Source organism: Cornus florida, unplaced genomic scaffold (assembly GCF_030987335.1).
Source record: "Cornus florida cultivar Cherokee Brave unplaced genomic scaffold, ASM3098733v1 CherokeeBrave_3.0.0_Hap2_Chr09, whole genome shotgun sequence".
NCBI lineage: Eukaryota > Viridiplantae > Streptophyta > Magnoliopsida > Cornales > Cornaceae > Cornus > Cornus florida.
This window is the reverse complement of record NW_026775579.1, coordinates 24853829-24925917: the sequence shown is the minus strand read 5'-3', so window position 1 is coordinate 24925917 and position 72089 is coordinate 24853829. Positions and strand designations below refer to the sequence as shown.

The 72089-nt window shown below is 37.4% G+C and overlaps 1 protein-coding gene and 2 pseudogenes across 1 annotated transcript; 1 reads left to right on the top strand and 2 right to left on the bottom strand.

Annotated features, from left to right (window-relative positions):
• The first annotated feature begins 27402 nt into the window (after positions 1-27402).
• Positions 27403-27501, top strand: LOC132275592 (small nucleolar RNA R71; annotated as a pseudogene).
• Positions 27502-42890: 15389 nt separating this feature from the next.
• Positions 42891-44245, bottom strand: LOC132272417 (secreted RxLR effector protein 161-like). The gene is made up of 2 exons (XM_059773573.1): positions 43578-44245; positions 42891-42903 (listed from the first exon to the last, which is right to left on the bottom strand). Exons 1-2 carry the CDS (start codon positions 44243-44245, stop codon positions 42891-42893), a joined length of 681 nt encoding a protein of 226 aa, XP_059629556.1.
• An 11228-nt stretch (positions 44246-55473) lies between these two features.
• Positions 55474-55572, bottom strand: LOC132275677 (small nucleolar RNA R71; annotated as a pseudogene).
• Between the last annotated feature and the right edge of the window lie 16517 nt (positions 55573-72089).

Sequence of the window (72089 nt, the reverse complement as noted above, 5' to 3'; positions counted from 1 at the left end):
TCTTGTATATTCCTGTTAATATATACGTTGTTGCACAACTTGTTGATTTTGGAAACTTGGGGATGTCGTTGTTTGACTAAGGCTAGGACATGGTTCTAGTACGGGGGATTGTTCCTCTACAAGTCTAGTGCACACATAGGGAGGTTACCCATGGGCTAGTAACCCTAAAGTAACTGTGGTGTTGGTCTAATCCGGCGTGATGGCGAAGTATCCACTTTGTTTGATTTCGCATTTCATTTCAAGTTGATAACTAGATAATATCGTAACTTGTTGTTCTTTAATTGATTTCCTATTTTGAGTTTCAAGATGTTAACTTAGAGAAATCATGCTTTATACGTTGTATTGGAAGTTCCAATGTGTGTTAAATTGCATCAATATTGTGATTTGTGTTTTGATGTTCAAATGTAGCTTAGGAACGATCCTATGGATTCATTTAGAACATAGATGTTAGATGGCATGATCCACTGTAGTTGTTTTCCTGTTTTAGATTTCAAGTTAAGGACTTTGAGAATCTTTATCATGTTGCTTTGTATAACATGCTTCTATGTTGTTTAAATTGCATGAATGATGTGATTTGTTCTAGAAATGATCTAAGGTAGCTTAGGATGCTCCCTGAGTCTCATCTTGACATAGACGTTAGGTGGCATGAGCCCCTTTGACTTGTTTCACCTTAAGGTGATAATTTTGTAAAATGCTAGGTCGATGCATGCTCATTTCCTATTAGTAGCTTTATGTTACTCACCCCAAAGTTATTGGGGATTTGTTTTAGGTACGAAGGGTTGGTTCATGATACTCATTATTCCTTGGATGACTTATAGCTTTTAAGTTTCCATTTCATGCAAATGTTTGCATGAAATGTCATTTTGTAGCCTTATATGTCAAAACTTGTGTCTTTGATTCCATATATGTAATGTGTACATAAATACACCTTTTGTAATGTATTTGACATGTATGAGATATGGCCAAAGGCCAATGACATGTACTTTGTATTCTAGGTAACTTTTGACTTCAAGAAATATTATGAAAATATTGAAAAATCATAAGTCATTGTTTCATCATGGTTGCATCGGGTGTGGGAATTCCATTATTTTTCTTCCATAGGGTCTCATTAATCATGTTTGAAGTGTGGCCCAAGGGCTAAATGGTAATTTGAAATCATTTGTTAATTTTAGTTTTCAAATTTCCCATTGTTTGTTCATTTTTGCCTTTTTGGCCGTCGGGGTGTCGAATTTTACATCGGAGGTTTAAGCCGTGAACCATTGTAGCACGTCCAAATAGGTAAGTTACGTTTGCGTGCATGATCATATTCAAGAAAAACCTCATCCTTGGTGATTTGAGCCTCCTATGGACTCATTTTGCATTTTTATTGCATAATATGATTTTAGGACATTTTAGGGTTTTCTTTCAAGAAATAAATTCTGGCCTTCACATGGTTTCAGCCGTGGACCATTGTAGCACGTCCAAATAGGTAAGTTACGCTTGCGTGCATGATCGTATTCAAGAAAAACCTCATCCTTGGTGATTTGAGCCTCCTATGGACTTATTTTGCATTTTTATTGCATAATATGATTTTAGGACATTTTAGGGTTTTCTTTCAAGAAATAAATTATGGCCTTCACATGGTCACTTAGAAAACGTGATTTTTAGGGGGGGGGGGGGTGTTCTTCTTTGTCTTTTTCTAGAAAATGTCATCTTGGTACCAGAAATCCCTCACAAAGTTCAGTTTTCTATTTTGCATTTTAGCAGCTTTTTAACCCTCATGACCAGATTTCATGGAGGGGTATTTTGGGCTTTTTTTAGCGAGTTTTTTTCAATTTCTTCTACTTTTTCGGGTATAAATTTTGATTTCGGGAGGGGTTTCTTCTTCGTGTTTTTCCAGAAAAATTCGTTTGGTAGACTGTTTTTGATCTCAGATGTGGAAGGTTACTGCAACAACTTTTGCCCTCTTGTCCAGTTTTGATCTAGGGGCATTTTGGGGTTTTTGCAGTGTGTCTGTTTCGTTTACTTCCACGTAGTCGGGTAGAAAACTCGATTTTAGGGGGAAGGGGGGGTTTCTTCGTGTTTTTCTACAAAAATTCGTTCCAATCCTTGTTTCGGCTCTCAGTTCTGGTTAAATTGTTCTCTTTCCGAGCATGTCATGGTGCATGTCATGGTGTTTGCCGGTGTGCTTGTGGGGTGCTCGTCTTGACGTTGTGACATCGACTTTTGTTTTCGCTCGTTCTCCTTCGTCCGGACTTCAAATCGAGTGAACTTTTTTTTGAACTTAACTAATTTTTCGCTGTCTTGCCAACGGTGTACTCGGTTGTAGCCTAATCTTCATAGATAATTACCAGTTTACCCTTTTGCCTAAAGTGCTCATTTTTTTTCGTTATGCCGTTTCACCTTCGTCCGGACTCCGAATCATGCGATTCTTGAGTCCATCTTAATTAGTTTTTCATTTTCTTTCCAACGGCGTGCTTGGTGGCACCTGAATCCATAATTTTAAAAATAACTATTTTGCCCTTGGGGCTATTTTTGTCCAATTTTTCTTGCTTTCCACTTCCGCTACTTTCTTTTGAGTTTCGTGACTTCGTGGGAAGTCACGAATAAGTTTCGGGAATGATATACATTCTTGGGACATCATTTCCATGAAAAATGACTATTTTGCCCCTGGGGCTTAATTGTTATTTTTTCGATCTTTTGCTTTTGCGTTAGTTCTCATTGAGTTCCATGACCTCATAGAAGGTCATCAAAGTGTCTTATAGGTGTGTTGTGCCTTGGGAGACTGTTATCTTGTTTCTTGCTTCCGCATTCTGGATTTGTTATCAGATCTACGTTCGGTTCATCACAGAACGTGCTGGCCTAAAAACCAGGGCTATCTTAATAGCTATGGCAATGAATGGGCGGGACACAAGTATCCAAAGTGAGTGGTATAACCCCCCCAAACTTGGGATTAACTATGGTCCTAAAAATATGGCACTGGGATAAACTCTCATCAAATAACAGAATGGGATAAATAATGGTGCACAGTGGGTATGCTAGTGCAGGTGGGATAGTAAATAAAAGAGAGGGGCATAAGAATGGTCATGAAAAATATGGGTTGAACTCTCTCACTGAAATTACTGTGATGCACCTGATAATGGAGTCAACATCAACAGATATATCAAAATATGATCATGATATCCAACATATCAAAAAATAAAGAAAGTATAATGTGCAGCACAGATTACAGGCCAACAAACTAGCCGTATAAAATATTAGTATAAAAAATAATAGTCTAAGATAACAGATATAAATATGAGATAAAGAGAGGTTAGGTGGAAGACGACGGTCTGGCTGGGTGTGAACCCCGGATCTGTCTGGAAATATCTCACAGCACTGTCATGACATCCATGCGGAGGGTGGCCATATCTACCCTGAGGGAAAGGACTGCGTCCTTCAATGCCTGAAAACACTCCTCTGGCATGTTTGACTGAGCCTGAGTATTAGGAATAACTGGGTCATCTTGATGGTGCAATCTTGAGTCCCCAGTTGACTAATGCTCGTCCTGGCTATGGGAGTGGTGGCTCTATTCCTGTGAAGGGTGTGGTGATCCCACTGGAGGCTTCTGCTCAAAGTTAATACTAACTCCCTCTGCTGCTGCTGCGGTTGCTGCTGCCTCCTCCTTTGCCTCTGCGTCCTCCGCTGCCTGGGCTACCTCTATCTCTAGACTCTTGATAAGAACATTATAACTTTTCTTCCAGTTCACCCTATAATGGCAAGCACTAGGGTGATCTCTTGCGCATCAAATGGGTAGTGCTGATCCTGAAGGAGCTATGTAATCAAATGAGCATAAGGGAGGAACTTGGGCCTCTGCGGGTCGCTCTTGCTGATGAATTCATCATACAGCTTCATCCTGACACTCCAGAGGAGTGTAGGAACTGAGAACCAATGCCCTGTATCAATGACATATAGAGCTACCAGAAAGTCGGCCCATCGCTGGGTCTTGTGCCCAGCCATATATACATTTCAGTACAAGACCAAATCAAAGAACCACATGTAGTTAGGCAGGTAAGTTCGAGTGGCATAAGTGTTAGTGACAGTGGTGGTGCCATGGAGAGCTGTGGCCATCTCTGCGTATGATGGCCTCTGTAAAGTCGGGTAGTCAATCCCCGGAGGGCATGTATGTGGACACTAAGATGTTGTCAATAGTGTCTCGACAGTGATGTGGATAAGGTTCCCATCAATGGTAGCCCGCAGCTCTGCCAGGTTAGTCAGACTCAGCTTAAGGTTCTGGTAGAAAAGCCGAACTAGTCTCGGGTAGACTGAGTTGGTCACTAGGGCTAGAATGGGAGAAAGGCGATGACGGTAGATCTCGTCATACGACCACTTGGTTATGGTTGCCCCTGAAAAAAATTCCTCATCCATAATAGACTCATGCGCCACTGAAAGGCACGCAAACTTCTGAGTAACCCTTTCTCAGATAATAACTGGCTGTGCCGGTGGTGGCATGGGAACAGGTGATGGAGGTGGCTCGGGCTCACTCTCCGAAGATAAAGACGAAGAAGAATGCTGCGATTGGACAGGAGTTGGCTCCTCAGTCTAGGGCCTCACCCTGAGACCATAAGTCCGGTTAGCTGTGGTCTTGAACCTAGTCATGGCCTGCAAAAAAAAAAGAACACTTGCAATTATAGTCAGTAACAGGAATGGTATATAAGATGTAGAAATGAAAGTACGAAAGATAGAAACATGCTTGTCAGATTAAGATAGACAACACGACACTGAAATGATGCATATATCACAGTGTAGAAGCACATGAATCTATCTATGCAAGTGGTAATGCAAGCCAAATATATGCAGTGAAAGAACAAAGGGTAAACTTTGATTCATTAAATATGGTGAAACATGTTTGACATGATAAGTAAAGAATGCAACCAACTTGGAAAGCATAGACATTGGGTATAAGTGTGGTAGTATAGAACACCTGAGAGGGTACAGGAGTATCAATATGCAAAATAATGAAGTTCGAATGATCATAGAAAAATGTGATCGATCCTATGTTGGATCGATCATGACATATATTAGATCGATCATGCTTTGATCGGTCAGAGCAGTGGTGTGATCGATCGAACCTGTTGAAAGTTGAAAAGTCACTCGTTCATGACGTGGAAGACACGGGGCGAATCCCAATGGTCACTTGAAGGCTCGTGACCCCCTATACACCTCAACAATGCACAAATGGCCACTTAAAATGGCATGTGACCCCCAAACCTAATTCGGAAACAAAAATGATATATACATATATATATATATATATATATATATATACATGTTCATAACCCAAAAATGGAGACAAAATCAACTTTGAAACATTCATGTCTAAGCATGGCAACCAAATAAGACATGAATCAAAACAAAAATGAAAAATAAAACTTGAACTTACCTAGATCTGAGAAGATAAATGGAGAGAAAGAAGAGATCTGAGATCTAAGATGGAAGTTTTAGAGCCTGGGACTCGTCGGAGTCTCGTCGAAGATGGGGAAGATTAAGAAGAGCTTCGGGAGAGAGAGAAGGGCTTTGGATTGATGAAATGAACGATCCAAATGACCCTTGGGTCTATTTTTAAAAACTGTTCCTGACATGAGTGATCGATCACATGGTCTATTGGATCGATCGAACATGCAAAACGACAAACTATTTTTGAAATTTTAAAATCTTTTTGAATTTTTTTTTAAAAAAATTGTTATTATTATTATTATTATTTTTAATTTTTTGAAAAGTCGAAGTCAACTGAAGGTCAAAAGGTGGGACTCTGAACGATCGGAGTATAATCGATCAAACCTCGATCGTTCCAAAAGTTCTAACAATGGACAGAGACATGAAAATCTGTAGAGAAATTCAAACGATGGGATAGAGACCTGAAATTTTTAGAGCTTCAAAAATTTTCTAAGTATGGAAGTGAGATCGACCACAGAGACAATCGGATTGATCGAAGTGCACTTGGAACGATTGAACAGAAAGTTCGAACGATGGACAGAGAACTAAAAATCTGCAAAGAAACTCGAACGATGGGATAGAGACATGAAAATTTGTAGAGAATTGGCTGCAGAGATGTTCGATCGATCGAGGGTGCTCTTGTGATCGATCAAACAGGCACTAAATGCCTAGTTTGGAGATCAAAGTGCACACATTCCCTATCAAAACCTCAAAATAGAAATGGATGATCATAGATTGTATCTAGACGACGCAAGGAAAAAAAAAAAAGAAAAAAAAAAAAAGAAATGAGGGAGGAATAGGGTTGGAAAACCCTATGAAGCACTAGTGTTTAATGTCTCTAGCAAGATGTTGGGCTCTTTTAGCCTGGATCAAAGATCTTGGTAGGCATCCCCTTCTTAATAGGGTGAATGGAACTCGAATCCCACCCAACAAACTATTCCCTAAGGAACTTGCTGGATTTGGTTCAAGTAAAATTGACAGCCTTCGGTTAACAAAACTTTTGGGCTTCCATTCCCGTTCAACACTAGACTTAAAAACAATTTCTTTTGAAATCTTTTTGGAAGGCAAACCATTTGATGTTTCTACACCAAGCAATGACTCATTTTTTTTGAAAATTCTTCATATTTGTCCATAGAATTTGGGGTTGGATTAAAAATGTTCAACTTCACTTTCATGTGACCAAATGAGATTTCATTATCCCCATCCTACAATTGATGTTGGCATTAGCGGTAGCCAAGAAGGGACGACTAAGGATAACGAGAATTTGGCTCTTAGGATTTGGGACCGGCTCCGTGTCAATGACAACGAAATCAACCAGGAAGAAGAACTTATCAATTTTAATCAAAACATCTTCGATGATACCTCAGGGCTTCTTAATTGATCGGTCGGCTAGTTGTAAAACTATCGACATCGGTTTCAAATCACCTAAGCCCAATTGAACATAAACCAAATAAGGGAGAAGATTTACACTCGCTCCTAAATCCAAAAGAGCCCGATTAATAACATGATCACCAATAGTGCATGAAGTAGTTGGTGAATCGGGGTCTTTGAATTTCGGGACGGTGTTGTGTTGTAAGATAGAGCTCACTTGTTCGGTTAGAACAACTTTTCTTGATACTTGTGTTTTTCCTTTTAAGGGTGCAAAGATCTTTCAAAAATTTGTCATAAGTCAGAATTTTTCGAATTGCATCCAGGAGAGGAAGATTGATTTTGACTTGCCTAAACACATCAATGATTTTATTTGCCTTGCTTTGTTGCTTTTCAAGAGAGGTGGATGCTTTTAAAGCATCTAGAAATGGAGCCTTAGGCTCAAAAGCTTTTTCAAAAACATTCTTTGAAGCATTTTCAACAATGGAATTTTTCACATTTAATGAATGAGGAATAGGATATGAGACAGGACGGGTGTCAACTTTGGGTTGCACCAGTTTACTCTCTTTATTGGAAATACCAACTTGGTTGTCAATAACTCTTCTACTTCTCAAAGTGGTCACCGCATTCACATATTCAAGTGTATGACCTTCCGAAGAGGAATTGGTCTCCACAACGAATTGTTGCTTCGGTGGGGGATTCAATAGCATTTTCCCTTTCTCCCTTGTATTCAACATGTTAGCTATTTGTCTGACTTGGGTTTCTAGTTTTGTAATCGATTAGGAGTGAGAATGAAGCAATTATGTAATGACCCGGTCATTTTCCTTCCTTTCCTTTTCTCAGATTTTCACGGATATTTTTTTTCCATTGATCTTTTCCTTTCTGAGTTCAGTTTCTCGTCACTTAGTGTCATCTTGAGTGCTCGGAGATGGTTTCTGAGATTCTTTTCCTTGGATTGACGACTTTCTTTGAGGACCGAGTCATTTTCATATTTTCACTTTTGTTACACTATTCACTTTCGTCTTTTTCTCGGTTGTCACTTTGTTAGCATAACCTCACTTTTCATGTTCAGATTTGATTCTGGTTTTTGCATGCATCCACGATATTTAAATTCCATGCTATGTGTATTTTCACTTTTGTAGAAAAGCATGCTAAGTGCTTACTTTTCTTGTAAAGGGTATAGATGCAAGACCTTTTTGTAATTTTCCTAACTTTAGGGGTTTTTGTGTAATTACTCTAAAGTAATTATTTTTCGCCTTAGGGACCATTTTGCAATTTAATTTGGTAGATATTTTCAAAAAGGACCTTTTTGTAATTTTTGAAAAGTGTGACAAATGTCACACTCTCATTGGTCCACTTGTTGACATGTGTGTGGAAATACTTTGAGGCCTTGGATGAGGACATGTGGAGGGTGGAGATTTAACCACTTGTTGGGCTAGGATTGGTGCACTTGTTGGCTTGGATGGTTGACAAGTGTAGGCTTGAGATTTAGCCTAGGATGGAGCCTTGGATTTGTGACAAGTATAGGCTCACAATTTGATCTTGCGTTAGTGTGTGTGTGAGAGGTAGTGTAAGAGCACATAGTGAGTGGAGGATCTCTATCCCCTCCACTCACATTTCATCTTGATCATTTTTCATTTCCTCCCTCTCTTGTAAAGAAAACCCTAGCCTCCATGGATGGAGCCTAAAGCCTTAAGCTTTGACCATGATTTTGAGAGCCTTCTATTGATTTCTAAGCTTGAACTTGGGAATACATTTTGTTCCCCTCATCTTCCTCTTCATAACCCTAGAAGGGTTTGCCATTTTGTGTTGATTTTGCCTTGGATTCTAGAGAGACACTTCTCTAGTGAGGTAGGGGATGTTATAGGGTTATATTTTTGTTTCTTGCATGCTATTGATGCTTTTATAAGTTGTATGCATGTCTTTTGCTAATTTGATAAATTAGTGATTTATCATATCTTACATTTAAATCATTTTAGACTTGGTAAAGGGCATGGCCATGAGTTGATCTTTGACATATGTTAATTTGAGATGATTTAGATGAGTTTTCAAATCTAGAGATTAAATGGATTTAATTTGATTTAAATTCTAGTAAATTGTGTTTTGCTTGTATCCCATTTTAGATTTGAGATATGGTATGACCATGATTTGGTGCTTGTTATATATTAATTTGGGATCATTTGAATAACTTTTGAAATCTAGAGATTTAATTAAAATTGAATTAATTAAATTCTATATGAAGGTATCTTGCTCATTTTGTACTTTTGACTTGATATATGTAATGAGCATGCTATGTTGTTTAACATAGATTAAATTGAGGTTATTTGGAATAGATTTGAAATCTAGAGAATTTAATTATTTTGTTTAATTAAATTTTATCTAATGGCTCCATGGATCTATTGGTATTTTAGAAGTTGTTTCTATATTCAAATCATGGACTTGAACTTGTTTTGTATTCACTTTGTTGTGTTTTGAGCATTGGATAACTTTATTGTTATGTTTATATTCATGAGAACATGTTTTCTTTATGAAATATATTGATGCCATGTGTAGTGAATTGCATACTTTGTAATTGACATTATGTAAGTCATTTTAGAATTGAAACTCTAAGGCATGGATTGTGTGGTTTCAACCTACTTGTGCATGGAATGTGTTTTCATGCATTATATAAGTTATGTATAAGTTCTGAACTTATTTGGTTTAACTTTGGAATCTTGGAACATTGTTGAGTTGAGATGGCTAGGGTTTGGCTCTAGTACAAGGACGTGAGTCCTCTAAGTCATTGAGATAGTACGCACTTAGGGTGGTCTTCCCTGTGGGTTAGTGCCCGGAATAACCATTAAGGTCTCGACAGAATTCCGAGCTTAGATGTCCAAGTCTTCCACTATTTGTTTTCGCATTCAATTCTAAGTTAACAATCATGTTTATATTGTAACTTGTGGTTTTGGTTATTGGCGATTTTGATGTTGTTAAGTACATCCATGTTTATGATTTTAATGAATCATTTTGATGTTATTAAGTACATCTACGTTTATGACTTTAATGAATCATTTTGATGTTGTTAAGTACATCCATACTAAATTGATATATTTAGTTGATTTCACACTTTTAGATTTCTAGTTGATAACCTAGAGAACCTATGTCTTGAGGTGTGGTATTAGATATTCTAATTATGCTAAATTGTTATATTTAGTTGATGTTGCATTTTAGACTTCAAGTTGATTACCTTGGGAATCTATATGTTGTTGCTTTGTGTAAGTGTAACCCTATGTTGCTAAAATTGCATGAATGAGGTGATTGATGCTAGAAATGATCCTAGGTAGCTAGGATGCTCCTTGAGTCTCACCTTTGACATAGACGTTAAGTGGAATGAAACACAATAATTAAATCATGCAAACTTATAAAACGTAGGTTGATGCATGCTCATTTCCTACGAGTAGCTTTCTATTACTCACCCCTACGATACTGGGGCATATTTCAGGTACAAGAATCAAGGTTGCGATTCTCGTCATGCTTAGATGATTGGTGGACTTGTAGATTTTCATTTCTTGTAAAGGTGGGCTTGAAAAGCCATTTGTAGCCTTATATGTCAAAATATGTATATTTTGTAATGATCCGGTCATTTTTCTTCCTTTCCTTTTTCTCAAATTTTAACGGATATTTTTTTTCCGTTGTCTTTTCCTTTTTGGGTTCGGTTTTTCATCACTTGATGTCGTCTCGAGTGCTCTGGAATGATTTCCGAGACTCTTTTCCTTGGATTGACAACTTCCTTTGGGAATTTTGTCATTTCCATATTTTATTTTTCCGAACACTATTCACATTTGTCTTTTTCTCGTTTATCCTTTTTCCTTGCACAACCTCACTTTTTGTGCTCGGATTTGATTCCGGTTTTGCATGCATTCATGATATTTGATTTCCATGATAGTGGTATTTTTACTTTTCTAGAAAAGCATGTTGATTGCTTACTTCTTTCATAAAGGGGCATTAATGCATTCTTTAGTGTAATTATTCTTAACTTGTGGGGTTTTAGTGTAATTAAATAAAGTAATTATTTTTCTTCTTGGGGACCATTTTGCAATTAAATTTAGAAGATATTTTCAAAAAGGACCTTTTTGCAATTTTTGAAAAGTGTGACAAGTGTCCCACTCTCATTGGTTCACTTGTTGACATTTGTGTGGAAACATTTTAATGCATTGGATGATGATATTTGGAGGGTGAGGATTCGCCCACTTGTTGGCCTAGGATTGGTGCACTTGTTGGCTTGGATGGTTGACAAGTGTAGGTGTGGGATTAAGCCTAGGAAGGAGCCATGGATTGGTGACAAGTGGAGGTTCACAATTTAGTCTTGCAATTATCTTTAGGCTACTTTAGGATTATGGTTTTAAAGGAGGGTTTTTGTGCAATTGACCATAAATGTGTGTGTTGACCATGGTGTAAGAGCACATAGTGAGTGGAGGATTTTTATTTCCTCCACTCATACTTAACCACATTATTTCATTCTCTTCCTTACAAGAAAACCCTAGCCTCCATGGATGGAGCTTGAAGCCTTAGGCATTGACCTTGATCTTTGAGGCCCTTCCACTTACTTTAGACCATAAAGTTTGGAATACGTTTTGTTCCCCTCATCCTCCTCTTCAAAACCCTTGAAGGATCTAGCATAACTCCTAGTTTTGCTTTAGTATCTAGAAATTCAATTCTCTAGGGAGGTATTGATCTATTATTTTGAAGTATTTTTATGTCATTATTGAGTGTTTTATATGCATGGAAGAGAAGGACTTGTATTTTTCCCTTAAACTGTTTTAACTTGAAATTAATCTTGTCAAATTAAATATAGAATATGAAAATATAATCAATCAGCTTTCATTTAGTTTTGGTTTCATGTAATTTGGATTTAAAATTAATTAGTTATGAATTTTTGAAGTTGCAAGCTAGTTGCTGGAAATTTAAAGCTTTTCCTTTTTGGTTAGGAAATGAATTTTTATATGGAGCTGTGGTGTTTCAATTGCCTTGAAATTTTTACTGGAACTTTCCTAATAGGTTTTACAGTACTCAGAATTTTTTCATGATTTTAGAGCATTTCTAAATTTTTTAAAAAATCCAAAACTATCTGCTATCTATGTTTTTATTGTAACTGGAAAACATATTTTTAGATGATTTATTTCACTAACCTTTTGACATTGGATCATGGCTTAAATTTTTAGTTTTACACTCTCATATGTTTAATTCTAAAATAAATTAGATTTTCCCAATTTGGATGTCAAATAAATTTTTCATGAATTTTCAAAGTTGGAAGCTATAGGCTGAAAATGTGTTTTCTGGGCAGAATTTGTTTTAAAGTTGTGGGTCAAAACTGTTTCAATTGGGAAAATATTTTGTTAAACTAAATTGATATTATCAAATTACAGTGTTTAAGCTTTCATTGGGCTTTGGATTCATTTAATTTGGTTAAGAATTGAATTTTTTATGAATTTTACAAGTTGAAGGTAGCAAGCTGAAAAATCTGTTTTGCGGACCGAAAATTTGGGGCGATTTCATTTCGGTGGTAATTGGGATTTTCATTCCAATAGAGGTAGGGAATGTTTTAGGATTATTTGTGTGTTGTATTATGTGTTTGCCATGATTATACAACATATATGTATGCCTTGTATCAAATCTAAAAAGTTAGTAATTTTTTTTTCTTTGTATAAGATTTAAAATTTATGATGATGTATAACTTTGATTTGAATTATAACATGCTAGGAAATTATGCTTAGATATGTTGGTTAACATATATTAAATTTGGATCATTTGATTAAGAATTACAACTTTTATTTAATATTTATCTTTAATGAAAGTTTAATTCACATGGTTGTATCAAGCATTAAGTCAAGTTGTAATGTGGTATTTAAATAGGCCTTGGCATGTTCTCTAACATAGATTAAATTGATGGGGCATTTGGAATTGTTTATAAATCTAGAGGAAATTAATTAATTAGCTTAATTAATTTTGTTTTAAGTGTTTTAATCACTTAACTTGTCATTTGAGGTTATATATATGATGACTATGACATGTCTTTCAATATATATTAAATTGAGGTTATTTGGATTAACTTGGAATTTAGAGAATTTAACTATTTATGTTTAATTAAATTCTACTTTATTACTCCATGGATTTAATTGCATTTTGGAAATTGTTTCTATATTTAAATCATGGATTTGGATTTGATGTATGTTCACTTAATTACTTTTGAGCATTGGATAACATAGTTGTTACTTTTATATTCATGAAAATATGTTTTTCCTTATTGAATATATTGTTGCTATGTGTAAGGAATTGCACACATTGTATTTGACATCTTACATGCCATAGTAGTTGTGAATTTTGAGCATGTATTGTATAAGTTCCCAAAATTTGGATTGTGCTTGGTAAATAGTTGATATCTTGTATATACATGTTAATATATATACGTTGTTGCACAATTTGTTGATTTTTGAAACTTGGGAATGTCGTCGTTTGGCTATGGCTAAGACTTGGTTCTAGTACGGGAGATTGTCCCTCTATATAGTTTAGTGCGCACATAGGGAGGTTACCCATGGGCTAGTAACCCTAAAGTAACTATGTTGTCAGTCTGATCCAGCGTGATGTTCGAGTATCCACTTTATTTGATTTCGTATTTCATTTCAAGTTGATAACTAGATGATATCGTAACTTGTTGTTCCTTATTTGATTTCCTATTTTGAGCTTAAGATGTAGCTTTGTGAAAGTATGCTTCATGCGTTGTATTGGAAGTTCCATTGTTGGTTAAATTACATCAATATCATAATTTGTGTTTTGATGTTCAAAGGTAGTTTAGGAATGACCTTTCAGATTCATTTTGAACATAGACGTTAGGTGGCATGACCCACACTTGTTGTTTTCGTATTTTGGATTTCAAGTTGAAGACTTTGAGAATCTATATCTTGTTGCCTTGTATAACATGTTTCCATGTTGTTTGAATTGCATAAACAATGTGATTATGATGGAAATGATCTAGGTAGCTTAGGATGCTCCCTCAGTCTCATCTTGACATAGACGTTAGGTGGCATGAGCTCCTTTAACATATTTCACCATAAGGTGATAAAATTGTAAAATGCTAGGTCAATGCATGCTCATTTCCTACGAGTAGCTTTATGTTACTCACCCCTACGATACTGGGGCATATTTCAGGTACAGGACTCAAGATTTGAAGATTCCATTGCACCTTGGATGGCTTACAGTTTTTAAGTTTCTATTTTATGCAAGTGTTAGCATAAGATGCCTCTTTGTAGCCCTATTTGTTTAAACTTGCATTCATTGATTTGTATATGTAAAGTGTACGTAAGTGCACTCTTTTCAATTTATTTAACATGTATGAGATGAGGCCGGAAGCCAATGACATGTATCTCATTTTCTATGCACTTTTGTTTTCAAAGTTTATTATGAAAATATTAGAAAATGTTAAGTCATTGCTTCATAACTTTCGCATTGGGTGTTGGAATTTCATATCTTTTCTGCCCAGACTCAGAATCAGATGATTCTTGAGTCTAATTTTGTTCATTTTTCGTTGTCCTTCCAATGGTGTGCATGGTGGCACCCTTTTCAGTGAGAAATGACCATTTTGCCCTTAGTTTATCTCTTTTCGGGTTAGGCATTCTTGTTTCATTTGCTTGGCTCATTTGAGTTCCGTGGCTTCATGGAGAGTCATTTTAGAGCCTTAGGGATGACATACATCTCTTGAGGTCATTTGGCTTCTTTTGCTTCCGCATTTCAGGTCCGTTATCGGGTCAACTTCCAGTTCATCACTAATGCATCGGGTTGAGAAATCCAGGTCGTTAAATATTTGAATTCAAACATGTAATGTGTACATGAGTACACTCCTTACAATATATTTGACATGTATGAGATGAGGCTGGAGGCCAATGATATGTATTTGTATCCTATATAGTTTTGAATTCATGAAATATTATGAAAATATTGAAAAATGTAAAGTTATTGTCTCACTATGTGTGCATCGGGTGTGGGAATTTCATTTTGATTCTTCCGTAGGATATCATTAATCATACATGAAGTGTGGCCAAGGGCCAAACGGTAATTTCCAATCATTTGCTAATTTTGGTTTTCAAAATACCCATTTCAAATTCATTTTCGCTTTTTGGCCGTTTGGGGGGGGGGGGGGGGGGTCGGATTTTGACTCGACCATTTTTGGGAGCCACGGACCATTCCTGCGTGCTCAAAATCACTTATTACGTTTGCGTGCATATTCGTTTCAGCCTAGAAGTGCATTTGGGTTCAAATGTATATTTGGTGCAAATTCACATTTTTGCCGTTTTGAGCCTAAACTGAGCATAAGGGCATTTTGGGATTTTCACTTGAAAAATAAAGTTTTATTTTGGCATGGTTGGCTAGAAAACATGATTTTGATGGTAGTTTCTTCTTTGTGTTTTTCTTAAAAAGGCCCAAAAAGTCCTCAAAATTGGATTTCAAGTTGGCATTTCAGGCGCAGCCTACAGTAGTTCGAGAGCTCTAAAGGGGAAGTTCGAGCGCTCTAACTTTGGGCAAAACTCTTAGGGAAATTTTTGAGAGCTCGAAGCCCTTGCTTGAGCGCTCAAGGTACTGTTCATGGGTGTAAGTGTGTCTTGGTTCAACACTGCACCTCCGACTTCAAATCATCATATCTTCTTCGTTTTAACTCCAAATTGGTCCGTTCTTGAGTCTAAATTGATCACGTCGAAATAAGATTTCCAATGGTACAAATTAGAGCTTCATATTCTTCTTGTGGCTTAATTTATTCAAGTTTTAGTAAGGTAGTGTCTATTTTTGGTTCGAACCGAGATAGGGTTTCCCTTCCTTCGACTTCAGAACTTGATATCTTTACTGTCCGGACTCCGAATCAAGTGATTATTGAGTCTATCTTTATTAATTTTTCGTTGTATTTCCAATGGTGCGCACGGTTGCACCCATTTCAGTGTGGAATGACCATTTTGCCTCTAGGTTCATTCTTATCCATTTTTGAAACCTTGCTTCCGCATTTTCTTCTTTTGGGTTTCGTGACCTCATTGAGGATCACATTGGTGTCTTAGAGGAGTTTTGTATCTCTAAAGACCATTGTTCTATCTTTTGCTTTCGCATTTTGGATCCGTTTTGGGTCATCACAGGACACACTGGGTTGAAAAATCCAGGGTCATCACAGGTGGTATCAGAGCTCCTAGGTTTGAATACCTTAGACGACGGGTTTTGGGTGCATATCATGCTTATGTTGCCATGTTCTATATGTTTATATGCTCATGTGCTTATGTGGTATATGTAGTATGCCGTTTGTTTAAGCATGATTTTATTCTAATGTAAAGAGCATAACATGTGATGTGTGCTAGATTAGAATTGTATATGCATTGTTGTGTTGCATATTTGGCTGGACTTGGGATTAGTCATTGGATGTTTGAGTTGAGATTGAGTCGTTTGGTGAGTTTTCACTTAGTATAGCAAGATTATTGGTCACAAAGCAGAATTTAGTGATGAACATGCATGATATGACTCAAGATGCATCCCATCCCAAATTTGGTTGGTGTGTCATTTACCCAATGCACCAAATTGCATGCAAAAGTGTGTAGTGTGGCCAAGTTTAATTCTAACTAAAAATATAGCTAGAGTGAGTAGGGATCAACCCAAGGGAAGGGAGGTGTATTTGTGATGGAAATTAGTGTCGGATTAGTAGGTCGAATGATCAAAGATGGTTCGTGATTGTTTAATTAAACTACAATGCACTTAAAACTAATGCAAGTAAATAGCAATTTAGAAAGTAGGGAAAAGATATAGGAAAGAGGTCTTATGGTTTAGATTCACCACTAAGTTCACTTCATCAAACACTAGTAATTATACATTAATGGGGAAATTTAAATTGTAACTTGTGTGTGTGTGACATCAATTGAAACTAAGTATGGATGTCAAATAAGTATAGATTGTCTAGCCAATTTTAATGAATAGCACAACCTATCAAATGAGACTAATATCCATTCAATTAAACCACAATTAATGCACACATAAATATCTAGAGACATGCACTCTTTGCATTCATAAGTATGGAACATCAAGAAACAAGAATGGATTGTTCACCTACCTTAGAAATTAAAGCAATTACACTACAATTAGGCTAGAAACATGAAATTAAACTAATTAAACTAGAGATGTGATACAATCTATTAAGAAACAAGTGTGAACCATCAAATAAATCACAAGAGTGTTCCATTAAGCACCATGCCTTGACCATCACTAGATTAACATTATTAACACACATAAACATTCATCAATTTCATTAAATCTAGAGAGAAAAACATGAACATCAATTCTAGCATACATAGACATATGACTAGAGCCAAATGATCAATTGAAAGCATTGATCCATACAAATCAAGTAGAAATTACAAGATTTTTATTAATTCATGGTCAAAACATCTATTACAATTAAAATCCCCAAAAATACACAAAAGCTAGGTTTGAGAAGCAAGCTTAAGGGCTATCTCTAGCCCCAAGAGAAGGATTTAGCCACTTATTGTAGTGGACATGAAACCGTTAAGGGCTAGCTTGGAGGTTGGCATCATCATCTTCATCCTTGCTTTCTTCCCAAAACCCTAGTTCTAGAGAGGAAAATTATTTTTTTCTTTATTTTGTAATATCTATCTATTTGGTATAATACAATAATGTTCAATAAATCAATTACATACTCCTTTGAATAAGGACGAAGTCAGAATTACTGCCTCTGATTGGAGGAAATTCACAGCTACACAAGTTAGGTAGAAATCGGCGCGCTCATGAATTAGACAGCTCACTGCTAGTAGGCATTTTGGTCGATCGAAGATGTTCGATCGATCAAACACTTGACTTTGATCTATCAAAACTGACATGGCTCAAAAATATCTTCCAGACTTTATCTAATTGGTTGAGATGGCACCACCTCATTTCGATCGATTGTAGATCTCTTCGATCGATCGGGATTTCCTTTCGATCGATCGAAGTTCCCCAGGTGCATTTTTCTTAGCTTATTTCCAACTTTGCTCCTTAGCTCCAAAATTGAGCTAACTGGCTCTTGTTAGCCTCTTTGAACTTTATTAACCTGAAATAGGTAAAAACATAAATAAGTATCTAAGACATGAAAGTAAGATAGATGAATAGACTAAAATACCTTAGCTTAGGTGCTAAAATGCGTCACATTTGAGCACTTATCACACCCCCAAACTTAGATATTGCTAGTCCCTAGCAATGAACTACATGAAAAGGAAAGAAATAAACATCTATAACACTATGAACTAGAAAGTAATAAAAGGATAGCGCCACATTCGTAGGGAACATGATTGCATTTAGCATATGCAACAAGCCTTTTAAACCCCTAGGTTATCCCTAGTGGATGAGTGAAGTCTCGTGAGGGTTTCCAGAAATGATACTGGTGTGTCTCGGAGCGTCAACCCAAAACCCACGATTTGTGATACCAAAAGATAATGGTGTAGAGCTGTGATGAATGTGGCCAAGTTTTACATTTAGAAATTGCCACTACTACCTTTCACTAAAAATATAGTTTGGGCAAGTAGGGATCGTCCCAAGGGATTGGTGGGTCTTACTATATTAAGGAATCAAGATTAGGGTTAGTAGGTCAAGTGATCAAAAGATTGGTTAGAGGTTGAATTACACTAAGATGCAATTTAAACTAAAGTAGGCAATTAATTGTAATGGTGAGAAAATAAGAGAGAAATCTTGGGGTTTAGAGATCACCACTAAGCATAATGAGGGGAAAAACATGTATTGCAACAAAGTGTGTGTGTGTGTGATTGTTTTAACAAGCATGGATGATAAATTAAGCATATATTGTCTAAGCAACATGGTGGATAGCACAACATATCAAATTAAGTCCTTAATCCTTTCTTTAAGCTCACAACCAAACACATCACAAGGTTAAAGATATATGCTACTTGCTTTCATAAGTATGGAACATTAAATAATAGGCATGGATTGTCCTCCCATTTAACATCTAAACTACAACTACACTACAATTAATCTAATGACATGAAATTAAACTAATTAAACTAAAGGAGAGGTACAATCCATCAAGAAATGAGTATGAACCATCAAATGAACCACAAGAACATTCCATTAAACACTATGTCTTGACAATCTCTAGATCTATAACATTAATACACATAGACATGCATCAATAACACAAGTAATAGAGACAAACACATGAACATCTATTCTAGTATACATAGACATATGGATAGAATGAAATGATCAATTGGAAGCATTAAACCATATAAATCATTGAATAAACAAGATCTATATATATAAAAGTATCAAAACATGTATCACAATACAAATCCCCTCAAAACTACATAAATCAAGATGTAGAAAGCATGCTTAGGGCTAACTCTAGCTCCAAGAGGATGTCTAGCCACTCATGGATGGTGTCCTCCAACCCTCAAGGGCTAACTCCATGGTAGAGATTGCTTCTCTTCTTAGTTGATAGAAGAACTCCAAGCTTGTGTCTCTAGCTTCCTCATTTCTTTTCTTCTTTACTAAAATATGAAAATTGTGCCTCTCAAGTATATCAAAAGTCTCCCTCAAAAAGTAGCTCATATTCCTTATATAGGTAGGTCAAATATCACCTCAAATGAGCTAGGCTCGTACACCAATATTCCTTCAATGATTGGATATGAGACAACTTTTAATAAGTTGTAATTTGGATTTTCTCAGGATTTGGGAAGTTCGATCGATCGAACTTGTGGTGAGATCGATCGAACATGGCTGAGATCTATCGAATTGAAGCTGGATCGATCTTCTATGGCGGTGCCTTTTTGGATAAAAACAAATTTGAGATATTTTGAAGATATTTTTGGGAAAAGGACAAAAGTGGTTGGTAGGGTGGTACATCTGGATAAGATCTAGCATGTGGATAAGGACAAGAAAGTTCAATCGATCAGAGAATCAAGTTGGATCGATTGAACTTTGAGATCTTTGAATAGGGACAAACATGGCTCAGATCCATCTTGAAGTGCTGAGATCAATTAAAGTTAGATCGATCGAACTTTTCTTGAGATTGATCGAAGTTGCTGAAATTCCACTCTTTTCTTCCTTTTGCTCTACTTTGCTCCTTTCTTTAATTCATCCCAGAATTGCTTCATTTCTGCTCTTATTTGGCTGAGTTAGCTTATTTTAGGGATAAGTACCTAAAAATAGAAATAACATGAAATCAATAAAAAGCGAAAAAATAAGATAGATAAAGGTTCTAGAATACCTAAGCTTAAGGAGTTTAAATGCGCACTTTTCAGTGTTCATCACACCCCCAAACTTAAATATTGCTAGTCTCTAGCAATGAACTAGAAAGTAAAGGAATGAAATGAACAACTATACAACTATGAACTAAAAAGCAATAAATGGATACTGCCACTTCCGTAGGGAACATGATTACATTTAGCATATGCAAAAAGCCTTTTAAACCCCTAGGTTACCCCTAGTGGACGAGTGAAGTCTCGTGAGGGTTTCCAGAAATGATACCCATAAACATTAAGCTCATTCTTTCAAAAGAGGCACCAATATTACAAACAAGCATTGGGAGAAAACTACCTTGAGTATGCAATTTTTCAAACATTTTCAAGCAATCTCCCAAAATCTCAACATCAAACAAACAAGTATGGTCCTCCACACATTAAGAAAATGATCATGAAAATCAAAACAACTCCAGAATCCTTTTTGAGTGGACCGGCATCAAATACGTTGCTATCTTAGCCAACTAAAGAAATAATCGCATCCTTACCCTTAAACTAGCTCACAAATCTAGTACCGATCATCAAGACAAATAGTGGACCTTTTATTAAAGCTTTATTATTCTAGGTGCGCTTATTCTTTTCACTCAATTTTTTTATTTTATTTTTATTTCTTTTATAGGATCAAAGATGGAAGCATAGTGCAATTTGTTGATCTATTAAGCTTTCTAGCGATCCATGAGGTCGAGCGTTAGGTCAATGACCCCCAAACCGGACGGCTTTAGGGCATTAGGCATTCAAACACCCCTAAGGACTTACAAGCTCAAATCAACTAGGCTACAAATCAAAATAACCTCCATCTAATCATTTCTCACTTCTCACCTTTTGTGTGAAGTCCTCACTTTTTATTGCTTTTGTAACTTTTTTTTTTTTTTTTTTGTTTTTTTTTTTCAAGTTCAATTACCTAGAGTTTGGGCCCTCCGCCTTTCGGCGCGAGAAGTTCAGTGCTTGATAAGGCTAGAATCTCAGCTACTTAGTGAAAAAGGGTTGTTATCCACCTTTATCAAGAATGAAAGCTTTCAATGCATTACTAGCCCAATTGGGATATAACCAATTCAATAATCAACAAAGCATGTACCCCACAAATGAATGCTAGTGTGCACCTATGCTAATGTAGAATCCTCGAGTGAATCTTAAAACAATCACAAAATCAGGATGATGTGGACCACAAGTGTAAGCAAGATATCAATCTTTCGAAAAATTTTACTCCTAAATGGCATCCACAAGGCATACAAGGAGTATTGGACTCTCAAGTCAAGCAATTTTTAAATTTTAAGCAATATAGTCCTCAAAAGATCAAAATCATAGCTAGTTCTGGACCAATCATAGAAAATCCCTCAAATACACAAGTCATGCTCAAAATTTTGAATTTAAAGCAAACACTGCAAATCATACTATAACCCCCAAACTTAAATGGCACAGTGTCCTCAATGTGTAAAGAGAATAAAAGGAAAGAGTATACCAGTGCAATTATAGCAAAGATTAGCCGAAACAGAAGTATCAAAAGTAGGTGGCATAGCCCCCCCAAACTTGGGATTAGCTGTGGTCCTGAAAATTTGGCACTTAGAGAAAAATCATCAGATAACAAAAGTGATAATAGCAGTGCACAGTGGACATGCAAGTCTAAATGGGATAGCAACTGAAAATAGAGAGAGGTATAAGGGTGGTCCTGAAAATTTGGGCAGTACTGTCTCTCACTGAAGTCACTGGGATGCACCTGATGAAGTCAATCACAAACAGATATATCAATATAAAGTATGACATCCAACATATTGCATGTATAAAACAAAATAATATACATCATAGCACAGTATCAGGGCCAACAGACTGGCCGCCGCAGTAACAGTAATAATGTATCACATATATATAAAACGACAGGAGTAAAGGGATAGAGAGATCAGGAAAATGAGGTAGGATGGGCAGGGCGTGCTCCACGGATATCTCGAGATAAGTCTCGCAACATAGCCATGACATCGGTACGGAGAGATATAATGTCAGCTCGGATGGAGATAGCATCCTCTTGGATAGAGACCGTGTCAGCGCGGATAAATACTACAACATCCTCCAAAGCTTGGAGTCGCTCTCTAAAGCCGGGTGTCTGTGCTGGAGCCTCAAGTATCGCTGGAGTGGGAGAATGATGATCCTGAGCCTACTCCTCATCATGAATGGGCGACCCAGCCGGAGAGTGATGCTCCTGGTCCTCTGTGGGTTGCTCCAAATCAATATCCATGTGCATGGCAGGTGGATCGACGGGTATATCGTCAGCCGCCTACACTACTGCTGTTGTTGTCTGCTCTATCTCCTCTAACTCTAATTCCTCAGCTGCCTCGGCAGCATCGTCCCGCAGACTCTTGATAAGAGCGTTGTAGCTCTTATCGCAATCCTTCTTCTTGAATGAAAAGGCCCCAGACTCACTATGCTCCCGTGGTTAGAAGGAATAGTGCTGGTCTCTCAGAATCTATGTGATGAGATGGCGGAATGGGAGATACTTAGCCCTTTTGGGCTTGGCCTTACTGATATGGTCAACATATAGCTTCATCATAACACTCCAGATAAGCGCAGGAATGGACAGCCAATGCCCTGTATAAAAGTCGTATAGAGCTGTAAGATAGTTGCCGTGCCTATATGTCTTGTGGCCGGCCATAAAAATATTTCGGTATAGCACCGAATCGAAGAACCACAGGTCGTCTGGCAGATAAGTCCGGGTGGTGAAAGTCTCGCCACCAGCATAGTGACCTGTGAGTAAAATGGCCATGTCTGCATATGTGGGCCTCCATAGAGTAGGATAGGTATCCTAGAGATCGGGAGGGCAGACGCGTGGACAATTGCAGGATCTGGAAAGAGTGTCTACCATGATACTGATAGGGTGGTCGTCGATGGTAATCCGCTGCTCTGCCAGGTTACTCGGGGCAGGTCGGAGGTTCTGGAAGAACATCCAGACCAACCTCGGGTATACTGGGTATGTTACAGGGGCTAGTATGGCTGAGATGTCCCTCCGGTCTATATCGTCATATGCTGCTCTAGTAAGAACAGACTGAGAGAAGTAGTCTATGTCAAAGACCGACTCGTGCGCCACTCGAAGGCGTGAGTATCTAGGTAATGGCTGGTCTAAATGCTGGGCTGGCTGAGCTGGCGGTGGTGATGGAGATGGTATGTGCTCAGCCTCAGTGTCAGCCTGTGAAGAGGATGCCTCGGCTGAAGACTGTAGTCGACTGTCAACTGGAGACTGAGGTGGAATGGGCTCTGCTGGCTCCTCCTGAATGGTTCCTGGGTATGAGATAGACCTGCCTCGTTGTCTAAACTCTACCTGGCCCTGCGGTGATAGTGTCTACGAGCAACAGTCTTGACCCTAGCCATAGCCTGCAAAAATGAAAGGAAAACTTACAAAAAGGAAGTCACTACCAGTATAAAGAATTAAAGCACAATTTATAGAATCATGTATGTCAAATAGGATAGACAAAACAGATAAGGAACATGAATCTATACAAGTGACAAGGAATGAGTGACATGATGTGAGACATGCTAGACAGTATAAGTATGGGATGCATCCAATGTGGAAAACACAAGCATTGGGCATGTATGAGATAGCATAAAACACAAGAGATGGTGTGTGAAATGTGTGAAGTATACTTGTGAATTTTGATCGATCACAAAAATGTGAGATCGATGCAAGTTCGATCGATCAAGAAAAAGTGAGATCGATATGTTACAAATCGATCGAAGAAAAAGTTCGATCAATCGAACTGTGAGGTGAAACTTGAAATGTCACAGATCTGTGACGTGGATGGCACGGGGCCTTCACGAACATGGTCGTGGGCCCATTTACACAACAAATCATCAACATTGGTCTCTTGATTCGGCCCGTGACCCCCAAAATCAAAATTTAAATCAACAAAATATAAAACATATATATACATATATATACATAGAGTTTCGAAGCTTCATCAATGGTGATATACATCATCAAAACAACATAGATCTAACATTTAGATCATATATTTATCAAATCGAAGCTTGAAGTCGCATATGAGATCTCGGATCTTACCGGAATCGAGAGAGAAGGTGAAATGAAGATGAGATCCTAGATCCGAGAAGAGAGAGAGAGATTCGATGCTTGGGATGGTCGCCGGAGTCTCGTCGGAGATGGATAAGAGTTGGGATGCAGCGGCGAAGGGTGAAACGAGGGTTTGAGATCGATTCTTGTGAAATCGATCGAATGACCCTAAATCGATTTTTAAAAACATTCCCTTACCAGTTCGATCGATCGAACTGAATCCTTAGATCAATCGAATTGACATCAGTCTCTCCTCTTAAGTGACAAAATATTTTTGGGATTTTTGAGAAATAAAAATAAATAAAGTAAAAATAAAATAAAATAAAAAGTAAAAATATTTTTAGGATTTTTGAAAAAATATTTATTTATTTATATTATTTATACTTATTTATTTATTTATTTTTATAATAAAAATAAAAATGACAATAAAATTTAAATAATAAAATATATATATATTTTTTTTTGGAATTTTTGAAATTAAGAATTTAAAACAAAGTCAAAATTGAAAATCAAAGATCAAAGATCGATTTCACCAAGATCGATCTCAGAATACTTTCGATCAATTGAGGATGTAAAGATTTGAAGAAATGTTCGATCGATGAGACAGAGAGGCTTTTGGATGCAGGTTGATGTAGGTTCAAAATTTTTCTAAGTGTTGGAACTGCAGATCAATCAAGATAAAGTTGGATCGATCGAAGAACTAAAGATCAATCTAGGAACAAGTTCGAACGATGGGACAGAGAGCTAAAATATGCAGGTTTTGTTCAAACAATTGGATAGTGAGTGATTTGGATGTAGGTTTGATGCAGGTGGGAAGTTCGATTAATCGAACTCATTTTAAGATTGATCGAACTTATGCAAAATGCTCAATTTCAACATAAAAGTGCATACAATCCTAATCACAGTTCCTAGCAATGCATATGAACCCAAAACCAACTATCTAAACTTCGCAAGAAATGAAATTAAGGGTAGAAATGAGGGAGGAATAAGGTTTTGACACCCTACGAAATGTCTTGCTAGTCTTTAACGTCTCTAGCAAGACATTGGGCTCTTTTAGCCCGGATCAAACATCTTGTAGTACATCCCCTCCTTAATGGGGTGATAAGTGCTTTAAACTCCACCCAACAAATGGTTCTTTAAGGAACTTGTTGGATTAAGCTCAAAAGATGTTTTTGGTCCTTGGTCAAAACAATCTTTGGGCTTCCATGCCCTTTCAAAACAAGACTTTGAAACAACTTTCTTTGGTTTCAAGGTTGAAGATGAGCTTTTTGGAATTTTGGTTTCAAGCAAAGACTCTATTCCTTCATATTCATGGTCATGACATTTCTCCACAACATCAACTTCTTCATGCTTGTCAAATGAATTGGGGGTTGGATTGAAGATATTCAACTTCACCTTCATGTAGCCAAATGAGATCTTCATTATCCCCGTCCTACATTTAATGTTGGCATTTGCGGTTGCCAAGAAAGGATGGCCAAGGATAACGGGAATTTGGCTCTTAGGATTTGGGACTGGTTCCGTGTCAATGACAACAAAATCAACAAGAAAGAAGAATTTATCAATCTTAATCAATACGTCCTCAATTATGCCCCTAGGCTTTTTGATGGATCGGTCGGCAAGTTGCAAAACCACCGACATCGGTTTCAAGTCTCTTAAGCCTAATTTGACATATATCGAGTATGAAAGAAGGTTAACACTTGCTCCTAGGTTAAGAAGAGCCCGATTAATGATATGATCTCCAATGATGCATGAAGTGGTAGGTAAACTGGGTTCCTTAAACTTCAGAAGAGTGTTATGCTGTAAAATTGAGCTTACTTGCTCGGTTAAGACCACTTTCCTAGATGCTTGGCTTTTGTTCTTCCTCTTTTGGGTGCATAAGTCTTTTAAGAACTTGGCATAAGCTAGAATTTGCTTGATTGCATCCAAAAGTGGAAGATTGACTTTCACTTGCCTAAACACATCCATAATTTCATTTGCTTTAGCCTTTTGCTTGTCAGTTGAAATGGATCCTTTTAAAGCATCCGAAAATGGAGCTTTTGGCTCAAAAACCTTTTTAGATATTTTCTTTGAAGTCTCCTCAACACAAGAAGTTTTGAAATCATTTTGCAAATATTTCTTTTCAAAATCACTTTTTAACTCACTTTTCAAGATATTCTCATTTAAAAAATCATGCATATGTAATGAAGGAGGAATAGGATAAGAAACAGGACGGGTGTCAACTTGTGGTTACACTGGTTCACTCTCGTCATTGGATATACCACTTGGTTGTCCATAATCTTCCCACTTCTCAAGGTTGTCACCGCATGGACATGCTCTATTGTGTGACCTTTTGATGAGGAATGAGTCTCCACAACACATTGTTGCTTTTGTGGGGCATTCAAAGGTATTTTCCCTTTCTTTCTAGCATTCAAAGTACTAGCTACTTGCCCTACTTGGGTTTCTAGCTTAGCAATGGATTGAGAATGGGAATGAAGTAATTGAGTGTTCGCCTCTAAAGTGCCTAGAGCGGTTAAAACTTTCTCTTCAAAAGTGAGACTTCTAGCATTTCCTTGAAAATATGATAGTTGATTAGGAAAATGAGAATTAGAGAATTGGTTTCCTTGTGATTGAAATGGTTTATATCCTTAGGAACCTTGGCTTTGCATTAGAGATGGAACATATTTCCCTTGGAAACCACCTTGGGGAGGGTTTGAGCCTTCCCCTTGGTTTTTCCAAGAGAAATTTAGGTGATTCCTCCAACTAGGATTATAATGATTGCCATAAGGATTGTTCCCTTAATTAACAAAAGTTGTATTGACTTATTCGTGATGCTCACTTTACACATGTCCATGGGGACAATTGGAAGTAGAATGTGAAACACTTGAACAAGTCATACATGTCTCATTAGATGCATGATGGGAATGGTTAGGGATGGAAGATACTTGATTTGCCGAGTTTTGGTTGATCAAGAATTGATCAAACCTTTGAGATAAGGATTTCACCTCGGTGGCTATTTCATTGGAATGGTCGACTTGATGCAAGCCAACACTCTTCCTTCTACTTGAATTCCTACCATTCTTGGAAGATAAAGTTCGATGCAAAGAATTCTCACTCATGTTCTCATAAAGACGCCACACGTCATCCTCATGCCTATCACTATAAGAGCCACCCATGGAAGCATCAACCATACCCTTGTAATTGTTTGATAAGCTCTCAAAGAAATATTGAACTAATTGCCATTTGGGCATGTCATGATGTGGACACTTCCTAAGCAATTCATTGAATCTTTCCCATGCCTCATGGAACGTTTCCCCATCCCCGTGTGAAAACTCTCGAATTGAGGTTCTCATGGCATTGGTCTTAGAAACCAGATAGTGCTTCTTCAAGAACTCTTGTTGCATTTCTGCCCCAAGAAGTTATTGAAAAAAGGCCAAAGATTGTTAAACCAATATTTTGCCTTGTCTTTAAGGGTGAATGAAAAGTTTAAGCCTTAAGACCTCTTCCAGTATGTCCGTGTATCTCACGGTGGAACATACTTCAAGAAACTCATCGAAATGCTTGTAAGGTTCTTCACTTAGAAGTCCATGATAGTTAGGAAGCATTTAAATGGTTTGTGGTTTGATCTCATAGTGGTGTGCTCTAAATGGTGGCAATTGAATGCATGTGGGTGCATTGTATTAATTAGGTATATAATGATCTCTTAAAGCAAGGGGAGGATTAGCAATTGGAGATGCAACATGGACACCTTGATTGCCTTGAATGATGGGAGGTGGTGGAGCATAGATTGGCCTTAGCATTCCCAATGGAACTTGGCCTTGTTGTTATGGTGGATGACCAAATGGCCTCGGCATGCCTAATGGTACTTGCATGTTATCATGATGCACATTGGAGTGGAGGATGCCTTGTTGGTTTATGTGACTAAGGTCCTCCACATGGTCCTCATTATGGACTTCCATTGATGAAATGGATTGAATAGAACTTCCTCTTCCCTTAAGGTTTCGAAAAACAGATTCAAGATGAAAATTTAAAGGGGCAAGAGTGGGTCTCAATGATCTACGACCACGCATGCACAATGCAACACAACAAGGAATAATGACAAACACTTCACATTCGCAACAAATCAACAATCAACAAACTTCCTCCACATACAATGTTCCCATACTCCCATGCTATCAAAAATATGCAGGAAAAGTAAATTGCCTCCACGTGGGCTCATGATTTATCTAAGAATTGAAATATAAGCCTCCACGCGGGCCGATAATTTAACTAGAGATTGAGTTAAGAAAGAGCTCACAAAGGGTCCTTAAGCACTTCAATTAATTTTTCAGTTTTAGCCTTACATTTTTTTTTTAGATTTTGCATTTTTCCTTTGTTTTGCTTAGCTCCTTACTTGGAATACTCCTTTGCTCACCTTCTTACTCAATACACCTAGTCAAACAAGAACCAACACAATAAGTAACCAAAATGAAAATAAAGTAAAGACAAATTGATTCCACAAATACGACGTTGCCTTCAATCAATCCCCGGCAATGGCACCAAAAACTTGGTGTGTCTCGGGGCGTCAACCCAAAACCTACGGTTTGTGATACCAAAAGATAATGGTGTAGAGCTATGATGAATGCGGCCAAGTTTTACATTTAAAAATTGCCACTACTATCTTTCACTAAAAATATAGTCAGGGCAAGTAGGCATCGTCCCAAGGGATTGGTGGGTCGTACTATATTGAGGAATCAAGATTAGGGTTAGTAGGTGTAGTGATAAAAAGATTGGTTGGTGGTTGAATTACACTAAGATACAATTTAAACTAAAGTAGGCAGTTAATTATAATGGAGAGAAAATTAGAGAGAAATCTTGGGGTTTAGAGATCACCACTAAGTATAGCTTGTCTGCACCCTTAATGAATGATTAATGAGGGGAAAAACATGTATTGCAACAAAGTGTGTATGTGTGGTTGTTTCAACAAGCATGGATGACAAATTAAGCATATATTGTCTAAGCAACATGGTGGATAGCACAACATATCAAGTTAAACCATTAATCCTTTCTTTAAGCTCACAACAAAACACATCACAAGGTTAGAGATATATGCTACTTGCTTTCATAAGTATGAAACATCAAACAACAAGCATGGATTGTTCTCCCATTTAACATCTAAACTACAACTACACTATAATTAAGCTAATGACATGAAATTAAACTAATTAAACTAAGGGAGATGTACAATCCATCAAGAAATGAGTATGAACCATCAAATAAACCACAAGAACATTCCATTAAACACTATGTCTTGACAATCTCTAGATCTATAACATTAATACACATAGACATGTATCAATAACACAAGAAATAGAGACAAACACATGAATATCTATTCTAGCATACATAGACATATGGATAGAATGAAATGATCAATTGGAAGCATTAAACCATATAAATCATTAAATAAACAAGATCTATATATATAAAAGTGTCAAAACATGTATCACAATACAAATCCCCTTAAAAATACATAAATCAAGATGTAGAAAGCATGCCCCAAGAGGATGCCTAGCCACTCATGGATGGTGTCCTCCAACCCTCAAGGGCTAACTCTATGGTAGAGATTGCTCCTCTTCTTGGTTGATGGAAGAACTCCAAGCTTGTGTCTCTAGCCTCCTCCTTTCTTTTCTTCCTTACTAAGATATGAAAATTGTGCCTCTCAAGTATATCAAAAGTCTACCCCAAAAAGTGGCTCATATTCGTTATATAGGTAGGTCAAATATCACCCCAAATGAGCTAGGCTCATACACCAATATTCCTCCAATGATTGGATATGAGATAACTTTTAATGAGCTGTAGTTTGGATTTTCTTAGGATTTGGGAAGTTCGATTGATCGAACTTGTGGTGAGATCGATCGAACATGGCTGAGATCTATCAAATTGAAGCTGGATCGATCCTCTATGGTGGCGCCTTTTTGGATAAAAACAAATCTAAGATATTTTAAAGATATTTTTGGAAAAAGGACAAAAGTGGTTGGTAGGGTGGTACAGCTCGATAAGATCTAGCATGCGAATAAGGACAAGAAAGTTCGATTGATCAGAGAATCAAGTTAGATCGATCGAACTTTAAGATCTTTGAATAAAGACAAACATGGCTCAGATCCATCTTGAAGTGCTGAGATCGATTAAAGTTGGATCGATCAAACTTTTCTTGAGATCGATCGAAGTTGCTGAATTTTCACCCTTTACTTCCTTTTGCTCTACTTTGCTCCTTTCTTTAATTCATCCCAGAATTGCTTCATTTCTGCTCTTATTTGGCTAAGTTAGCTTATTTTAGGGATAAGTACTAAAAATGGAAATAACATGAAATCAATACAAAGCGGGAAAATAAGATAGATAAAGGTTCTAGAATACCCAAGCTTAAGGAATTTAAATACGCACTTTTTAGTGCTCATTAGATACCCACAAACATTGACCTTTTTCTCACTAAAGAGACACCAATATACAAAACAAGCTTTAGGAGAAAACTACCTCAAGTATGTAATTTTTTAACCCTTTCCATGCAATCTCCCAAAATCTAAACATCAAGCAAACAAGTATGGTCCTCCACACATCAGGACAATGATCAAGCAAATCAAAACAATTCTCGAATCCTTTTAAGTGAATCGATATTAAATATGTTGCTATCTAAGCCAACTAGAGAAATGATCACATCCTTACTAGCACACAAATCTAGTCCCAATTATTAAAACAAAGATAGGACCTTCTATTTAACCTATATTCAACTAGATGCACTTATTCTTTTCACCTAATTTTTTTTTTTTTACTAACCTAGAGGATCAAAGATGGAAGCATTGTGCAATGTAGTGATCTATTAAGTTTTCTAGCGATTTATAAAGTTGAGCGTTAGGTCAATGACTCCCAAACCAGACGGCTTTAGGGTATTAGGTTTTTAAATACCCCTAAGGACTTACAAGCTCAAATCAACTAGGCTACAAATCAAAATTACATCCACCTAATCATTTCCCACTTCTTACCTTTTGGGAGAAGTCATCAGTTTTTTATTGCCCCTTTTTTTTTTTAGCATTCAATTATTAACCTAGAGTTTGGGCCCTCCACCTTTCGGCGCGAGAAATTCAGTGCTTGATGAGGCTAGAATCCCGGCTACTCAATGAAAAGGGTTTGTTATCCACTTTTATCAAGATGAAAGCCTTCAATGCTCTACTAGCTCAATTGGGATATAACCAAATCAATAATCAACAAAGCATGTACCCCACAAATGAATGCTAGTGTGTGCCTATGCTAGTGTAGAAACCTATGGTGAATCTCAAAATAATCACAAAATCAGGATGATATGGACTACAAATGCAAACAAGATATCAATCTTTCGAAACATTTACTCCTAAATGGCATCCACAAAGCATACAAGGAGTATTGGATTTTGAAGTCAAGTAATTTTTAAATTCTATGTATCATGGTTCTCAAAAGATCAAAATTATAGCCCAAGACTCTCAAATCACATCACATGCATAGAAAGTAAGTGCGACATGTAAAGTATGCAAATACACCCCCAAACTTAATCTCTGCATTATCCTCAATGGGCAAAGAAGCAACAGATAACCTTGGGTGAAGCACAAGGGACCCAGCAGCAGAAGCTCAGCTTTGGAAGGCGCACCCCCAAACTTTGATTCTGAAAACCTGTCTGAAAATGGTCACACTAACAACTGTCAAAGTATATGCATCAATGATATAACTAAGAAGTAAAACTAAGAACTAGGCAAAAATCATGGCATCTAGCAATGTAAAGCTCATAACATCCAATACTAATATAAAAAATCCAAAAATCCATATACAGAGTATAAGTGCAGGATCAAATATCGACAAATTATATCAGTGCAATAGAAGCAATAATATCCAAGAATATCCAAACAATATCAAGAATAATATCAAAATAAATATCCAAACAATATCCAAAACCAGTGCAAGTATCTAAATGGTGCAGAAATATCAGAGTCATAGCAGTGCAGATATGAGATAGGTAATGAGTAAGAAAGAGAAAGAAAATGAAATCAGACCGTAAGATCTGGAGTAATCATGTCCGCAATATGCTACTGCATGGCAGACATCTCGGTACTGTGGCGAGTGAGAGAATCGGTAAGGTCAGTGCACAGGGCGCCTAGCTCACGTCTCACCTCAGCTACATCTGCTCGCAGCTCATCTGATCGCCGAACTTGATCATCGTGTCTCCCCACCAAGTCTTCATGTCTCTTCACCAGGTCATCATGCCTCCTTGTGACATCGTCATGCCTGGTGGGTTGAAATATGTTTACCAATAATAATCAACACTTGCAATAGCACAAATCATTGTAAAATAGGGCTATCGTAAGGGTAAGTCGAACCACAGGAATTGCTAGTTTATGGTAACCAAGGTCGCAAAAATCACTTTGCTTGATGAAAGAGGTGTAAGGTTTGGTTTGTTTGTCACTTAGAACTAGGAATTGAAATTTGCATAAATGGAATGAAATTAAGATGAATGAATTTATGTAGAGAGAGCTAGGGAAGTGAATCCACCACCAACCACATAAATATGCTTGCTTGTGAATAACTTGGAGAACAACTTTTGTATATGATAATGATATGTAGTAATACACTATTGTTACAATATCTTCAAGAAATTCATAAAATCAAGAAGTAAGTATAATCCATCAAAGTTTTATATGCTTGAACTACCTACACTAGGGTGTGGCATTTGACATGCTCACTAAGCTAGAGACTATCAAACTCCTCAATAAATATGATAATAGCACATGAAGTCAAAAACTAAGAATAATCCATCAAAGGGAGGCCCTAAGTTATGGACTATCAAACTTTTCATACAACATGCCATTAAAAACTATTTCATAATCTCATCTCCATTCTCACTATGAAGATGCAAGCCATATAATCATGAGAAAATACAATCTAAGACAAGATAATAAGTTTAACATAATCATTTATTGAAAATAAAAACCATTACAACTTGTGTAAGTCTCTAAATTATGAAACTACCATATACATACTTCATTCCCCAAATTAAAACAAAACTAAAACATGCTTACAAAGAAGGGCTTCATCACCTACCTAAAAAGGGAGTTAGTTACCCATAGAAGCAAGAGAGGAAGAGGTTGAGAAGCTCAGCCCTTCCATTTTCACCCCTTTCAGCAAGTGTAACCCAAAAACTCTCAAGAACAGAATATTTCTCTCTCTAGAAATCCTCACAATCTTTGATAATGTTTTACCATGATTTAATCACCAAAAGTAAGCAAAAGATCCTACCAAACTCCCTTAATTTCGTGCAAACCCATCCCTTCAATCAAGGGGACAACATTGGGTAAAACAATGAAGACCACGATCTGCTGTCTGCAACTTGGCGGGCCCCCGCGGGTGCCATGGTGCTCTCTTCCGCGCGCAACAAGGGGCATCCTAGGGCGGTCGTGGCAACCGGAGGGCGCTCGTAGGAACTGGCAGAGCCCCACATAATCTAGAGGCTAATGTTGGCGGGCGCCCACAGGAATTGTATATAGCTGGCGGGTGCCCGCCATAGTATAAATGGGCTTAAAACACTTCTCTGAAATTAGCCTTAGGCTTAGCCCAATGCTCCATCTTCCTTCTCGGGCTCTGCAGAATGTGTCCATGAGTCATTGGACCATATTTACTTTGGTAAAACTGTAGATCCCCGGCCTGACATACTTCGATCTTCAAGAACTCACCAAAACCTTAATTTTATTTCTTATTGAGGAACAAACCTGAAAGTGCACAAAAACACGAAACTGAAGATAATCTATACAATAAAACCAACTAATGGACTTAACTAATGCAAATAAGGGTGCTTGAATATGCAATATTCGGCGCTTATCACACCCCTAAACTTACATTTTGTTAGTCCCATAGCAAAACTAAAATGAAAATACTTAATGAAATGACAACAATTGGAATGGTACCCACAAATATCAAAAATGGTGCAAGAAGATGCACAAAGCTCAATTGCAACTTAGAACATAGAGAACATTAGAGATGGAATTATTATGAAGACTACCTTGTGTATATGAAGCCTTGATATAACAAAATGGCAATTATCTTTCAACTCTCATGTATTTACATCATAGTCTATATAAATACTTCAATTGTCATATCTACAAAAGAAATCATCTCTAACTTCATTTAAAGTGAACTGGATTCCCAATATGCAGTTTTTACATTTTTTTTCCAATTTCAAGAACACAAACTTTCAAATCATTGAATTTCCCTTTTAAATGAGGTCTTAAGGCATGATTTTACTCAAAACACATTTTCTTCTTTTTCTTTTTCTTTTTTTTTTCTTTTTTTTTAATGGTTGTGTAATGTTGAAGTCCCTTAAGCTTTCTAACTAACCCATGTAGCAAGTGCTAGGCCAACAACTCCCAAACCAGATGCTTTTAGGGTGTTAAGTGTAAGGACACTCCAAAGGCTTAATAACTCGAGTTAGTAAGGCTACGAATTCAAACAAACCATATTTATTTATTTTTATTTTTGTGAATGACCGTGCAATGCCTAAGTCCCTTAAGCTTTCTAACTAACCCATGTAGCAAGTGTTAGGCCAACAACTCCTAAACCGATGGCTTTAGGGTGCTAAGTGTAAGGACACTCCAAGGGCTTAATAACTCGAGTTAGCAAGGCTACGAACTTAAACAAGTTAATTTCATTATTCAACTTTCTCTTCTTTTTTTTCTTTTTTTTTTTAAAAAAAAAAAAATTGCATGCCAAAGATATCCATTCATTTGGGTCATCAATTCAAATCAACTGAGGATTGGTTAAGGTAAATCGGGTTGCATGCCTCATAATTAAGTTTCCGGTGTGCATCTGTGAAATGTGAAGCATAGAAAAGAATGAAATCCAACGAAAATATAATTGAAGCATTTATACAAACCAGTTTGAATCTACATGATCATTTCAGATTTTCCTTATTTCAAAACTATCATTTACCTCTATACACAAAGTATTCACATATGCTTCAATCTCCAACAAGTTCCAAGATTACAAGATCATTACTTCCCAAAAAATTATTTTATCAATTTACATGAACAAGTTAGCACATGCAAACAAAAATGCAATACCAAAATGGACCCCCCGAACTTGAATGTCACATTGTCCTCAATGTGGGAAGACAAAGAGTGGAATGAAAAATAGAGAGGGTAAAAAGAGCAATAATACCAAGTAGAGGAGGAAAATCAGTGGCATCGTGACAACATGCCACCATGTGAATTCCAAAAGCAACGCCCCCAAACTTGAATCCTAAAACTTGTCACAAACACATATATATACAACAAGCATTATACATAACACAGAAAGAGATAAAAATAAACCACTACAACTTTATTTAGCAAAAACTGAGTATCCATGCAAAACTGCAGAAAGAAACATAGTTATAAGTTCAAAACAAAAACTGAAAGGAATGTCAAACGCAGCCCAAAATAAATCCAAATAGTACTACTAAAAAGCAAAATAGAAACTGAAAGTAGAAAATCACTCCATCATCGAAGTGGAGGATGAGGACCCGGTTCCTCCTGGTGCTTGGTCAATCAACGATTGCAGCATGGCCTGCAATACCTGCTGCCCCTCCTGAGTCTCCTTACGGAAATCCGTAAGGGTGCCCTCTATGGTCTCGACTCGCAGCTGAAGTGTGTCAATACGGGTACTGAGAGAGTCATAATCGGCATAGGACATGACAGGTGGTGGTGGCACAACAGGTGCAGGGGCAGCCTGTGCAGCAGCAATAGGGCATTTGCAACCCCCCCCCCCCCCCCAATCTAGTGCACCACCGATGTGTGCTTGCCAAGATGTCTTGAGCTATACTGTGCTTGACTTCCATGCACTGTGGTCATAAAGAAAGACCTCTGTATTCCGCTCCTCATTACGGGGTGCCTTGAATTTTTTGTTCTTGAGCAGCTTAGTAACCAAATACGGGAAAGGCAGTGCCCAAGTTAAGGCATTATCCAGCTGCGCAACAAATAGATCATTGTATACTTTGAGAAGTTGGTCCTAGACGAGTTTTAGGACACAAAACCAATACCCCTTTTCAGCCTCATAAAGGGTGTTCAGAAAAACTCCCTTATGTTCAGAGTGCTTGGGGACTGGAAGAACATTCTTGGCGAGGACTGAGTCCAAGAACCAAAGTCGACACGGAAGATATGACTTGTTCATGCTTGTTTTGCGAGTGTCGGTAAAGTCATAAACAATGTCCAGTAGAGTCACATCATCCGGGAAAACACCATAGAGAGGCTAGTCCTCCTCATCCAAAGGAGATGTCAAAAGACACTCCAAGGCTGCAACAAGGTCATTAATGGTGAACGCATAAGGCATGCTATCAATGGTTGTCTTAATCATATCCGGCTCCGTCATGAGTAAAACATGTTGGAGTAGAATTATCGGACCATACACGGATAGAAAACCGTAGTGAATGGTTTGAACAAAGCTTTAAGGCCGCGATCCTTCAATTCTTTGACCGACCAAGCAGTTTCTAGATTTTCCTTAAACTCATGCTTAATGACAAATTTGGCTTCCGTTTCAATAGGCCACTTAGCCTAATTTAGAGCGGGAGCTTCCTCGAATGGTCCTTCGGAGGTGCGAGCATGCTTGGGGGCAGTTTTGGGAGCCATTTGGAAGAGGGATTTGGTTCAGGCAATTCGTCAAACACCCAAAAATGGAGAAGCTAATGGTCCCCGACAACGGCGCCAAAAATTGGTGGGTTAAAATATGTTTACCAAAAATAATCAACACTTGCAATAGCACAAATCATTGTAAAATAGGGCTATCGTAAGGGCAAGTTGAACCATAGGGATTGCTAGTTTATGGCAACCAAGGTTGCAAAAATCACTTCACTTGATGAAAGAGGTGTAAGGTTTGGTTTGTTGGTCACTCAAAACTAGGAATTGAAATTTGCATAAAATGGAATGAAATTAAGATGAAATGAACTTAATGTAGAGAGAGCTAGGGAAATGAAATGTATTGCATAAAACTAGGAATATATAAACATGCTTGCTTGTGATTAACTTGGGGAACAACTTTTATATATGACAATGATATGTAGTAATACACTATTGCTACATTATCTTCAAGAAATTCATAAAATCAAGAAGTAAGTATAATCCATCAAATTTTTACATGCTTGAACTACCTAAACTATGGTGTAGCTTTTGACATGCTCACTAAGCTAGGGACTATCAAACTCCTTAATAAATATGATAATAAAACATGAAGTAAAAAACCAAGAATAATCCATCAAAGGGAGGCCCTAAGCTGTGGACTATCAAACTTTTCATACAACATGCCATTAGAAACCATTTCATAATCTTATCTCCATTCTCACTATGAAGATGCAAGCCATATAATCATAAGAAAATACAATCAAAGGCAAGATAATAAGTTCAACATAATCATTTATTAAAAAGAAAAACCATTACAACTTGTGTAAGTCTATAAATTATGAAACTACCATATACACACTTCATTCCCTAAATTAAAACAAAACTAGAGCATGCTTACAAAGTGGGGCTTTTGTGAGGGAGATACTTCTTGAATAATTGGCTAAGGTATGGGTTTTGGGCATCTTTACTGATTTACCATTCAAAGAGTAGGAGAATTGTAAGGCACAAGATCCTCGTGCACTGGGCATGCTTGCAATTTGTTAGGACTTGCTGTCTCTCCTCTTCCAGCCCCCCACTTCCCTCCCCCACCCCACAAACACACCCAAAAGGAAAAAGGAAAAGAAAAAGGAATGGAATAAAATAGATAACATATTGAGTTATTCTACAATTCAACACATCACTGATGATAAGTTGGATCAAAATGTGATGTGTTATTGTTTAACAAATTTTCTTGTATACCATTGAGGGGTTTGTCCCCATTTCTAGTTTTCTACTAAACCCAATGAAACTGTGTATTTCTACTCTTCTAATGTACAAAAAAATATGTAATCAAAATGAACCTTTGTACTACTCTTCTTCATTTCTGTTGTGTATTTCTTGCTTTATGAAGTCTCTATCTTGATCTTGTGCCAGAGTTCTTAATTCCTGCTTGTGCATTTGTAAACAAGTCTTGGTCTAGGAAGTGGATTATTGTTTAAAGGCCTGAATTAGGATTGAAATCATTGGTCTTGATGTGACTCTTTTTAATTTGTTCTGTAAAGATGTGATTACTGAATTGTTTCTAGCTTTAATTACTCTTTTTTCCATTTGACTTCAAACCTTTTAATTCAACTTTTGAGTTGTGACTTGCTATTAGATGTTTAATAAAAATGGATCAATAAAAAGTAAATCACTTTCAAGTGATAATTGTTAACTATTTCAACTTTTTATCCTTTAATAATTAATTTTATCACCTGTATGCATGTCTCATGATAATTAATATAGTAATAGCGAGAAATTATTATATGGTCTGGAGATTATTGTTATGAGTCAATAATCACAAAATTGATCTTTTTAAGCTTCTACGCAAATCAATTTTACATCCTTTTCATTATGTCTGACCATGCCGAGGTAAGCATCAACCTTAGTTAATGTTTTTATTATTTGTAGTTTAATGTTTAAATTTAGGTATGACCTTATTTTTATTGTGTTTTTAATGTTCTTCTATAAATTTTCATGTACTTAGAATGAAGAGTTCTAGAAAAGTTACAAAACGATTAGAACGGGAGCGTCAAGCAATTTTGGCTGGTATGGTGCGTCGACGCTCAGTTATACGCATTTCTGATGGGGGTTCAAACTCCCATCATACATCCACAGGTGACCAGAATGTAGTAGTTGGTGAGCCTTCATCCAATCATGCTAGTTCTCAAGTCCCTACCCCTATGGACACTGCAACAAGTGCTACGAAACGAAAGGTTAGGGGGAAGTCTACATTGTGTGGTACTGCTTCATCACAAGAAAAGAAGCCCCATGTGGAATTTGATGAAAACAATCATCTAATTGGGAAAATTGGTAAGAAATATAATTCAGCCCTTCCGATAATAGTGCGGGAGCTTGTGCCGGTAACTATACGAAGATGGAACACAGTACTGGAGCAATTCGGAGATGAATTATGGGAGGCCGTACAGGTTTTTTTTAATTGTTTATTTGAATAAAATGGGAGTATATTGGACATAAACTAAATATAATTTCCACTCAGTTTTTGCCCAGTTAAATGCTTGTTTAAAGTGTCAACTAATGACTTATTTCCATTACGTTTGGAATTTGACTACAGCTGCGGTTTAATGTTAAAATTCCTAATAATAAACCAAAATCCCCTACACGATTAGTTACAAACGCTTTTTGACAAGCATTTGCCGCAACCGGTCGTGTGAACCAAAATCCTATTGACAATAGTGCATCCCGATACTTATTTCAAAAGATGGGAGCTGCATGGCGCACCCATAAATCAATTATCCCTAGTGATGTGCTGAAGGTGGGAAAAAACACACAAAATATCTAACTCATGAAGCCTGACAATGTACCCACAATGGAGTAGTGGCTAAGTTTTGCTAGGCAGCGTTTATCAAAAGAGCATGTTGTGAGTATATATTTTGAATTATATGTCCTTTTTACCTTTTCATTTTTCTGCATGATGTATATAAATTATCTAAAATTTTGTATTTGTAGGTGGATAGACAGAAAAAACAAGAATTAAAAGCTAAAAACAAAACCCCCCACACTATGAGCCGATTGGGATATGCAGGGTTGACCAAGGAGATGGTAATATAATAGATTTTTCAAATTTTTTTTAATATCATTGCTTAATTTATGTGGGGTTTTAATGCTAAAGAGAGATGCAATTTGGTTTGACCAAGTATTTTATACTCTTAGGAGAAAAACTATGAGAATCAAAATATTAGCAAGGTTTTAGAGGACATTAAATATGTTATTTGCAGGCTAAGTAAGATCACATCATTGACCACTGACATATATATATATATATCGAAGTATAATGTTTTCACTTTTCATGCCTCTACTGACATTCTCCGTAGTATTTAATAAATACTGTATTCATAAGTATTTTAGAGCCGCTACACTTTTGTAGCCTTGCATTTCATATGCATATAAAATTGGGCCGTCAGGTAGCTGAGCCTATTCTACTTCTATATCTCCTGGGCCTATTTGGGCTTTGTACATACTACACACACACACACACACACACATATAAAAGGATTAATTTTATACATATACATGCCAGTGATTGCTTGAGGCTATTAATGGAGACACCCATCTCTTTATCTAGTGATTGCTATTGCACACTTTGTTTGGGCTGTGTTTGTTGGCTAACTCTATAAACAAAAATTATGTAAAGGACATGCAACTTGATTGGTTTCCTTATGCTACACATCCTGCTGACACAAATGATGTAGTAAAGGTGTGTGTCTTCTGTTGTAGAAAGAATTGGATATCTATCCAAATGACCATCAACACAATAGTTAAGCACAGCAACTCCCAAACAGTCTGTATTCATTGTGCACTTTCTTGTATTCAGAATAGTTTTATTCACATACATAATAAAGAACACTGCAATTACACACAGGTATTGTACTCACAGCACACATAGCAAGCATGTAAACACTTAAACAAACCATAGTTTGTGAGGTCTACTAGAGCTGAAACTGTAATGGTCACTTTCTTGACCATGATTCAACTTGTTTAACTCCAAATCATCAATTCAATCATCCTTAGATGATGGACAATCAGAGTATAGCATGATTATAGCACTCAAACATGAGTGCTGAACCTGTAATTGCCCTTGACAGCCCACTGTGTCCTCTGAAATGATAATGCTGAGAATGTAGTATACTTAAACTAAAATGGCTGTGCGGTAATATTTTGATTCTCATAGTTTTTATTTTATTTTATGTATGTATGTATGCATTAGACTTAGTCAATAAGGCTTTTTTTTAAGCATTATTAATTATTTTGTTTCTTTTTTTTTTTTTTTTTCTCCATCAACGATTCTATATTATGGTAGGCACAAAATGCTAACAACCAGTCCTGTGCTCCACCTCATGCCCCACCTACTGAAGATGTTGTCTATAAGAAGTGTGAGTTATTACATTATAATGGGATAGGAGTAATTGTCGCTAAGGGTGAAATTGATTCAACAGATCTTGATGATCTTATAGATGATGTTCCTCTTGGTTTTGAATGTTGGAAAATATATATCACTGGAGTCATTGAACCCAACGTGCCGATGTACTGAATTCTTCAATCTTACAATACTCTTGAACATGTGATGGGTGAAACAATTGCATGGCCTAGCAGGTTCATCAAAATTCGTAAGTCTAAATTAATATTTTTAAATCTGCATTTTTTCCCAATGATTTGTATAATAATAGGGCTTATCTTCCCTTTATTTTTTTTGACTCTTTTCCTCCCTTTTCTTCCTTCCTTCTTTCATTTTGGTAGGAGCTCTAATTTAATTTATTGTCTCCTTTCCAATATGTTCTCTTGATTCTAGGAAGACTGGTTGAATTGTACAATTTTTTTATTTTGTTCCCTCTCTACACACACACACACATATATATATATATTTGTTCATCTGTTCATTCACTGGTGTGGAAGTAATTCAATACTTTTTTGAGCACATATTTAAATTTTTTTAATGATATATCAATATGAAAAACACTATTTGGTTTACATGCAGGGCCGAACGTGGGATAAGCTTGTATTTCTGAGTTTTTGCTAAAATGATGCTTGAGGTATCAATTTTTTTTTGCTTAGAACTTCCAAAATATTAATATACAAGATAGAGATATATGATTATCATCTACTTCCAATTTTTTCTCTATTTACAGGTTCAAGATTATCATCTTCCTTTGGGATACCTGGGTGTGCTTCTTTTGGGATACACTATTTGGTTTACATACACGGCCTAGGATAAGTTTGCATTTCTGAGTTTTTGCTTAAATGATGCTTGAAGTATGTATTTGTTTTTTATAGCTTCCACATTCATGGGATCAACTGCTAAAATATGTTGACAATTCTCAAGATTCTTGCTACACAAAACCACTACCTCATAAACATATCCAAACTTCTCTTTATTCCAAGTTTTAATAGACTTCTTGGTAATTTTAAGTTTCTGAATTAGCTTTTTAATTGGATCACCCCCTACCTCTCGAAAAAATTGGAGAGATTTGTGTCCCCAATAGCTCAAATCCATGTCACTATTTGAAATTTCATTCATGAACATGAATCACATGGATAGACAATAATTTAGGATGACACGAAAATCAGGTGGGATTTCATTTAAGGCTATGGTTTTAGGATATTTTTGTATTTTCCTTGAATTTGAATACGCCAGTTAGCTATTTACATAGCTTTTTCGTGAAAAATTCCTTATCATAATGGAGTCATTTTGAAAATGGTAGCATCTCAAAAATTATTTCAATATATTGAATTCTGTCAAAGTAAGGATTTTTAATTAACCACGTTTGAAGAAATTCAATGGAAGTTCTTCTTGGTCTAAATGACACCATTTAAATGATGATGATTGCATTGAAATGCTATGTAAATCATTGTGGTGCCATTAAAATTCAAGGTCGTTGGAAGAGGCTCTTAGGAATTGACAGTGTGGGGTTTTCCTCTTGTTCTTGAGGCTCAAGTGCTTACAAATGTGGCTGCTATTAATAAAAGATGAAAACTAAAAAATTTAAACTTTACACATAAGATTCTAATCATTAAATTGTAAAAAAGCTAATTTGTGCTCATGTAATTGTATAACATTCAAAGAATTTTTCTGTAACATCTCATAAAAGTCAGAAGTGCATGTAATATCACAATTGGTTTTGATATGGAATATCACATTTTATTTTGATTCCAATATCACATTCTAATAGATATGGATATTTTGCCTCTACTTTGTTATTATAGTCTGGCTGATTGTTGAAGATAAATGATAGATAGGAGATGTTCGTGTGATGCCTGTTGATGTAGCTCGTTATTGTCATTTCAACCATCTTCAAAGAAACTGTATAAATGTACTTGAACAATCTGGAAATTTTCTTTTTAGATATTTGAAAGAATTACAAGAACATGTTGGTGTTGGAAATAGTGGCCTAGTTACACACACAACACTATACTATTTGGAAGAGAATAGAAATGGAGGAAAATAATTCTTATTTCACTTGATAGAAAATGAGTACAATGCATGGGTTTATATAGGCTTCAAAACATAAATGTAAATGAAACTTAAAACCCCACTAACATATCATTTAGTAGGCAAAACTCCCACTAACCCACTAACATGACCATTTACTAGTTGTAACTCTCATGCCCCCCACTAACTCCAATAAAAAACTCACATAAATGTAAAACACTAAATAAAATAAAGTTTAATTTCTAACACCCCCTCTTAAACTTGATTTTTTTTCAACTCCAAGCAAACTCCTAAACTTGTGAAAATCTGCAAACTTGAGGGGCTTGGTGAAAATATCCGCAACTTGATCTTGTGACTTGATGAACTTGAGCTCCACCTCCTTCTTAGTTATACATTCTCTAATGAAATGAAATCTTGTATCAATATGCTTGCTTCGTTCATGAAACACCGGATTCTTGGCCAAAGCAATTGCTGATTTGTTGTCCACAAAAATCTCCGTTGACTCTTCTTGTAGCATGTGTAATTCCTTCAACAAATTCCTCAACCAAATTACTTGACAGACACATGAAGTGGCTGCAACATATTCTGCTTCACAAGTTGAGAGGGTGACAATGGGTTGCTTCTTTGAACACCATGTAAAAGCAGTATTTCCCATGAAAAAACAATAGCCCGAAGTACTTTTTCTATCATCCAAATCTCCGGCCCAATCACTATCACAATAACCCACAAGCTTGAAATCATTAGAAAATGAATAGAATAACCCAAAATCAAGGGTACCTTTGATGTAACGAAGAATCCTCTTAGCCGCCTTGAAATGAGTTATGGTGGGTCTTTCCATAAACCGACTAACAAGCCCAACCGCAAATAATATGTCCGGCCTTGTGCATGTTAAGTATCTCAAGCTTCCAACAAGACTTTTGAAAAATGTTGGATCCACCGTCTCTCCATCTTCATCTCTTGACAATTTAATTCCAACTTCCATGGGCGTGTTCACCAATTTACAATCTTCCATCTTGAAATTCTTAAGAATTTTCTTAGCATAGCCTTCTTGGTGAATGAAAATTCCATCCTTCATTTGGAGTGTTCCAATCCCATGTGGCTCCCTCTTCGAATTCAACATCTCTACTAATGACAATCTTCCCATTACTTGGATTGTACAACTTGTAGCCTTTGGAATTTGCATCATAGCCAATGAACACCATTTTTTCACTTTTGTTGTCTAACTTGGTCCTCCTTTCATCCGGCACGTGCACATGGGCAATGCTCCCAAAAACCCGCAAATGAGAGACACTTGGCTTTCTTCCGCTCCATGTTTCTTGTGGTGTTTTGTTTTGCACACTTCTAGTAGGACACCGATTGGACAAGTACACCGCACAATCAACCGCTTCAGCCCAAAATTCTTTAGGCATTTCCTTACTTTTCAACATGCTTCGAGCCATATTGAGAATGGTTCTGTTCTTCCTTTCTGCAATTCCATTTTGTTGGGGCGATCTCGGAACCGTTAAAGGATGGTGAATTCCATTTTCTTCACAAAATTTTTTGAAATTATTTGATGTGAATTCACCACCTCTATCGGATCGAAGAGCCTTTACATCATAGCCACTTTGTTTTTCAACAAGTGCTCTAAATTTTTTAAAAATTTCACACACCTCCGATTTTTGTTTAAGAAAATACACCCATGTTTTTCGGCTAAAATCATCAATGAATAATAAAAAATAATTATTCTTACCAAATGATGATGGAGAAATTGGACCACAAACATCCGAATGGATAAGTTGTAGTGGCGCCGTAGCTCTTGTGGTAGCTTCTTTAGGAAAACTTTTCCTTGATTGCTTTCCAACGAGACATCCTTCACATAATTGATTTGGATTGCTAATGAAAGGCAATCCCTTCACCATCTTCTTTTTGGCCAACAACTCTAATCCTCCAAAATTCAAGTGCCCAAATCTCAAGTGCCAAAGCCAAGTTAAATCATTAACACAAGCCTTCAAACATTTAGCCTCGTCGGCTTGAATATTTAGCAAAAACATCCGGTTCTTTGTCATTGGAACCTTGGCAATCAAATTACCCAATGGGTCTCTTATCGAAAGACTACAATCCTTCATGGATATATTGTAGCCTTTTTCTAAGAGTTGTCCCAAACTCAAAATATTGTTCTTCATATTAGGCACATAATAAACATTAGAGATAAATTGATGATGCCCATTTCTCAAACGAATCAATATTTTACCTTTCCCTCTTACCGGAATTTGTGATAAGTCTCCAAATGTTACCTTGCCATTTATTGATTCATCAATATCAACGAATTTCTCTTTGCTACCACACATATGGTTGCTAGCACCGGTGTCAAGATACCACACATCTTCTTGATCACTCCTTTCACATTTGTATGCTAACAACAAAGTAGGCTCCACTTCTTCATCAACATAATTCGCCTTTTCTTCAACATCGTTAGCAACATTTCTACATTCCGAAGCATAATGACCATACTTTTGACAATTATAACATTGAATTTGAGACTTATCATACCTCCTTCCATATGACCTTGAGTAATTTCCTCTACCACGACCTCTTATTTGTTGTGAGTCATGGATTTTTTCTTCATTGTTGGTTGTGTGTTGACCGCTTCTTTCTCCTCTTCCACGGCCTCTTCCTCTTCCTCGGCCACGTGCATTTCCACGTCCTCGGCCCCTTTGATTTCCTCCATGTTTTTCGTCTCTTTCGTTCAACGAAAACTTTGTTTGTAGCACTTGCTCCAATGCTTCTTGTTTCTTCACCACCTTTTCTTCATGAGCTTGCAACGAACCCATGAGTTGATCAACAGTCATGGAATCCAAATCCTTTGACTCTTCAATGGCTACAACAATGTAGTTGAATTTGGAATCCAACGACCGAAGGATCTTTTCAACGACCCTTGTATCAGTCATGGTGGTTTCGCCATATCTCCTTAGTTGATTTACAATAGCCAGGACCCTCGAAAAATAATCTGAAATTGATTCAGATTCCTTCATATGCAATGCTTCAAATTCACCCCGTAACGTTTGGAGGCGAACCTTCTTCACTTTATCAACTCCTTGGAAGGAATTTTGAAGAATCTCCCATAGTTGCTTTGCATTTTCTGCACTAGCAACTCTTTGTAGCATTCCATCATCCAAACATTGATGGATGGTCATCACCGCCTTTTGGTCCTTCTTTCTCATGGCTTGTAAAACATCTTTTTCGGCTTGAGACAAAGTTGCCTCATCTTCTGGCTCATCATAACCTTTGGAAACAACTTCCCACACATCTTGTGCTCCCAAAATTGCCTTCATACGGATACACCAATTTTCATAGTTATCTTTGGTGAATCGAGGCATTTGAAATGGAACCGAATTGTTTGCCATTTCTTCTCTCTCTCACAAACTAGCTCTGATACCACTTTGTTGGAAATAGTGGCCTAGTTACACACACAACACTATACTATTTGGAAGAGAATAGAAATGGAGGAAAATAATTCTTATTTCACTTGATAGAAAATGAGTACAATGCATGGGTTTATATAGGCTTCAAAACATAAATGTAAATGAAACTTAAAACCCCACTAACATATCATTTAGTAGGCAAAACTCCCACTAACCCACTAACATGACCATTTACTAGTTGTAACTCTCATGCCCCCCACTAACTCCAATAAAAAACTCACATAAATGTAAAACACTAAATAAAATAAAGTTTAATTTCTAACAGTTGGTTATGTCAGAGTTTGGACACATTGAATTAGCTAATTGACACATTGGTAGAAAATTTTTAAGCGAATTGAGCAACTAATAAATTGAAATTCTGTCTAAGCTGAACACATGCACCATTTAGAAGGCAAGAACACAAAATTTTACTACTTACAGATTAGATAAAATAAATGAGATCCTAGAATATATTCAATTTACACCAAGCTATTGTTGATGTGGATACTTAGTCTGCATAGTGACATAAACCAAGCTATTTTGATTGTGGGTTATATTTATTTGTTGATTGCTTCTATATGAACTTGCTTTCTTTGCAAAAAATATATAGTTACTATTTCACTACTTCAACTGAATCGATCAAATTCTAATATTGAGTATGATCTTAGGTTATATAACCCCCTGGAATATGAGTATACAAATATCTGGATTGATGGATTGTAGGATTAATTTGTACTTTTTAAATAATGGAGATGCCCTTTTTCCAAGGATAATATTATAGATAAATATATACTTACAGACATGTATGTGTGCATATACATGTACGGACATTGGTAATTTGCAAATAGATAGTTTATATGAGACTGTAATCTATAATGTTTGGGTCAATACGTTTGTGTTTTCTTGTAGAGGGGCTAAGCTGTTGATGCTTCAGTTAGTATCAGTTCCTTTCATGTTTAACTTTCTTAGTTGGTTAATTTTCAATTTTTTATTCATCTATTTATTTTGGGGTATCCTTTGTTTACCTTCCAGCCATGGGATTGTGATCTACCATTTGAATTTGTTAAAGAGCTGCTCTTGGGGTTCTCATCGAGTCATTTTGATGTCAACCAAAAGTAACTTTACATAGACATACATATTTATAATTCACATAAACAGCATATTTGCATTCTGGGTCACATTCTTTCTCAGAATATTAGCATTCTCCTTTTTGTTGAATTGCTCATTTGTCATTTCCCTCAACTGTGTTTTGATTGTGATGATTTATGGATTTTACCTGAGAGGTTAAAAACTTGGTGTTTGCATTGTGAGAGATTTTAAGTGCAATCTCAAATGCATTAGTGGCTATCCATTCACAATTCTTTGGGTCTTACGGATTCAGAAAGACTTGCATATGTTTAGTGAACATGGAATCTGCTTTGGACTGAGTGGATGATCAAAAGAGTTGTTTAACAATCTATCTTTTTAGACTTCTTTCTCATTGGTTGTCAAAAATAATTTTGTGGCAATGTTCTGCAAAACGGATTAAAAAATAAAAATTCATATTTTAACATTAATGTGATTTTGTCTGCTCTTCTACAGTCTGACCATGCTAGATATTAAGTGCACATTACGTACGTACTTTCATTCCTTAGTTGTCTCTAACAAATTAATTAATTCTACCCAATTATATTTTCTTTATTTACAGGTTCAAGATTATCATCTTCTTTTGGGATACCTGTGTGTGCTTTTTAGGGCATTAGAATATGATGACGGGCACTACATTGAAGATATCAAGACAAGAAAAACACAAGGCCAATTGGGTTGCCTAGAAGAGTGAGCAATTGCCTTAATATTTTGATTTTTTTTGGGTATTGCTACTTGCCAGGTTACATTTTTTTGTAGGTATACATATATGTCAACAATGATGGAATTGTATATTGAAATCTTTAATGAATATAAGACTTCTTGAAATTTATTTGTTTGTGATTAGTGGGATTTACCCTTTTTTATTTTTTATAAGGCTTGACATTTTTTTTTGCATGCATCAAATATATATGTTGATGTTGTTGATTTGCACAAGGTTTGGTATGAAAATATATAGCTTTGGGTGGAGTTTTGATTGTGTAAAATTTGTGGAATGAGATGTTGGATGAGTGATGGTTATTGCCCAGGTCTCATGAAAAACAGGCATAATATTTGTTTTAGGTGGAAACAAAATATATATATATATATATATATATATATATATATATATATATATCACTTTTCATAATGGGCAAAGTCCCTAGCAGAACAAGTAAAAATTGTTGCAGAAAGTTACATTTCTAAGACGGGCTATGTCCCTCGTAGAAAATTCCACCTTCTACAATGGGTATACTTACCCGTTGTAGAAAAATTAACTTTCTACGGCAGGAAATAATCATTGTGGAAAATGACATCTTCTACAACTGGTCACTTTCTAAGAGGGGCAACGTCCGTCGTAGAAAAGGACACTTTCTACAACGGGTCACTTTTTACAACAGCCATTACCCATTCTCGTAGTATAAACTTCTACAACGGTTTTCAGTCGTTGTAGAAAGTTTCCTTTCCACAACGTGCTAGAACCATCGTAGAAGACCCTGAGTCAACAACGACAGGGGATACCACAACGGGCCATGCCCATTGTAGAACTATTTTTCGCTCCTTGTTAAAAGCCATTTTTCTTGTAGTGTCTATACGAGCTCTGCATCAGGGTTTGGTCTCCTCAGGGTCAAACTGAGACGCCTGGTCTAGAAGTAGCTATGTAATCAAATGGCCAAAAGGTAAAGGCCAGGTCTCTGCTCTAGCGATCTGTGTGTGATGCAAGTTCTTCCAGAACTTGTGCATGAGCTCCAATATAAGTGTAGGAATAGAGATCTAGTGCGTATCGTGATATACAACCAAATTTGTGTAAGATAGTGTGGCCAAGTTTTAAATTTATAAATACCACTACTAACTCTAACTAAAAATATAGTTAGGTTGAGTAGGGATCGTCCCAAGGGATTGTGGGTGCACTAGCAACGGAAACAATATATAGGTTAGTAGGTCGAGTGATCAAAAGTGAATTATTTGGTTGGTTAGACTACAAACTAAACAAAACAAGTTCAATGTAAAATAAGCAATTTAAATGAAATTTAGAGAAAACAAGAGAGTGAGGTCTTGGAGTCTAGAGGTCACTACTAAACAACATCATTCTAGACATTCAATGTATAATTAATGAGGGGAAACATGTGTTGCAATTTGAGAGTGTGTGATTGATTGTTTCAACAAGCATGGATAACCAATTAAGCATATATTGTCTAAGCAACCTAGTGAATAGCACAATACATCAAACTAAGCCATTAATCCTTCCTTTAAGCTCACAATCCAAACATATCACATGGTTAGAGAATAATACTATTTGCATTCATAAGAATGGAACATCAAACAACAAGTATGGATTGTCCTCCTATCTAACAACTAAGGCAACTACACTAGAACTCAGCTAAGGGCATGAAAATTAAACTAAATAAACTAAGGGAGAGGCACAATCCATCAAGACATGAGTATGAACCATCAAATAAACCACAATAGTATTCTATTAATTACTATACCTTAACAATCTCTAGATCCATAGCATCAACACACATAGACATGCATCAATAACACAAAAACTAGAGATAAACACATGAACATCTATTCTAGCATACATAGACATATGGATATAATGAAATGATTAATTGGAAGTATTAAACCACACAAATCATTGAATAAACAAGATTCATATATAAAATAAGTGTCAAAACAAGATTACAACACAAATCCCCTCAAAATACAAAGCATTAGAGTCTAGAAGGCATGCTTAGGGCTAACTCTAGCCCCAAGAAGATGTTTAGCCACTCATTGAAGTAGTCATCCAACCCTCAAGGGCTATCTCCATGGTAGGAATGACCTCCTTCTTGATGGAAACCGTAGAAGAATGCAAGAACTCCCAAGAATGTATCTCTAGCCTCTCCTCCTCTCTTTTCTTCCTCTCTAAGAATGTTTATAAGTATATCTCTTTGTATATATCTTTGTATATCTCTTTGTATATGTGGAAAAAGTAGCTCAAATCTTTATATAGGTAGCTCAAGTGTCACACCCAATGGTCTAGACTCGTGCACAAGGGCTCCTCCAACGATTGCACCATGAGACAAATTTTAATGAGCTGGAACTTATTTTTTTTTGGACTTGAGGAGGTTCGATCGATCGAACTATGGTGAGATCGATCAAACTTAGGTGAGATCCATCAAATGCTGCAGAGATCGATCATCCTTGGCGGTGCCTTTTTGAATAAAGACAAATCTCTGAGATGTTTTGGGATATTTTGGGAAAGAGACAAAAGTGGTAGGTGGGGTGGTAGGTGTGGATCAATCGAACATGGTGGAATCTTTTGGATAAGGACAAAAGCTTGGATCCATCTTGAAGTATCCAGACCGATGTTGCTCTGATCGATTGAAGAAATGTTGAGATCGATCAAACATGCTGATTTTCACACTTTGCTTCATTTTGCTTCCACTTTGCTCCTTTCTTCCATCCAGCTTGAGTTAGCTTCTTTAATGCTCTTATTTGGCTGAATTAGCTTCTTTTTGGGATAAGCACTTAAAAAAGGCAATAACATGAAATTAGTCTAAGACGAGAAAATAAGATAGTTAAAAGTCCTAAAATACCTAAGCTTAACGGGTTTAATTGCGCACTTTTCAGCACTCATCACACCCCCAAACTTAAATATAGCTAGTCCCTAGCAATGAACTACGAAGTAAGGAATGAAATGAACGACTATACAACTATGAACTAGAAAGCAAGAAAAGGATAATGCCACTTTCGTAGGGAACACGATTGCATTTAGCATATGCAATAAGCCTTTTAAACCCCTAGATTACCCCTAGTGGACGAGTGAAGTCTCGTAAGGGTTTCCAGAAATGATATCAACAAACATTAAGCTCATTCTCTCAAAAGAGGCACCAATATTGCAAACAAGCATTGGGAGAAAACTACCTTAAGTATGCAATTTTTCAACCATTTCCAAGCAATCTCCCAAAATCTCAACATTAAGCAAGCAAGTATGGTCCACCACACATCAAGAAAATGATCATGCAAATCAAAACAACTCTAGAATCCTTTTTGAGTGGACCGGTATCAAGTATGTTGCTATCTTAGCCAACTAAAGAAATGATCACATCTTTACCCTCAAACTGGCACGCAAATCAGGTCCCGATCATCAAAACAAAGAAAGACCTTTTATTAAATCTTTATTGTTCTAGGGGCGCTTATTCTTTTCACTAGATTTTTTTTTTTTTTTTGCTAATACTAAGGATCAAAGATGGAAGTATAGTGCAATGTGTTGATCTATTAAGCTTTCTAGCAATCCATGAGGTCGAGCGTTAGGTCAATGACTCCCAAACCAGACGGCTTTAGGGCACTAGGTGTTCAAACACCCCTAAGGACTTACAAGCTCAAATCAACTATGCTACAAATCAAAACAACCTCCATCTAATTATTTCCCACTTCTCACCTTTTGGTAGAAGTCCTCACTTTTTTATTGCTTTTGCAACTGATGAGTATTGAAAAGTGTGTATTTAAACCCCTCAAGCTTAGGCATTCTAGTAACTTTATCTATCTTACTTTACCATTTTAGATTGATTTCGTATTATTTCCATTTTCAAACACTTATCCCGAAAATAAGCTAACTCAGCCAAATAAAAGCTTAATTGAAGCAATTCTGGGATTAAACAAAGAAAGGAGCAAAGTGGACAAAGAAAGAAGCAAATGAAGCCAAAGGTGGGAAGCAGCAAAGTTCGATCGATTCAATTTCAAGGTTCGATCGATTGAACACTGATCGATCTCAGCACTTCAAGATAGATCCAAACCTTGACCCAAAGCATAAAGTCCAAGGTTCGATCTATCGAACACTGATCGATCTCAGCACTTCAAGATAGATCCAAACCTTAACCCAAAGCATAATGTCCAAAGTTCGATCGATCCAACACCACCCTTCGATCGATCAAACACTTTTGTCCTTTCTCAAATGATTGATCTTATCCATAACTGCACCACCCACTAACCACTTTTGTCCTTTTCCCAAAAATATCTCTAAAAATATCTTTGATTTGTCTTTTCCCAAAAAGCTCAACCAGTTGGATCGATCCAGCCTAAGTTCGATGGATCTCAGCTAGTTTGATCGATCCAAGTCCAAGGTTCGATCGATCGAACTTCCTCCAGTGTGAAAAAGTTAAAAGCTAGCTTGTTCAATCCGTCCTCTATCCAATCATTAGAGAATATTCTTTGCACGACCCCAGCTCATTTTGTGTGTCACTTGACCTACCTATAAAAGGAATACAATGCACTTTTTGAGGGGGATACAAGGAAAAATATACAATTCTAGAGATTATTCTAAAAGGATGCGAGCTTAGAGGAGGAGTAGGCTAGAGACACCATTGGAGACTCTTCATCAACAAGGAGCAGATTTCTTCCATGGAATTAAACCTTGATGGTTAGAGCAACATCACCATGAGTGGCTAGACATCCTCTTGGGGCTAGAGTTCACCCTAAGCATGCTTTCTATATCTTAATCTTGTGTATTATTGAGGGATTAATGTTTTGACACTTTGATATATATAGATCTTGATTGTTCAATGATTTATGTGGTTAAATGCTTTCAATTGATCATTTCATTCTATCCATATGTCTATGTATGTTAGAATAGATGTTCATATGCTTGTCTCTAGATTTTGTGTTATTGATGCATGTCTATGTGTATTGATGCTATAGATTTAGAGATTGTCAAAACATAGTGCTTAATGGAATGCTCTTGTGATTTTCTTGATGGTTCATACTTAATCCTTGATGGATTGTGCCTCTCCCCTAATTTATTTTCATGCTAGTAATGTAGATGTAGTGTAGTGTTAAATGGGAGGACAATCCATGCTTGTTGTTTGATATTCCATGCTTTTGAATGCAAGTAGCATATGTGTCTAACCTTGTGTTGTATTTGGATTGTGAGCTTAATGAAAGGATTAATGACTTGTTTTGATCTATTATGCCCTTCACATGTTGTTTAGACAATATATGCTTCAATGCTTAGATATATTGTGCCTTTCACATGATGTTTAGACAATACATGCTTAACTAGTCATCCTTGCTTATTGAATCAACCAAACACACACACACACCAATATTGCAACACACCATTTGCCCTCATTAGTCACTTGTCAATGGTATAGAAATGCATTGCTTGGTGGTGATCTCTAAACCGCAAGACTCTTCTCTCTCTTACTTACTCTTAATTGCATTCTTTTGTTATCATTTAGTTTAATTTAGTTACTCTCTAGTCTAATCAACCAACCAACCAATTGTTTGTTCACTTGACCGCCCTAATAGCGATTCCACATCCTTGTTCGATCCTCACAATCCCTTGGGACGATCCCTACTCGCCCTAGCTATATTTATAGTGAAAGGTAGTAGTGGCTTTTATAAATGTAAAACTCTTGGCCCTCGCCTTAATGCACACTCTTCAAGCTTGACGGTGTAGGACGACGAGAACACCGGTCAGTTTTTGGCGCCGTTGCCGAGGATTGATTGATTTGATTTGGCAATGTTGGAATTGTGGAATTAATTAGGATTAGTACTCTTTTAGTTATGTCTTTACTTTACTTTTATTTTTCTCTTTGGTTACTTATTGTGTTATTCTTATTTAACTAGGTGTATTGTTGGAGAGGAAGCAAGCAAAGGACCATTCAAGCAAAGTAAAGAAAGTAAAAAGCTAAAAATTTAAAAAAATTGCTAAGCTAAGCTTTAAATTTGGAGTTGAAGTGCTAAAGGACCTTTGTGAGACTTTCTTTACTCAATCCGTTAGTTAAATCGTCGGCCCGCGTGGAGGCTTGCTATTAATTGTTCTTTGCATCATTATTGTTAAAGCATGGGAGTATGAATTAAGTGTTTGTGGAAGAAGTCTAATTGCATTGTTGTGAAGGTATAGTGTTTGTCATTCTCTGTGCTTGTTGTGTTTTGCATTATGCATGCATGGACGTTGTTCATTGAGACCAACTCTTATCCCTCTTGATTTGCATCTTGAATCCATCGTTAGAAATCCTAGGGGAAGAGGAAGTTCAAATAGAACCAATCTATCAATGGAAGGCCATAATGAAGAGAATGTAGAGGACCTTGGTCACATAGACCAACAAGGTATTCTTCATCCTCATGTGCACAATGAGAACATACAAGTACCATTAGGCATGCCTAGGCTATACATTCACCAACCACCATGACAACAAGGCCAAGCTCCATATGGAATACCAAGGCCAATGTATGTTCCACAACCTCCCTTCATCAATCAAGGAATTCAAAACCAAGGTGTTCATGTTGCACCTTAAGTAACTAATCCACCTCTTGCTTCAAAAGACCATTATGTGCCTAATGAGTATAATGCACCTACGTGCATCCAATTGCCTCCATTTAGAGCACAACATTATGAAATTAAGCCACAAACCATTCAAATGCTTCCTAACTATCATGGACTTCCAAGTGAAGAACTTTACAAGCATTTGGATGAGTTTCTTAAAGTATGTTCCACCGTAAAATATACAGACATACCGGAAGAGGTTTTAAGACTCAAACTTTTTCCATTCACCTTAAAAGACAAGGCAAAGTATTGGTTTAACAATCTTAGGCCTTTTTCAATCACTTCTTGGGCAGAAATACAACAAGAGTTCTTGAAGAAGTACTATCCGGTTTAAAAAACCAATGCCATGAGAACCTCAATTCGAGAATTTTCACATGGGGATGGAGAAACGTTTCATGAGGCATGGGAATGCTTCAATGAGTTGCTTAGGAAGTGTCCACATCATGACATGCCCAAATGGCAATTAGTTCAATATTTCTATAAGAGCTTATCAGACAATTATAAGGGTATGGTTGATGCTTCCATGGGTGGCTCATACATTGATAGGCATGAGGATGACGTGTGGCGTCTTTATGAGAGCATTAATGAAAATTCTTTGCATAGAACATTATCATCCAAGAATGGTAGAAATTCACAAGGTAAGAAGAGTGTTGGCTTGCATCAAGTCAACCATTCAAATGAAATAGCCGTCGAAATGAAATCTTTATCTCAAAGGTTTGATCAATTTTTTATTAACCAAAACTCGGCGAACCAAGTATCTTCCTTCCCTAACCATTCTCATCGTGCATCAAATGAAACATGTATGACTTGTTCTAGCGTTCTTCATTCTACTTCTCATTCTCCTCATGGACAAGTGCAAAATGAACCTAATGAATAAGTCAATGCAGCTTTTGTGAACCAAGGGAACAATCCTTATGGTACTCGCTATAATCCAAGTTGGAGTAATCATCCAAATTTCTCTTGGAAAAACCAAGGAGAGGGCTCAAACCCTTCCCAAGGTGGTTTTCAAAGGAAGTACATTCCACCTCCACTTCAAAACCAAGGATCCCAAGGTTATAGACCTTATCAATCACAAGGAAATCAATTTGCTAATTCTCATTTTCCCAACCAATCTTATTCCCAAGGAAATACTTGAAGTCCCGCCTTTGAAAAAAAAAGTTTTGAACGCTTTGGGCACTTTAGAGGCTAACACATAATTGCTTCATTCTCACTCTCAATCTATTGCGAAGCTAGAAACCCAAGTAGGGCAAATAGCAAGCACTCTTATTACAAGAGAGAAGGGAAAGATGCCATTTAATGCCCCACCTAAGCAACAATGTGTTGTGGAAACCCATTCCTCATCGGAAGGGCATACCATTGAACATATTAATGTGGTGACTACCTTGCGAAGTGGTAGGATTGTGGACAATCAAGTTGAAGTGTCCAATAAAAAGAGTAAACCGGTGTAACCTCAAGTTGTCACCCGTCCCGTTTCACATCCCATTCCTCATTCATTGCATATGCATGATCTTGTGAATGAGAAAGTCTTGAAAAATGTCTTTGAAAAAGAAGTTTTGAAAAATGATGTTGAAAAAGTTTTGCTGAAAAATGATTTGAAACAAAGTGATTTGAAAACTTCTTGTGTTGAAGAGAGTTCAAAAGAAAATTCTGAAAAAGTGTTTGAACCAAAAGTTCCATTTCCGGATGCCTTAAAATGATCCATTTCAAAAGACAAGCAATAGGCAAAAACCAGTGAAATTATGGAAATGTTTAGGCAAGTAAAAGTTAATCTTCCACTTTTGGATGCAATCAAGCAAATTCCGGCTTATGCCAAATTCTTGAAAGACTTGTGCACCCAAAAGCGGAAGAACAAGAGCCAAGCACCAATAAAAGTGGTTTTGACCGAGCAAGTAAGCTCAATTTTGCAACATAACACTTTGCCAAAGTTTAAGGAGCCCGGTTCACCTACTACTTCATGCATTATTGGTGATCATATCATTAACCGAGCACTTCTTGACTTAGGAGCAAGTGTTAACCTTCTTCCATACTCGGTTTATGCCAAATTGGGCCTAGGTGAATTAAAACCAACATCGGTAGTTTTGCAACTTGCCGACCGATCCATTAAGAAGCCTAGGGGTATAATTGAGGATGTTTTGATTAAAATTGATAAATTCTTCTTCCCGGTTGATTTCGTTGTCATAGACATGGAACCGGTCCCCAATCCTAAAAGCCAAATTCCCATTATCCTTGGCCATCCTTTCTTGGCAACTACTAATGCCAACATCAATTGTAGGACGGGGATAATGAAGATGTCATTTGGCCACATGAAGGTGAAGCTGAATATCTTCAATCCCACACCCAATTCATTTGACAAATATGAAGGAGAGGTTAATGTTGTAGATAAATGTCATGATCTTCAATGTCAAGGAAATGAGCTTTTGTGTAAGACCAAATCTTCAAAAGGATCATCTTCAACTTTGCATTCTAAAAGTCTTGTTTCAAATTCTTGCTTTGAAAGGGCATGGAAGCCCAAAGGTTGTGATTGCATAGACAAAGGATCAAAAGTTTCTTTTGAGCTTAATCCAACAAGTTCTTCAAAGAACCATTTGTTGGGTAGAGTTCAAAGCATCTATTACCCCAACAAGGAGGGGATGCATTATAAGATCTTTGATCCTAGCTAAAAGAGCCCAATGTCTTGCTAGAGACGTTAAAGACTAGCAAAAACATTTTGTAAGGTGTTAAAACCCTATTCCTCCCCCATTTCTATCTTAATTTTCATTTCTTGCGAAGTCTAGATACTTGTTTTTGGTTCATATGCATTGATAGGAACTGTGATTAGGATTGCATGAATTTTATGTTGTGATCGAGAAGTTTACATAAGTTCAATTGATTTCAGTTGAGAGTTCGATCGATCGAACTTCCACCTGCATCCAACACTTAGAAAAAAAATTTGACCTGTATCCACCTGCATCTAAATCACCTCTCTGTCCCATCATTTGAACTTATTCTTAGATTGATTAGGAGATCTTCGATCGATCCAACTTCAAAGTTTGATCCATCTCATGCATCAACACTTATAAAATTTTTGAGCCTGCATATTTCTGCTCTCTGTCTGATCGATAGAAAACATTTCAAGATCGATCTGAAATTCTTCAATCAATCCAACTTCAAAGTTCGATCGATCTTCAAGTTCCAACACTTAGCCAATTTTCTGAGCCAAAAACCTGCATATTTTTGCTCTTTGTCTGATCGATCAAACTCTTGTTCTGATCGATCTCAGTTCTTCATTCCATTATTTTGACTTTATTTTAACTTTTCAAATTTCAAAAATCAAAAAATATATATTTTTTATTTTATTTTATTTTTCAAAAAGTTTTCAAAAATACAAAAATATTTTAGTTTATTTAGTTCATAATTACTATTGTTTATTCAATTAAAAAAAAAAAAAAAAGAAACAAACAAAACAAACAAATCCAAAAATATTTTATTTTATTTTATTTTAGTTTACAATTTTTAATTTTAATTTTAATTTTTAATTTTAGTTTTTCATTTTTCAAAAAAAAAAAAAAAAAATCAAAAATCTAAAAATATTTTGAGTAGAGTTCATCAAAGTTCGATCGATCTGAAGTCTCAGTTCGATCGATCGAACTCTATCAGGAATGTTTTTAAAATAGACCTGGAGGGTCCCAAGATCGATCATTTAGATCGATCCAACCCTCAAAACCCTTGCTTCTCTCGTCACCGTCATTGTGCATACTCATCTCTTCTATCTCCGGCAAGATCCAAGCTACTCTCTCTCCCTCATCTCGAATTTCACTTCCTTCGTACCTTCTCCACTTCTCTCATCATTTTGAGGTAAAATCCGAGATCTCACCTATGATTTAAGCTTCGATATGATGATTACATGCTTTATATGTTACATTCATGCTTTATACATGATTGAATCTCCATTTTTTAAGCTTCGAAACACTGAGTTTACATGTTTATATATATTTGTACATGCTTCGTATGTATATATATGTGTTTGATCTATTTTGGGAGTATGGGCCTTCTACAGCGATGGGATTTGATGATGTGTTGTGTTGATGGGCCCACAAACATGATCGTGTGGGCCCCGTGCTTCCAAGGTCACAGATCTGTGACTTCTCATTTTTCACAGAGTACAGTTCGATTGATCAAACTTGTGTCTCAGATCGATCGAAGTTATGAGATCGATCTCACTTATTTTTGATCGATCCAACTTTTGTGATCGATCTCACTTATTTTCGATTAATCCAACTTTTGTGATCGATCTCACTTCTTTTTCTGATCGATCGAATTTCACAGATCTCACACACACACTTCATTCTTCATATATTTTGTTCATGCTATCTCGTATATGCCCAATGCCTGTGATATTCCACATTGGATGCATTTCATACTTATATTGTTTAGCATGTTTCATATCTTGTCACTTACATAGATTCATGTCATATATGATTTGTCTATCTTATTTGACATGCATGTTTCTATTTTATGCTTTCAATTCTAAATTCTAGTACTAACTCCCCTTAAAAGTTTTTAAATTATTTTTCAGGCTATGACTAAGCAAAAAACTATTTGCCAAGAGGCAACACGGGCCTTAGCGACATATCAGACCACGGATAGAGAAGCCAGCAAAGCCCTCTCATGCACAGGATGAGCCAGCACAGCCTACACCACCTCAGTCACCTGCTCATGAGGCTGAGGATGATCATATTCCATCCACCTCTGTGGCCCATCCTGCATTTACTCCATCACCATCTCCACTAGCTCAACTAGCTCAGGAGTATGATAGGCCTGCGCCTAGATATACGCATATGGCAGTCGACCATGAGTCAATGTTCAACACAACCTTTTTCTCCAGATTGGTGCTGACCTGATCAGCTTACCACGATATCATTCAGAGGGGCCTTGCAGCTATTCTTGCCCCAGTCACAGAGCCAGTTTACCCGTGGCTGGTACGGTTGTTCTTCCAGAACCTCCGACCATCCCCGCGTACCACAGCTGAGCTGGTCACTACTATAGATGGCTATCAGATTACTATCACAGTGGACTCACTGGCCCGTTCTTGCCACTACCCACTCCACTGTCCTCTAGAGCTTCAGGAGACATATCCGAGGCTATATAGGCCTTCTTATGCCGACATGGCGGTATTTGTTATAGGTCACCATGCCGGTGGCAAGACCTTCACCACCCGCACATTCCTTCCAGATGACCTGTGGTTCATTGATTCTGTGCTTTTCCGGAACATCTACATGGCAGGGCACAAGATTCAGAGGAGGGGAGATTATTTGACAGCCCTCTACGCCTTCTACACCAGGCACTGGGTGTCCATTCCCGCGCTCATCTAGAGCGTGATGAGAAAGCTATTTAATGAGTATATTAGCAAGGAGACGCCCGGACGGGCTAAGTCTCTCCCATTCAGCAACTTCATCACCCAGATTCTTATCGACCAGCACTACCCTATTCATCCTCGGGAGCACCCCAAGAGAGGTTCCTATCACTTCTTGAAGAAGGACTGGAACAAGAGCTACAATGCCATTATTACTAGACTGCAGGACCACGCCGTAGTGGTTGCAGAGGAGCTAGAGGCTGAGGAGGCAAAGGCAGCAGCAACTCAGGTAGCAGTAGCAGATCCCGCAGCAAATGATGCACCATTCGATCCAGCTACCGAGCATATAGATATTGATTTAGAGCACCCTGCAGACAATACAGAGCAGTACTCTCCAGCTGGGTCACCCATTCACGACCAGGAGCAGGACTTAGGAGTTTTCTTCTAATTCATCTATACTTAAGGCTCCAGATTTGAGCCTCGGCTTTGGAGTACGCCTGTAGACTCTTGAAGATGCTGTTGTTGCCATACGAGCTGATCTTACAGCCCACAGAGCTGATTTTGCTACCTTCCGTATGGATGTCGCGACTATGTTCCGAAATCAATCCAGAGATATCCGCAGAGCCCGACCTGCCCGTCCTACCTTATCATCCTAAGTTCCCAATTCCTTCTATCTTTTGATCCCTCTCTGATCTTTGATCTATATTTTTGTCACTGTGCAGTACTATTATTTTTGCAGCCGGTCTGTCAGCTTTGATATTTCTGTTGTACCTGCACTTTATCTGTTTTATATATCTATTTTTGCTATGGATGTCATATATTATATTCTCATATCTGTATGTTTGACTCCATCAGGTGCGTCACAGTGATTTCAGTGAGAGAGTGCAACCCAATTTTTAGAACCACCCTTATATCTCTCTCCCTATTTTATTTCATTATCCCATTTACACTTGCATGTCCACTGCGCACTGATTATCCCATTTTTTTATCTGATGAGTTTATCCAAGTGCCAATTTTCAGGACCATAATTAATCCCAAGTTTGGGGGGATCATGCCACCCACTTCAGATACTTCAGTCCCGATCATTCTTGCTTAGTTACACTGGTATACTCTTTCCTTTGTTCTCTTGCACATTGAGGACATTGTGCCATTTAAGTTTTGGGGGAATGGTGCTTTATAGTGTTAGTTTTAAATTCAAAATTTTGAGCATGACTTGTGTATTTAAGGGATTTTTCTATGATTGGTCCATATCTAGTGATGATTTTGATCTTTTGAGGACTATATTGCTTAAAATTTAAAAATTGCTTGACTTGAGAGACCAATACTCCTTGTATGCCTTGTGGATGCCATTTATGAGTAAATTTTTCAAAAGATTGATATCTTACTTGCACTTGTGGTTCACATCATCTTGATTTTGTGATTATTTTGAGATTCACTTTGGGATTCATTGACCTAACGCTCGACCTTATGAATCACTAGAAAGCTTAATATATCAACACATTGCACCATGCTTCCATCTTTGATCCTATAAAAAAAAAAAAATGAGCGAAAAGAATAAGCGCACCTAGAACAATAAAGCTTTAATAAAAGGTCCACTTTTTGTCTTAATGATCGGTATTAGATTTGTGTGCTAGTTTGAGGGTAAGGATGTGATTAATTCTTTAGTTAGCTTAGATAGCAACACATTTGATGCCGGTCCACTCAAAAGGATTCTAGAGTTGTTTTGATTTGCATGATCATTTTCTTGATGTGTGGAGGACCATATTTGCTTGCCTAATGTTGAGATTTTGGGAGATTGCTTGGAAAGGGTTGAAAAATTGCATACTTGAGGTAGTTTTCTCCCAATGCTTGCTTGTAATATTGGTGCCTTTTTAGAAAGAATGAGCTTAATGTTTATGGGTACCATTTCTGGAAACCCTCACGAGACTTCACTCGTCCACTAGGGGTAACCTAGGGGCTTAAAAGGCTTGTTGCATATACTAAGTGCAATCGTGTTCCCTACGAAAGTGGCTTTATCCATTAATTGTTTTCTAGATTCATACTTGTACAGTTGTTCATTTCATTCCTTTACTTTCTAGTTCATTGCTAGGGACTAGCAATATTTAAGTTTGGGGGTGTGATGAGCACTGAAAAGTGCGTATTTAAACCCCTTTAGCTTAGGCATTCTAGTACCTTTATCTATCTTACTTTACCGTTTTAGATTAATTTTGTATTATTTCCATTTTCAGGCATTTATCCTGAAAATAAGCTAACTCAGCCAAATAAAAGCTTAATTGAAGCAATTCTGGGATTAAACAAAGAAAGAAGCAAAGTGGACAAAGAAAGAAGCCAATGAACACATAAGTGGGAAGCAGCAAAGTTCAATTGATCCAACTTCAAGGTTTGATCGATCGAACACAGATCGATCTCAGCACTTCAAGATAGATCTAAACCTTGACCCAAAGCATAAAGTCCAAGGTTTGATCGATTGAACACTGATCGATCTCAGCACTTCAAGATAGATCCAAACCTTAACCCAAAACATAAAGTCCAAAGTTCGATTGATCCAACACCACCCTTCGATCAATCGAACACTTTTGTCCTTATTCAAATGATTGATCTTATCCACAGCTGTACCACCCACTAACCACTTTTGTCCTTTTCCCAAAAATATCTCCCAAAATATCTCGGATTTGTCTTTTCCTAAAAAGCTCAACCAGTTGGATCGATTCAGCCTAAGTTCGATGGGTCTCAGCTAATTCGATCGATCCAAGTCTAAGGTTCGATCGATCGAACTTCCTCCAGTCCGAAAAAGTTAAAAGCTAGCTTGTTCAATCCGTCCTCTATCCAATCATTAGAGAATATTCTTTGTACGACCCCAGCTCATTTTGTATGTCACTTGACCTACCTATAAAAGGAATATGATGCACTTTTTGAGGGGGATACAAGGAATAATATACAATTTTAGGGATTATTCTAAAAGGAGGCAAGCTTAGAGGAGGAGGAGGCTAATATCATTTTTCATATCATCTCTTAGAGAGCAAGCTTAGAGGAGGAGGAGGCTAGAGACACCATTAGAGACTCTTCATCAACAAGGAGCATATTTCTTCCATGGAATTAGCCCTTGAGGGTTGAAGCAACATCACCATGAGTGGCTAGACATCCTCTTGGGGCTAGAGTTAGCCCCAAGCATGCTTTCTATATCTTAATCTTGTGTATTATTGAGGGATTAAAGTTTTGACACTTTGATATATATAGATCTTGATTGTTCAATGATTTATGTAGTTAAATTCTTTCAATTGATCATTTCATTCTATCCATATGTCTATGTATGTTAGAATAGATGTTCATGTGCTTGTCTCTAGATTTTGTGTTATTAATGCATGTCTATGTGTATTGATGCTATAGATTTAGAGATTGTCAAAACATAGTGCTTAATGGAATGCTCTTGTGATTTTCTTGATGGTTCACACTTAATCCTTAATGGATTATGCGTCTCCCCTAGTTTATTGTCATGCTAGTAGTGTAGATGTAGTGTAGTTGTAGTGTAGTGTTAAATGGGAGGACAATCTATGCTTGTTGTTTGATGTTCCATGCTTTTGAATGCAAGTAGCATATGTCTCTAACCTTGTGTTGTATTTGGATTGTGAGCTTAATGAAAGGATTAATGACTTGTTTTAATCTATTGTGCCTTTCACATGTTGTTTAGATAATATATCCTTTATTGTTTAGATATATTATGCCTTTCACATGATGTTTAGACAATACATGCTTAACTAGTCATCCTTACTTGATGAATCAACCAAACACACACACACACACCAATATTGCAACACACCATTTGCCCTCTTTAGTCACTTGTCAATGGTATAGAAATGCATTGCTTGGTAGTGATCTCTAAACCCCAAGACTCTTCTCTCTCTTACTTACTCTTAATTGCATTCTTTTGTTATCATTTAGTTTAATTTAGTTGCTCTCTAGTCTAGTCAACCAACCAACCAGTTGTTTGATCACTCGACCTACTAGCCCTAATAGCGATTCCACAACCTTGTTCGATCCTCACAATCCCTTGGGACGATCCCTACTCCCCCTAGCTATATTTATAGTGAAAGGCAGTAGTGGCTTTTATAAATGTAAAACTCTTGGCCCTCGCCTTAATACAGCAACTTTTCTTTCTTTTTATTTTTATTTTTTTTTATTTTTTATAGCATTCAATTATTAACCTAGAGTTTGGGCCCTCCACCTTTCAGCTTGAGAAATTCAGTGCTTGATGAGGCTAGAATCCCAGCTACTCAATGAAAAGGGATTGTTATCCACTTTTGTCAAAATGAAAGCTTTCAGTGCACTACTAGCCCAATTGGGATATAACCAATTCAATAATCAACAAAGCATGTACCCCATAAATGAATGCTAGTATGCACCTGTGCTAGTGTAGAATCCTAGAGTGAATCTCAAAGTAATCACAAAATCAGGATGATATGGACCAAAAGTGCAAGCAAGATATCAATCTTTCAAAAAATTTACTCCTAAATGGTATCCACAAGGCATACAAGGAGTATTGGACTCTCAAGTCAAGTAATTTTTAAATTTTAAGCAATATAGTCCTCAAAAGATCAAAATCATAGTTAGTTATGGACCAATCATAGAAAATCCCTCAAATACACAAGTCATGCTTAAAATTTTGAATTGAAAGCAAACACTGCAATTAACACCATTACCCCCAAACTTAAATGTCACAATATCCTCAATGTGCAAAGAGAGCAAAGGAAAGAGTATACCTGTGCAACTATGGCAAAGAATGGCAGGGACACAAGTATCCAAAGTAAGTGGTATAACCCCCCCAAACTCGGAATTAACTGTGGTCCTGAAAAGATGGCACTTGGATAAAACTCATCAGATAACAAAAGGGATAATAATAGTGCACAGTGGACATGCAAGTGTAAATGGGATAATAAATGAACTAAGGAGAGAGGAATAAGGGTGGTCCTGAAAAAAAATTTGGCAGCACTCTCTCTCACTGAAGTCACTGGGATGCACCTGATAAATGGAGTCAATCATAGACATATATATCAATATAAAGATATGACATCCAAAAGATAACATGTTGAAAAAGAAAAATAATGTATATCATAGTGTCTGGGCTAACAGACTGGCCTGCAAAAATATCATAACAGTATAAATAAAACAGTTAAATATCATAGATATATAAAAATGATAAAAGTAAAGAGATAGAGAGATCAGGTAGAGGAGGTCGAGCGAGCGGGGCTTGATCCCCGGATATCTCTGGATATATCTTGCAGTGCAGCCATAACATCTAAGTGGAGAGATGCTACATTAGTACTAAGGGAGGCCACGTCAGACGGAAGAGAGACAACGGCGTCCTCCAAGGTCTGTATACGCTCTACTTGGCCAGGTGTTAGATTGGAGCGTCAGGTATAACTAGGTCAGGAGAATGATGATCATCCTGACTAGGTTCCAGGATATGTAATGGAGACCCTGCTTGAGAGTGATGTGGTGACTCTTGTGCTAGCTCTCACTCCAGATCAATATCTATATGTATGTCCGTAGCTGTCGGTGGGTCTGCTGGATCATGCTCGACTGGCACTGCTGCTGCTGCTATTGCTGCCTCCATCTCTGCAAGCTCTACCTCCTCAGCTACTAAGATAGCATTGTCCTCCAGGCTCTTGATAAGAGTATTGTAGCTCTTGTTCTAGTCCTTCTTGACTAAGCTATAGGCCCCTGTCTCAGGACGCTCTTATGGATAGAAAGGGAAGCACTGGTCCCACAGGATCTGAGTAATAAGATGAACGAATGGAAGGTACTTAGCCCGTTTGGGCTTCGCCTTGCTGATATAGTCTGTATAAAGCTTCATCATGACATTCCAGTAGAGTGTCAGAATAAATACCTAATGGCCTGTATAGAATGCGCATAAAGCAGCCAAGAAGTCTGAACGCATCTGGATCTTATGGCCCGCCATAAATACGTTTTGGTTGAAGACCGAATCGCAGAACTAAAGATCATCAGGAAAATAAGTCCGTGTGGTGAATGTCTCGCCACCTGCATAGTGGCCAGTCAGTGCAACGGCCATGTCTGAATCAAAAGGCCTCCTCAAGATAGGATAATGAAGCCCAGGAGGGCAGACATGCAGGCACTGAAAAGCTCTGGCTAATGTGTTAACTGTGATCCGGATGGGGTAGCCATCGATGGTGGTCTGCAGCTCTGATAGATTACCCAGGGCTGGCCAGAGGTTCTGGAAGAAGAGCCAAACTAGCCGTGGGAAGACAAGATAAGTAATTGGCGCCAGAATAACTAAAATGCCGTGCCGCTCGATGTCGTCAAAAGCTACCCAAGTCAAGACCGACCGGGAGAAGAAATCAATATAAAAAATTGACTCATGCCCCACTGAAAGGCGTGACTATCACGGGAGTGGCCGGTTTCTAATCTGGCTTGGCTGTACCGGTGGTGGAGATAAAGAAGATGTATGCTCAGCCTTATTAGAATGAGACGAGGAAGAGGCAGAGGCGGAAGAGAGAGAGTGGTCAGATTGAGTCAGAGTTGGCTCTTCATACTACTCTAAATGCTCGAGCTGCTTAGCCTGCTCAACATATGATAAGCGCCGAATATTATATATTCAAGCGCCCTAAATTGCATTAGTAAAGTCCGTTGTATGTTAATTTATGTAGATTATCTTCATTTTTATGTTTTTATGCATTTTCAGGTCCATTTGCCAAAAAAGGAGCAAAATCAAGGCTTTGTGGAGTTTTGGCCATCAAAAGGCACAATTCTGAATTTCTGGCAGCAGTGGAGTCAGGACTTTGCTCACCATTTTGACCTTGCAAACTCGAGAACTGGACTTCCATTATAAAATGGAATATTTAGAGCTCTGAATCAGCTTTCCAAATCTTCAAGAAGTTCGTCATTCGGAGCTCGCACCAGAGAGTTATGGCCTTGTTACCAGAGGTGCGCAGAACTGCCTGGCAGCAATGAAATTCTGCCTTGATCTTCATTTTCGACCAATCATCCTTGAGAATTGGATCTCCACCAAAACATGAAGTTTTTAGAGCTCTGAATTAGCTTTCTAAATCTTCAAACGATTCATCATTTGGAGTTTAGAGCACAAAGTTATGGCCATTTTACCAAAGTAGGTCCGGGATGAGCAAACCAAGCATAGGGCATTCTGGCCAATTTTCGAGTGCTCGAGGCCTAATTTCGAGTGCTCGAAATTAGGGCAGATTGCTTCACGAGATCAGCAGTGGAGTTAGGACTTTGCTCGCCATTTTGACCCAGAAAGCTCGAGAACTGGACTTCCATCATAACATGAAAGATTTAGAGCTCTGAATTAGCTTTCTAAATCTTCAAACGGTTCATCATTCGGAGCTCGGAGCAGAGAGTTATGGCCTTGTTACCAGAGGTGCGCAGAACTGCCTGGCAGCACTGAAGTACTGCCTTTCTCCCCATTTTCGACCAACCAGACTAGAGATTTGGGTCTTGATCAAAACATAAAGTTTTTAAAGCTCTGAATCAGCTCTCCAAATCTTTAAACGGTTTGTCATTCGGAGTTCGGAGCGCAAAGTTATGGCTGTTTAACCAAAGTAGGTCTGGGCGGAGCAAGTGAAGCATGGGCATTTTTACACTAAATTCGAGCGCTCGAGGCCTTGCTTAGAGTGCTCGAATTTGGGGCAGAATTGCCTTCGGGAATTCTCATTTTGGCAGCCACTTGTGCATTGGTTTCCTCATTTTCTACTTACTTCTTTATGAGGTGGTTGGGGATGTTTTTTTTGGAGGAGAGAGAGAGCTTTGTTGAAGGAGATAAGGCAAGGAAGGCCACACATATCATTATGCTATATTCTACAAGATAGAGGAGAGAGAAGAGAGCAAGAAGAAGAGGGTTCTTGGAGCAAAAGGAAGGGAGCTCGAAAATGGAGGAAAAGGGCAAGCTTCTTCCTTCTTCTAGCTCACTCATGGGTAACTAAACCTCATCTAGGGAGGTGATGAAGCCTCCCCTTTTGTTCATGTTCTAGATTAGGTTCTATTTTGGGGATTATAATGTATAAACTTTGGTCTTTTCATAGTTTAAGAGCTTATTAGTTCTTGTAATGAATATTCATGTTTAAATGATTGATGTGAGTTATTTAGCTTGTCTTGATGATTCTTACATTAGTCTTATTGCTTTTATTTTCATAGTGACAATGAAGATATTAACTATGAATGGTTTTCAAGGCATGTTGATTTTGAAACTTGATATTCCATTGCTTAGGTACCTCCTTTGATGGATTATGCTTGATTCTTACCTTCATGTGCTTCATCATTTGATTGAATGCTTGATGGTCTTTTGCTTAAGTTAATGTATTTGATACTACACCTTAGTCTAGGTAGTCCAAATGTGTTGTCTTTTGATAGACCATTCTTGTTTTAATCTCATGAACTTCTTATTGGTTATGAAGCAACTATGTGTTGCTACATAATTCTTGACCATTGCATATATGCTATTTATCCCCAAATTTAGACCTAATCTAGCATGTATTTAGGGCGTAGGTGGATTCACTTCTCTAGTTTCCCCTTTTATTATCTCTAACTCTCATTTACTAACACTATTATTTTATGCACTTTGAATTCCTAGTTTAGTGACCATAAAACAAACCCTCTATGAACACCCCTTATCACTCTAAAATGACTTTAGACACTTAGGTTGTCTTAAGACTAGCGCAGTCCCAGTGGTTCGACTTACCCGACCAATAGCCCTATTTTACAATGATTCGTGCTATTGCGAAGGTTGATGTATAGTTGATCAACCGATCAATTTTTGGCGCCGTTGCCGGGGACTGCAAACGGTTTAGCAACCAAAGTTTAGGGTTAAATTTAGTCTGATTGTGCATATTGTGTCTTGTGAATATTCCTTGTATGTTTTGATCATCTTCGTGTTGTAAGATTCTAGGGACTCGAAGCTCGCCGTGGGATTGCTAGCAAATTGTAAGTCTAGAGGACCCCAGGTAAGTCTCTTGACTTCTAGTTTCGCATTGTGAATATTGTGTATGTGTTTAATTTAGTTGTGAAGCCCTTGTCGAGGCTCTTAACTTGTTTATATTTTGTATTCAAGCATCGGTCCTTGTCGTGGCCATTTACATTTTCTGTCTTGATAATTGAGGAGAAAGGGAACATCGTATGTGGAGTTGTGGTTAATGAATTGCTTTGTTGAGTATATGCTTTGTTGTTGATGTTCGGTCGTAGGTCACTTTCCTTACCCACAATCGATTCTCCCATTGATATTAACTCTCTTGAAAGAACTCTTAGACGGAACCTTAGGGAACCCATTCTTATAAGGGACCTTGGAACTGAATTCAATATAATGGGGGATAACGTAGGAAATCCGGGGAATGAAAGGGCTGAAATTCCTAATATCGAGCCAATGACTCTTAGAGATCATTTCATCCCTACCACCTATGCTTCTCCATCTTGCATAGTGATGCCAAACATCGATGCCGCTCAATATGAGATCAAGTCTAGTACCATTCAAATGCTTCCATCATTTCATGGCTTTGATAATGAAGATCCATATAAGCATCTTGATGAGTTCCTTGAAATCTGTTCGACCATCCGGTTGAGAGGTTTTCCGGACAATGCACTTCATCTCCATCTTTTCCCATTCTCCCTAAAGGATAGGGCAAAATATTGGTTGAACTCCCTCGCTCCCAACTCTATTACTTCTTGGGCTCAATTGCAACAAGAATTCCTTAAGAAGTATTATCCGGTGAGTAAAACCAACCAAATGAGGCGTTCCATTCTAAGCTTTTCTCAAATTGATGGAGAACAACTCCATGAGACTTGGGAAAGGCTACAAGATCTTCTTCGGAAATGTCCTCATCATTTGATCCCAAAATGGCAATTAGTGCAAGCTTTCTATGCCGGTTTGACCGACACCCATAGATTTATGGTTGACTCTTCTTGTGGTGGGATGTTCATGTCCAAGAATGCGGATGAGGCTTGGACCTTACTTGAGAATTTGAGTGAAAATTCACTTCAACACAATTCTCGTAGGGCTCCGACCTCAACCACTCCAAAGAACACCAATCCTTGTCAACAAAAATCAATAAGGGAGGAATCATCTCAAGTGGATGCCATAGCTCATAAATTCTACCAATTGATGGCACCACATTTTCCTCCTTCAGTGTCTCAAAATTCGGCAAGTTCGGTTTGTGCCTCATGTAATAGTCCATTTCATCTCTCGGAAGATTGCCCCACACCGGAGCAATTTCCCAATCCCAACCAAGAGCAAGCTAATGCCATGTTCTCACGGCCCGGGAACAATCCATATTCCAACACCTACAATCCGGGTTGGCGAGACCATCCGAATTTTTCGTGGAGGCAACAAGCCCCACAAAATTCCCAACTTCAAAATCAAGGGCCTCAAAATCAGCCCTCTTCTCAATATCAAGGTAGGCCTTTCCAAGCCTCTTCAAGCTACCAACCTCCATACAATCCAAATGTCTCCACTCAACCTCCTGTGAATCCAATTGATGAGATAGTGGCTGCAAACAAGCAAATGATGGAATCATTAAATGTGCAAATGATGGAATCATTAAACAAGCAAATCATAGATTCCAACAAGCATCTCTTGACATCCTTGCAACCTACTCTCCAAATGGTTCACTCCCATACTCAATCCATAGCTAGGCTCGAAAATCAAATGGGACAAATAGCTAACCAAGTGAACCAACTTCTTCAAAAAGACAAGGGTAAGCTTCCCGCTCAACCATTTGAAAATCCTAGAGGAATGCATGTGATTGATGAAACCCCTCCTCCGAGTGGGCCGACTCATGAACAAGTTCAAGCTATCACCACCCTTCGGAGTTGTAGAGTGGTTGACAACAAGGTTGATGGAGACACAAGTGAGAAAAACCCTCCGTTGAAAAATCCAAATTCAAGCTCTTCAAGTCCAAATCCAAGTTCTTCTTGTCCAAATACCATTCACGGAAGTCCCACGCATGTCACCCCAAATGTGGAAACTACTTATGAGCCAAAAGCTCCGTTCCCTCAACGTCTTCAAGAGTCGACACATTTTGGGAATAAGAATTGCAAAATTCAAGACATGTGGGAGGTCTTTAGGCAAGTAAAGATCAATCTTCCTCTCTTGGATGCTATCAAGCAAATTCCTCCCTATGCAAAATTCCTTAAGGATTTGTGCACTCAAAAGCGCACTTCCAGAAGTCATTTACCAAAGAAAGTGAGGTTAACCGAAAATGTTAGTGCGATCATTCAGCACAGCACTCCTCCGAAGTATAAGGATCCGGGTGCCCCCACAATCTCTTGTGTCATTGGTGACAACAAAATCGAGAGGGCCCTCCTTGACTTAGGAGCTAGTGTGAATTTGATTCCATATTCGGTTTACCTACAACTTGGTTTGGGAGATCTAAAGCCAACTCCGATAGTGTTGCAATTTGCTGATCAATCTATTAAGCAACCACGGGGAATTATTGAAGATGTGATCATAAAAGTGGACAAATTCTACTTCCCGGTAGACTTCGTGGTTCTTGATACGGAACCAGTCCATGATCCAAGAAAACACATTCCCATAATTCTCGGACGTCCTTTTCTAGCTACAGCTAATGCTTCCATTAACTGTAGATCCGGATTGATGGATATCTCTTTTGGGAATATG

What these genes read in the sequence shown, in the direction of transcription:
- LOC132272417 (XM_059773573.1), bottom strand. Translation starts at nt 44,245, where the DNA reads ATGGAAGTTGGAATTAAATTGTCAAGAGATGAAGATGGAGAGACGGTG.